Raw genomic sequence first — 72,089 nt, forward strand, 5'->3', positions numbered from 1 at the left:
AGCACGCTGCACTGTATATACTTACATAAGGCCGGCCTTAGCTTTTCCAATCTTGATCCAATCTAGGATTTTGAAGATGAGCTAAATCTTCAGCGCATGCACGCTATGCCACACGAGACATTGTTGATACAGTAGATAACAAGAGGTGTAAACAAAGGAGATCATAACTCACCCTACAATCTGGCAAAGAAATTAAAAGAATTTCTGCAAATTGGGGCAATGAACTCTTACACTGCAGGTATGTGTGTACTTATGGGCAAATTGCTCACAAGCCCATACGCGGAGTTTAATGGCCATTTGGTAGCAGACAGACACCCTTTAAGTAATCTCAGCACTATTCATCCCTCCTCACTCCACATCTCAAGGTTTTTCTGGAGCAGTCCTAGTTCCTCTAAATGAGGTCTTTCTGTCCCCAATGAGTTGAGCCTTCGGTATTGTCATTGATCATCCCGACAACACTGCTGATCCCTGATTACACGTCCCGTGTGGTGCAGAGCTTTTCTTATCATCTTAGTAACAGAAATGAAAAGTGACTTGCTTTTGTTTCTTGTGAATTTATTATACATTGTAAGTAAAACACATAAAACACTAAACAGGAACAAGAAAGAGTTGAAATTAAATGTAAAGCTATGGGAAACAACTCTAACTATAGGACCTTCCACCACCAACAAGAGAACCTTTTAACACTAACAAGGAGAGTTACCACCACCAACAAGGGGACCTTCCACCTCCAACAATGAGACCTTCCACCACCAACAATGGGACCTTCCATCACTTTCAAGGGTACCTACCACCACTGAAAAGAGGACCTTCCATCACTGACAAGAGGACCTTCCATCAGCGATAAGAGGATCTTTCACTATTAACAAGAGGAGCTTCCACCAACAAGAGGACCTTCTACCACTAACAAGGGAACCTTTTACCACTAACAAGGAGAGTTACCACCACCAACAAGGGGACCTTCCACCTCCAACAAGGGGACCTTCCACCTCCAACAAGGGGACCTTCCACCTCCAACAATGAGACCTTCCACCACCAACAATGGGACCTTCCATCACTTTCAAGGGTACCTACCACCACTGAAAAGAGGACCTTCCATCACTGACAAGAGGACCTTCCATCAGCAATAAGAGGATCTTTCACTATTAACAAGAGGAGCTTCCACCAACAAGAGGACCTTCTACCACTAACAAGGGAACCTTTTACCACTAACAAGGAGAGTTACCACCACCAACAAGGGGACCTTCCACCTCCAACAATGGGACCTTCCACCTCCAACAATGGGACCTTCCACCACCAACAATGGGACCTTCCATCACTTTCAAGGGTACCTACCACCACTGAAAAGAGGACCTTCCATCACTGACAAGAGGACCTTCCATCAGCGATAAGAGGATCTTTCACTATTAACAAGAGGAGCTTCCACCAACAAGAGGACCTTCCACCACCTACAAGAGGACCTTCTACCACTAACAAGGGAACCTTTTACCACTAACAAGGAGAGTTACCACCACCAACAAGAGGACCTTATACCACCGACAAGGGAACTTATCACCACCAACAAGGACACCTTCCACCTCTGACAACTGGACCTTCCACGACTGACAAGGGGACTTCCACCATTGACAAATCACCATCCACCAGCTGCACCAACACAAACTCTCTGCATTTTTAATAAAATGGTACTCCCCTGATTCTAACTGTTAGAATTGTAGCCCCGGGATCAGAGATGCGAAATGATTTTGATAATTGTTCGTATACATCTAAGGCTACATTCACACGGCCGTATAGGGGATGTATATAAGGCCGACGTATATACATCCCCCATAGATGGCAATGGGCTCACGGCGCTGTACGGGAGCGGTATGGTGCAGCACATGTGCGGCGATGTTCCGTTCTGTAGCCGGGAGAAAGATAGGACATGTCCTACCCTTCCCTGTATTACGGCGCAGTGCGCCATACGTCGCTTTGGAAAGGGGCAGGAGTGAGCGGCGCTCACCCTCTCCCCCTCTTCCGTGTGCCGACATGTACTAGTTTAGAACTAGTTTCAGTTGACAACAACTTTAGGTTTTGTGTACACAGCTCCAATACAGAGCTATGTGCCTAAAGGGTTATGCATTGGAAGTAAGCCCTGTGGGTATCTGGTACTTTTCTATAGCCGCTACCTTTTCTACAGTCTACATGTTACATAATAATAATTCCTGTATTTATATAGCGCCTACAGATTACACAGCGCTGCACAGAGTTTGCCAAATAAGACCCTGTCCCCAATGGGGCTCACAATCTAATCAACCTACCAGTATGTTTTGGAGTGTGGGAGGAAACTGGAGGACCCGGTGGAAACCCACACAAACATGGAGAAAACATACAAACTCTTTGCAGATGTTGACCCTGGGACGTAAACCCAGGTCTCCAGCGCTGCAAGGCTGTAATGCTAACCACTAAGCCACCATGCTGCCCATAAATACAATGATGGAAAGTACTGTAACACATGTTAGTTTTGTAGTCAGTTACCATTAGGGTTTAAATTTTTGTACTATCCCCTTAGTTTTGTTCATAGGGGTAGTTGAGGGGCATATCCATTAAATATGTGATAGATGGAGGTCCCACCACTGGGACCTTAACCTATTGGGGTGTCTGTCAGTCCGGCACATGTGTACACCCGGATGGTTGTACTGCAGCAGCATATGAATATTTTGATGATGCATCTTTTTTCTGAAGGGGGGGGGGGTTTAAATAAAATATGAGATGCTACATGTGGGTGTGAGCCTTGGTGACATCGTGCCATGTGGGCTCGTACCCCCGGACTGGGTGCACCCGCCTGCCCGACGTCCAGTCCGCGTGTTGCTAAGGTAAAACCATAACAGAACGATGAATCCGAGTCCTGAATGGATATTATAATCTACACAGCATAAACTGAATAGGGGAGCGTGGGAGCCTGGAGCCTCTTATTAACTCCTCCATAACCGCTAGAGGTGCAGACAGCTTCCACCAAAGCCCGACCCACTCATGTGTTGTCAAGGTTTCAGCTGAAAAAGTCCCCGATGCTTGTCCCGGATTGGTCTCCATAGTCATTGTCAGAGAAAGCTGCTCGGCTATTGGCTGCGGCGGGTGCTCGGGTTCCCTCCCTCACTCTCAGAATGGCTTAGTCACCGTGTAAGCAAGGACGATGACATCATGCTACTGCTGCTACACTTCCCATACTGCTAGCTGACCCTGATGTCATCCGCTTTCTTATACTGCATGACTCATAGTTTAAGGTGCATTTTTATAATGGGCCGGGTGTATAATCCCGGGTGCGCACCTGTAATTCACCAATTCATACACAACACAACCAAAATAGGAGAAGACAGTGAGGAGAGAGCGCTCCCAGGGAGGTCGCGTGACTGCTTGTTTACATCAGGAGATAGAGGACTGACTTATATGGAGATGCCTATTATCAGGTGTACAGATACACAGGTGTACAGCTACACAGGTATACAGCTACACAGGTGTACAGTGATACAGGTGTACAGCCACACAGGTATACAGCTACAAAGGTATACAGTGATACAGGTGTACAGTGATACAGGTATACAGCTACAAAGGTATACAGTGATACAGGTGTACAGTGAAACAGGCGTACAGCTACACAGGTATACAGCTACACAAGTATACAGCTACACAAGTATACAGTGATACAGGTGTACAGCTACACAGGTGTACAGCTACACAAGTGTACAGTGATACAGGTGTACAGCTACACAGGTGTACAGTGATACAGGTATACAGTGATACAGGTGTACAGCTACACAGGTGTACAGCTACACAGGTGTACAGCTACACAGGTGTACAGTGAAACAGGTGTACAGCTACACAGGTGTACAGTGATACAGGTGTACAGTGATACAGGTGTACAGCTACACAGGTATACAGCTACACAGGTATACAGCTACACAGGTGTACAGTGATACAGGTGTACAGCTACACAGGTATACAGCTACACAGGTATACAGCTACACAAGTATACAGTGATACAGGTGTACAGCTACACAGGTATACAGCTACACAGGTATACAGCTACACAATTATACAGTGATACAGGTGTACAGCTACACAAGTATACAGCTACACAGGTGTACAGTGATACAGGTGTACAGTGAAACAGGTGTACAGTGAAACAGGTGTACAGCTACACAGGTATACAGCTACACAGGTGTACAGTGATACAGGTGTACAGCCACACAGGTATACAGCTACAAAGGTATACAGTGATACAGGTGTACAGTGATACAGGTATACAGCTACAAAGGTATACAGTGATACAGGTGTACAGTGATACAGGTGTACAGTGAAACAGGCGTACAGCTACACAGGTATACAGCTACACAAGTATACAGCTACACAAGTATACAGTGATACAGGTGTACAGCTACACAGGTGTACAGCTACACAAGTGTACAGTGATACAGGTGTACAGCTACACAGGTGTACAGTGATACAGGTATACAGTGATACAGGTGTACAGCTACACAGGTGTACAGCTACACAGGTGTACAGCTACACAGGTGTACAGTGAAACAGGTGTACAGCTACACAGGTGTACAGTGATACAGGTGTACAGCTACACAGGTATACAGCTACACAGGTATACAGCTACACAGGTGTACAGTGATACAGGTGTACAGCTACACAGGTATACAGCTACACAGGTATACAGCTACACAAGTATACAGTGATACAGGTGTACAGCTACACAGGTATACAGCTACACAGGTATACAGCTACACAATTATACAGTGATACAGGTGTACAGCTACACAGGTATACAGCTACACAGGTGTACAGTGAAACAGGTGTACAGTGAAACAGGTGTACAGTGAAACAGGTGTGCAGCTACACAGGTATACAGCTACACAGGTGTACAGTGATACAGGTGTACAGTGAAACAGGTGTACAGTGAAACAGGTGTGCAGCTACACAGGTATACAGCTACACAGTTGTACAGTGATACAGGTGTACAGTGATACAGGTGTACAGCTACACAGGTATACAGCTACACAGGTGTACAGTGATACAGCTACACAGGTGTACAGTGATACAGCTATACAGCTACACAGGTATACAATTACACAGGTATACAGCTACACAGGTATACAGCTACACAGGTGTACAGCGACACAGGTGTACAACTAAGCAGGTGTACAACTACGCAGGTGTACAACTACGCAGGTGTACAGCGATACAGGTGTACAGCGACACAGGTGTACAACTACGCAGGTATACAGCTACACACAGGTCCCCAGCCACACACAGGTATACAGCTACACAGGTATACAGCTACACAGGTCCCCACCCACACACAGATATACAGCTATACATATCTCTAACACAACACAGGTGTACCAGCTGACACATATATACAACAACACAGGTATACAGCGAGAAAGGTATACAACTACACACTACACGTAATTCAGTGCTGGTTACATGTTATTGTGTATACCGCCATTCAGTGCTGGTTACATGTTATCAGGTATACCGCCATTCAGTGCGGGTTCCATGTGATCAGGTATACCGCCATTCAGTGCTGGTTATGTTATCAGGTATACCGCCATTCAGTGCTGGTTCCATGTGATCAGGTATACCGCCATTCAGTGCTGGTTACATGTGATCAGGTATACCGCCATTCAGTACTGGTTACATGTTATCAGGTATACCGCCATTCAGTGCTGGTTATATGTTATCAGGTATACCGCCATTCAGTGCTGGTTATGTTATCAGGTATACCGCCATTCAGTGCTGGTTACATGTGATCAGGTATACCGCCATTCAGTGCTGGTTACATGTGATCAGGTATACCGCCATTCAGTGCTGGTTACATGTGATCAGGTATACCGCCATTCAGTGCTGGTTATGTTATCAGGTATACCGCCATTCGGTGCTGGTTACATGTTACCAGGTATACCGCCGTTCAGTGCTGGTTATGTTATCAGGTATACCGCCATTCAGTGCTGGTTACATGTGATCAGGTATACCGCCATTCAGTGCTGGTTATGTTATCAGGTATACCGCCATTCGGTGCTGGTTACATGTTACCAGGTATACCGCCGTTCAGTGCTGGTTATGTTATCAGGTATACCGCCATTCAGTGCTGGTTACATGTTATCAGGTATACCGCCATTCAGTGCTGGTTACATGTTATCAGGTATACCGCCATTCAGTGCTGGTTATGTTATCAGGTATACCGCCATTCAGTGCTGGTTACATGTGATCAGGTATACCGCCATTCAGTGCTGGTTACATGTGATCAGGTATACTGCCATTCAGTGCTGGTTATGTTATCAGGTATACCGCCATTCGGTGCTGGTTACATGTTACCAGGTATACCGCCGTTCAGTGCTGGTTATGTTATCAGGTATACCGCCATTCAGTGCTGGTTACATGTTATCAGGTATACCGCCATTCAGTGCTGGTTACATGTTATCAGGTATACCGCCATTCAGTGCTGGTTATGTTATCAGGTATACCGCCATTCAGTGCTGGTTACATGTGATCAGGTATACCGCCATTCAGTGCTGGTTACATGTGATCAGGTATACTGCCATTCAGTGCTGGTTACATGTTATCAGGTATACCGCCATTCAGTGCTGGTTATGTTATCAGGTATTGCGCCATTCAGTTCTGGTTATGTTATCAGGTATACCGCCATTCAGTGCTGGTTACATGTTATCAGGTATACCGCCATTCAGTGCTGGTTATGTTATCAGGTATAGCGCCATTCAGTGCTGGTTACATGTTATCAGGTATACCGCCATTCAGTGCTGGTTATGTTATCAGGTATAGCGCCATTCAGTGCTGGTTATGTTATCAGGTATACCGCCATTCAGTGCTGGTTATGTTATCAGGTATACCGCCATTCATTGATGGTTATATGTTATCAGGTATACCGCCATTCAGTGCTGGTTATGTTATCAGGTATACCGCCATTCAGTGCTGGTTATGTTATCAGGTATACCGCCATTCGGTGCTGGTCAACTGTAATGTGTGTCGCACGTTGCCGTATTCCGCAGAAAGATAGGAGATGTCCGGAGAACACATACACGTTTGTCCTGCTGCCCGGATGAATGGGTTTGGCTGCCATTTCTCTAATGTTACGACCAGCCTGGTTTTCTCAGCAATGGCGGCTCTGCCCAGTATCAGTCATCTATTTCTGCACCTGTCACGCTGAACATGACATCATCCTGTCGGAAGGAAACTGACTCACACTTGAGGTTTGGATCAGAATGTGGTCGGATCTTAGACCTTTTATCTTCTCGTGACTTTCTGTATACCGTCACCGCAAAGGAAAATCCCCCCCTTAGGCCCAACAAGAGGCAGAACAGCCTGTACACTCCTTTGTCTGTATACACTTGTGGCCCTTATATAATGCACAAAGGTACCACACAAGACGTTCCTGTCCCTTATTTCCTCCAAAGCCATAAGTGAAACATCCAATTGTGCCCCCCACAATACTGCCGACCACAGATCCTCAATGAGTATTAGTCATGGGGCCCCAAAATAGAGCCCCCTAGAAGAGACTCCACCGTAGTGTCACATAACTGTATCAGCTACAGTTGCCCAAACGATATTACCAGCGACAGAGCCTCAATCATGGCACGTGCCACCATGACTCAACCGGTACCAACCAATCATGTCCTCCCTAAAAACAGTGATAGCCAAAGTGTCCCCCGACAAAACGATTTACAGTATCACGGAATCCGCTGTATCCCTGATATCGGATTTCGAAGGACTCTGATTTCACTGCCGGAAATCTATTTTCCTTGGCGCGCGGCATATTTGTTTTATGTCCTTGATCTTGGCGAACATATGGCCCAATATAAAGATGCTTATGTCGGCTTTTTGTCAGCTGGCAACGTGACATTTTTTTGTTTTCTCCGATTTGGCTAAGAAGACATTGTACTTGTGCGGTCGGCGAGAACAGCTCCAAATCCTCATTTATTGTGTAAAACCCAGAGCTGGGGGCGACGTATAATAATACAAATTATTTATTTATATAGCGTCTACAGATTATAGAGAAAACCAACACATCACTAACACGTTGGTGGTCAGCCGTTCCATTCACCCCGGAGACCGCAAAAAATTTTCCACAGCAGAAAAAAATAAATAAACATTACAAAAAAAGTAAAAAAAAGTATAAACATGACAACCAAGAATATCAATATATGTAAAAGTGAACACCCTAAATTATATAATTTTTTAAATCATTTTATTTTCAACGACCTGTCTGTCCTCACCAATGTCTGAAGTTCTGTGGTCAACGCAACTAAGATTTAGGCCGTGTTCACATGCAGCGTTTGTTAAAGTATTGAATTGCGCTTACAATGGGGCTCATTTACTAAGGATTGCAGATCGATTTTTTTGTCGGACTGCACCGTTTTTTGGGATTTGCACAACTTTGACAGGTATTTAACAGGTGTCTGTGCTGGGATTGTGTTGCACGTGATAGTTTTTTGGCGCAGCTCCGCTGGCTTCCATGCGGCACAAATCGGGGGGTGTGCCATCGTACAATCCGACTGATTCAGATTTCAAATTGTGTCCCAATACAATGCACTTACATGCACAACTTAAAAGAAAGTGAACTCTGTCTGACTTGAGCGGGGAAGTGACACATGCAGGATATCGGGCGCACGATCTTGGTGAATCGCGGCAGAGCGCATTATCATCTGACAATGCACTTTTGGTAAACTCTGTTGGACGGGTAAGTAAATGTGCCCCAATGGAGCAGTCAACTACCCAGTCCCTGTGCGATCTCCACTGTGCGTTGTCCGCCAGAATGCACATCTGCCGCAATTCACTATGATCGTGCGCCCGATACCCTGCATGTGTCACTTCCCTGCTCAGGTCCACCAGAGTTAACTTTCTTCCTCCCGGTGCATGTGAGTGCATGCCTTGCGACACAAATTGAATTTTTAAATCCCGCGCATAGTCCAATGGACCACCCCCCGATTTGTGTTGTGTGAAAGCCGACGCGATTGCGACACAAAACGATCGCATGCCACACAATCCCCAGCGCGATCCTTGAAAAATCGGGAAACACGACGGAAATGCGGCCGCGGGACCCTTAGTAAAAAGGCCCATTGGGGCAGATCTACTTACCCGGTCCTGTCGCGATCCTGCGGTGCGTTGTCCGACGAGGATTCGGGTCTGCCGCGATTCACTAAGCTCGTGCGCCCGAGTTCCTGCATCCGTCGCTTCTGCGCCGAGGTCTGCCGGAGTTCACCTTCTTCTTCCCGGTGCTTGTGACACATTTCTCAATGTTAAATCCCGCGTGCAGTCCGAATCCGTTGGGTTGTCCGACGGCCCGCCCCCCAATTTCTGTTGCGTGCAAGCTGGCACCGATGTACCAAAATCCAATCACGTGCGCCAAAATCCCGGGGCAATTCGGCGCAAAACAGAAATCGTTGGGAAACCCGGCGGAAATGCGCTCCACGGACCCTTAGTATGTGAGCCCCAATGTGTCTACATTGTATTAAAGAATAGCCCATTTATTGTTTCGCAAGGTATGTTTTTTTTGGTGCATGAAGTATTGTTAGGCGCTGATTTTAGATTGTGTGACAAGGGATTCATAATTTGGCGCGTGGCAGAAATGACTCTCCCCATTCATGAAGACGTAATAGAACTTGGTAGATTTGCTTTTTGAAGGTCTAACTGTGCAACTCAAAGAGTGGCAGAAAAGGGTTTCGGCAAACTAGAAGTTCAGGAAAAGTGTCAGGGAGAAAAAGCTGCGTAAAAATTGATAGATGTATTCATTAAAAGTCGTGAACGTTGGAAAAAGAGGAAATGCGTTGCACCAACACATACTGTGATAAATAGGAGGTGCACAGATAAAAAAATGGCAGCCTATGCTAATAGAAAGGCGCAAATAGCCAAATTAATATGCCCCATAGTGTTTACAACTAGTAAACAACATGTTAACGTACACAAGAGCACAGAGTTTGCAAACACAATTTAATGGGGCACATTTACTAAGGGTCCGCCGACCACGATTCTGTCGGGTCTCCCTAATTTTTCCTTTTTGGGCTGAATTGCCTCGGGTTTTTGGCGGACGCGATCAGATTGTGGCGCAACGGCGCCCCGGCTTGCATGCAACACAAATCCGGGGACGTGGCTGTCGGACAACCCGACTGATTCGGACAAACCGCAGAATTTAAAATACAAATTGTGTTGCAAAATCAGCACTCCCATACACCGGTAAGAAGATGTGAACTCCGGCGGGCCTCAGGGTGGTGACACACATGGCGTTTTTAGGCCGTTTTCAGTTAACACTTTGTTTACATAAGTGCAAGCGCAGCATTTTTATGTGCAGTTCAATATGTTAACACTGTCACAACATGTTTGCGTATAAGTGACACATAAACACTGTGTTAATACAATGTTAGCACATGGTAAACACAATTCTGTGAACATGGCCCTAGGAAACTGAGGCACTAAGAAAGAAGAAAACACAAAAACAGAAGAATTTCCAATGTTATTTTAACGTCCCTATGAAACACTTAAACATGATACTTAAGATGGCGATAACTAAATGCGATGTAAATGCAAGAGTGAAACAAAACACATTGGGGCACATTTACTTACCCGGTCCTGTTGCGATCCAGCGGCGCATTCTCCAACGAGGATTCGGGTCTGCTGACGATTCACTAAGGTTGTGCGCCCGATGTCCACCAGGTGTCGCTGCTGTGCAGAGGTCCGCTGGAGTTCACCATCCTATTCCTGGTGCATGTAAGTGCTGGTCAAGCGACACATTTTTTTTTTTAAATACCGCGTTTTTTCAGAATCCGTCGGGTTTTCTGACAGCCACGCCTCCCGATTTCCGTCGCATGCAAGCAGGCGCCGATGCGACACAATCCGATTGCGAGCGCAAAAAACCTGGGGCAATTTGGCGCAAACCGGTAATTTTCGGGAAACTCGACGAAAATGAGCGATTCGGCCCCTTAGTAAATGAGCCCCAATGTGCGAACGTGGCCACAGGTGTGTATATTTCTAATGGGCTGGGAGGAGCATCTGTCGGCCAACTCATATTTAAAGGTGTTTTTCAGGAATTTTCCAGGTGTTTTTAAACAGTGGAAACTTACATTCCATAGACAAATGTATCTGCCCCGTTCTAATACTAATTTCAGTAATCACTTTATGCCACACAGCGAGGGGCATCTCAGATTAGTGTCAGGGTCACAATGATGACCACAGGTCACAATGCAGTGAGATATCTGACTGTCTATGGTCACCTGAGACCTTCTCCATGTTCTAATGTGGAGAGAAGGTAGGAAATGTCTGGTTATGAGAAAGCAGCCAGCCCAGCGCTCACACACCTCCCTGTGGATTCCACTCCAGGTCAGACGTGGGAAGAAACCCATGTCAGTCAGAGAACAGGTCAGTCCGTGTCTAGTCCCTGGATAATGTGCAGGCATCTCCAACCAGATCATCATTGACATGAGACTCGACCCACAAGCTGCTGACACCAGATCGATTACCAGCAACCCTTTCCTGGATATAACGTAGTGAATGGACTCACTCTACTTACCTCCAATGTCATACCGATGGCCACCACACAGGCCACTTGTATAGTCATGAGAACAAAAATTGAGGACATTAAAGTTGATGCTCATCTTAGAAACCTAATTAGCAAATTTTATAAGTATGGAAGAAATTTGCTTACCGAAATATTAATTTCCTGTAGTCCGTGAGGCAGCACACATTTGGGATTCTTCCCCTACGTACAACTCAGAAAAGAACAGGTTAACAAGCAGTAGTAGACAATTAAACAATTAGTGTCTTAGCTGACTCCCCCTATATAAGGCCGGAGCACACACACAACCATTGTATGGTATATAGTAGTGGTGGCGAACCTGTGGCACGGGTGCCAGAGGTGGCACTCAGACCATCGCCCCAGGACAGAGTTTACTAAATAGGACCAAATCTTCCTGCAGTCCTAGACAATTTAAGCGACACTTCATTGGTTGTTTGGAAAAGTGAGGAGGTGTTGACAAAACTGTATTATTTTTAGAGCTCATCCTGCTGGACCCACCATTCTTCCCCTACAGAGAGACCCAGGAGAGAAGCTACAACGAGAGTCTGAATTTGCCCTCCAAAAGATTTGCCACTACTAGTATATAGCAATAACGTTTCATCAAATCAGGAAACTTCGGTAAGCAAATTTCTTCCTTCCTTTTCGTCCTTTCGTCAGCACACATTTGGGACTTAGCAAGCAGTACTTATGGGGAGGGATCTTAGTCGCCTATTGAAGCGCCACCTTGTTGAAGACTGAAGCCTTTGGAGGCAGAGAAGTCCATCCTGCAGAGATCTATAGACGAGGATGGAGAGGACCACGTGGCTTCCCTAGAACTGATAAACGTGACAGAGCTCAGCTAAATATGCTGAACTGGAGATGCTCTCAGCTGAGCTGGTCTGGAGCTTCATGACCAAAGAGACTCAACAGCATCTCCATGATTCATGTAGACAATTTGCCCCCTTTTTAAAGTTCTATGAAATTGTATTTTTTGAGAGAATTGTTCTGAAGACTGTAGAAATCGTAGGATGAAGGCTGGACAGGTAAGTAACACGATGCTTTCTGGCAGAATGTTAATCCTTAAGGAATCCTTAAAGGACATTGCTTGGAGTTCTGCACCCCTCCTGGACCATATTGTGGCCATCAAGAATAAACATGATAGTTTGCTTTGAGGATTCTTAGGCCTTTAGTGGAGCCAGAAGATGTATCCTTTGTGAGTAGGCGCCCTGGACCTCCACTCAGCATTGGTACGGATGTGTCAGGTGATGTCACATGACTTCATGCAGGAAGAAGATAGGACGGCCCGTCGCCCGGACACACAGGTGGATTGGCCAGGTGAGGTAGGCCAAGGGTCAGCAGCAGCAGGGACATAGAGGGACTTGACCACGGTTATGCTCAGTAAGGACAAGCCCGCCAGGGTACACGGCATGCATAATTTATAATTCGTCCGTGGGTCCTGGGCAGCTCCATTAGCATCACCGCAAGGGTTACTACGGCGGTAGTAATGCCACTGATAGTGAGTCTTCTGGATGTCAGAAATGTGACTAAGGATCTTGAAATGTCAATGGTTGAAGATTCGCCTTAGCTCACAGATCCTGATGAATAGAGGACAATATTTTCTCTTGAGCGTTCCATGACTTATGATCCTCATCATCTCCTACATGGGACCCCAGCGTCAGAAAGACATATCCCTCTGGTTAATGTGCGAGGATGAAGTATCCGGCATTTCCTTGCCATGAATTATTGGGACAGGTTCCTACACTTTAGATACGGGCTTTGCTCATTGAACCACAACTATGGTAACAGGCATGCGGCCAGTGCTCTCGTCACTTACAACTTTTATAGGCTGGAGTCAGGGGAAATATTTCCAAATATGCATTATAGACTTTCATTATTCTTCAATGTGTCTGGAATAATTAGAAGTTGAAGATTCAGAAGTTCCATTTTTGTCGAGTTTCCCAACTTTTTCCGTTTTGCGCCGCTTTTAAGTTCTGGCGCACGCAATGGGATTTTGGCGCACTCGCGCCAACTCTCACGCCGACTTTCATGCGACACAAATGGGGGGGGGGGCGTGGCGTCGGACAACCCGACTGATTCAGACTAAGCGCGGGATTTAACATTCAAAATTGTGTCACAAGACATGCACTCACATGCACCGGGAAGAAGATGGTGAACTCCAGCGGACCTGAGCGGGGATGCGACACATGCAGGAAATTTTTCGCACGATCTTAGTGAATGGCGGAGGCTCCGAATCCTCGTCGGACCACACACCTCATGGATCGCGACGGGATTAAATGTGCCCCAATGTATTGTCGAGGACACCAGGCGTCTGATAAAGACTTTGGCCAATCTGAAGAGAAGTACCTCAGTCTTCTTCTTGTTGATATTACACCAGGCCAGATGCATGGCTTTGTACCTACCCATGGAAGGTGTTGCCTGTATCTGAGCCGACCCGGTGAACTAAGTCGATATGAGGGAACGACAAACTGTTCGCGTTCCTCCTGGATTTTTGAGTTTTTATTTCTTGAAAAAGACATGGCCTTTAGCCTGGATCTTGTCTAACTCTGCAATAAATACTTCACACTGGTAAAAAAAAACCCAGTTTGTACCTACTCATGGAAGGTGTTGCCCGTGTCTGAGCCGGGCATCAGATTTAATCTCTGTGAGATATAATCTTCCTATAAGTGAGAATGGACAGTAGAGAATGTCTGTGGAGCTCTAGAGGGAGAGATCTGTGAGGTAATCCATGATAAGAAGGCTTCGGCCTGGGTTCGGTTTGGATCTCTGGATCTGTATCCTGGGGTAAAACATGGGAGATCAGATATTAGACTCATTCTCAATAGGCAATGGGTGACGATACAACCTCTGCCTAGTTTTTCACTTCTCATAGGGGTCTGTGACAGCCGCTAAGGACACGTTAGTATGAGGTAAAGATGTATACAATAAGCCATTTGCAGCTAACATCACTGTATGAGGAGTCCTAGATATGAGAGGATCACTCTCTAATGCCATTCATCTAGAGCAGAATAAAATTATCCATCTCATCTAAAGGACCCGGAAGCAGTGCCTTTCCACTGCCTAATGATGCCTTTCACTCTTGGTCACGAAGTCTTCTCCTCCTCCCCCTTAGTCATTTTGTGGACCCTGTTGTGGCTGCGTGGGGCTAGATGCCTTCAGTTTACTGGCACAAATCCATCCTAGGGGACAATGACCATGAGGAGAGGACCATGTGAGGTGGAGTCCTGCAGTGTAAAGGCACTGCTTCCAGGTCCCCCAGCCCTGATGAATACTTTAAAAAGCAGAGTGATGGTGCAGGTGGTAACAAGTTGGTTATACAGTATTGCCTGGAAAACCCCTTTAAGTAATATTGTAAATATATTGCATAATTTATCTCATCCATTGTTACTGCTTTGCTCCAGAGCTGAAATTCTGCTTGTTAACATCGGAAACAGTCAACTCACATGCAGACTCCTTGGAGCGTCCATTCTCGATTATAGCTTGTTAGGTTAGGGTTAGTCTGTATTCAACTGCAGTATCGCAATGTTATCTAGGTTTATTTATAATATGTAAAAATAAAGACACATAGGTCTGCGTGGAAACTGTGAACACAATAAATAATATGCAAGTTCTATACATAAAAATGCAAATCTGTCCATCCCTCTAAGGCTCTGCTGGCGCAGGTAACCAGTGCACATAGGCCCCCATGTAGTCACCTGCTCCAGATCTGTCCTATAAGTGACAATCCATTACACACAGAAAGTATCGCCCAGCGCTCTCCGGCATCAAGGCGGATAATCTGGCCAATCACTCTCAGGGATTATCACAGACTGATCTGATCATGGATGATAAAAGGGGACTAAAGCGGATTACAGAACGAGAAAGGAAGTGACTCAATCCTAAATTTCCACCATTTAGGTTAGATCTAGAATTAAACTCATTTCTACGAATAGACATGTTAGTCTGGAATTTACGAAGCCCTTTGTTCAAGTTGGATAAGCGGCATCTTATACATTTAGCAACCCCCTATCGCATTGTCTCAATGAGTGTGCACTCAAAAATCGTAGAAAGTTGTGAAACTATCTAACGTCTATGGTATTTTTACACGGATTACTGGTATCCACGAATATGACAAATGCATAGGGGATAGGGCTGCAACCTTTTGGGATTCTAGGGACTGGTTGGTTATGGTAGACGATTGAGGATTGACAGATAAGAGGCTTGTCATTAGCCACTCTAAGGCTTCATTCACACGTACGTGTGAGTAGCCCTGAGCCGGCTGAGTGCTACTCACTCCCCCCCCCCCCCCCACCTCCATAGGGTGATGCCACACGCAGCATTTTGGTCCATTTTAGAGCATGCGTTTTCAGGCCGTTTATAAACACATCCGTTTTTTTATGCGTTTGGCTGCTTTAAACTAATTTATCTTAATAGATAAATAGCTTCATAGAAGCCAAACGCATGGAAAACAGTAAGAAAAAAAAAACGGATGAGTTTTAAAATGCCACTGAAAACGCCACGTGTGGCATCACCCATAGGGAGCTGTATGGCGGTGCCGCAAATCCGGGCAGGACCTCAATGGCGGCTGTGGACTAGCTGCCGCAATTTGTGGATGTGTGAATGGAGCCTAATACTTACAGGTCTGAATACTTACAACTCTGGATCCTATCAATGTCAGATGTCAGGACGCTGTGTGGAGGAGCTCCTGGAGATAAGAAAGACCTGGAAGCCGCAGATAATACCATCTCTTATATACCAGCACTAACTGTAAGCTCTTGCCAAAGTTATCAAACAAACTAAAGTCCTGGGAGGTAGAGGGTTAAAGTAATAAACCAATATAGATTCCCGGTATACAGCACTTATTAAATCATAGGGAGGCTAGACTAGACTAAATATTACAGTGAAATAATAAAGTCATCATCAAGCAATGCATTTCCTGAGCTCAAGAGCTTACAATCTATGACGCCCCCATTCAGTTATATCATGTGAAATAACGTGAGATCTTAAAATTGTACGGTCACATCAGGGATTGTCTTTAGGAAAGATTGGTGACAACCCTGTAGGGGATCTCTAGATACCCGTTATTGAAAAACAGGTTTGTCCCCCTTAAATTTTGGGTCCGTCTCTGCACATGATGTACAGTTGGCATCTGAAGGAATGAAAGGAAATGGATCTCAGAATCGCAGCAGTTGCTTCCATATCTGTAGGTGGAACAATTACATCCCACGTCAAGTTATGTTATTGCTCGCCCACTACCAGTGTACACCCTATAGTATATCCGCCATACGCTGCTCTGCAGAGGTATGTGAGGATCGAGCAGCTGCATCCTCCATCCTCCTCCTCCTCTGGGCAGTTACACTCCGGACCAGCCCGAATATATGCATCTCTCATATGGACACATGTAGAGAGGAAGTATCTGGAACATAAAACCTAAGCATAGACTGACATCCCTGGGGAAGGTCTCACTGCTAAAGGGGCTACAGTACTGAATAAAGAAAGGGGTTTCCTGATCCCCATTCACCATACACCAGTATGAGGTCAGTGGGGTCCAAAATATGAACCCTACGCTGATCAGCTGTTTCGGCTCTAGAACCTACACTGTGCAGAGTGTGCATGTCTGGATATACAACTTGCTACCCATGGACCAATATGGAAACTGATGGGTAATTAACACACCCCTTTAAGTTCTACATCCCCTGCACTGATTTCCCTGAATGGCCCCTAATAGTTAGTGAATGGGGATACACTCAGGGCTGAACCTAAACTCTCTCCCACCTTAGGGTGATGCCACACGTGGCGTTTTGAACCCGTTTTTGGTCTAAAAAACGCATGCGTTTTTGATAGGTTTTACCAATTATCTTAATTAAAACTGGTCAAAAACTGATGCGTTTTCAAAAAAACGCATGTGTTTTTCAAAAACGCATGCGTTATTTAACAGACTGCTTAAAAATGGACCAAAAACGGGTTCAAAACACCACGTGTGGCATCACCCTTAGGTAAGCCATAGAACGGCGCTCCCTCTGCCCCATCCAGCAGTAATATATCAGGTCACTATTTAGTAAGTTGGTTCCCCGTGCAGTGTCTCACACCTATGCTGACATCAGGTATGAGGAGACACAATTAAGTGGCAGGTGTTTCTTTGTAGCAGAAAACTGCGCCCCCTACCTTTCTGCAGGTTGTGCTGCCTGAGGCAAGAGGCTCAACACACCTCATAGCTGGTGCACCCTTGGCTACAATACACACTAAGGGTGATGCCACACATTTTTGGTCCGTTTTTAAAACGCATCCGTTTTTGACAGTTTTTGTCTGTTTCCCAATTATCTTGATATAATAGATAAACAGGTTGTAAGCAGCCAAATGCATGGAAAACGTTCAAAAACTGATGCTTTTTAAAAAACTGATGCATTTTACAAAAAGTATGCATTTTTAAACGGACTGAAAATGAATGCTTAAAAACGGATCAAAAACGCCATGTGTGGCATCACCCTAAACGGATGGTAGTGGTTATACATGGTAAAGCAGTATAGAGGACCGATATTAGGCTGCGGTCACACGTGGCGTTTTGAACCCGTTTTTAAGTAGTCCGTCAAAAAAAGCATGCGTTAAAAACCGCATGCGTTTTTTGAAACCGCATCTGTTTTTGACCAGTTTTAATTAAGATAATTGGTCAAACCATTTCTGTGCAGTTATAAAGATCTCTGCTTGCTGTGGTCCAGTATTGAGTCTGTATTCATTTCTAGGGATCAGTGTTCATATATATAAGATTTCAGTGCACACTCACACTAGTCGCTAGTTTATACATATATAGACTACTAGTCCTTCATATAATTACAATTTGGGATTATACAAATAACGTCTAGGGCAATAAAGGAAAGCGTAACGTCCCATTGTATCCAGCTGCAGCAGTTCTATATACAAGGTACCGCACCCTACTGCTCTGTAAGAACTACACCTTGTAGAGGCATGAAGGAGTTAATACCGCAGCCCCCCCCTGTTGATGGAAGCGAGGCAGCGTTTAATGGTTTACTTTATGGAACAGAAAATGCCAGTGTATTTCTTATGTATCCCAGTGACCCGGCTGTATCCTGGGACTCAGCAGACAGCGCTGCTCCTCGAGAGCTGCCAGTAACCCCTTCCCTCCCGGGCACATAGAGGAAGATATAAACACGGCTCAGGAGGCACATGTGCCCTCTGCCAGTACCAGTCTCTGCCCTAACGACCTCCTGATCATTGGAATAATTGCTATTTATCATCCCTGGCATGCTGTCGGGGTGCACTATATGTCGTGTTTACGTACACAATGCCCCGTATATAGTGTTTGTATGTTTGTTGCAAGTTCTCCCACTGAACTTATCTCTATCACTACAGAAATTCTGCGTCCAATCACGCCGCTTGTCTATGTGTCGTCGTGCTGCTATTGGTCGGCGGACATCCCTCCAGGTGTACGTGTGGTCGATAGGAGAGCGGGGATTGGCTGGGAAGGACCCCATGGCATCCAATGAGGCTTTCTCTTGCCTCGCTACCATGCTCTCTGTGTCTCTGCAGCAGATTAGCCTGTTCAGGAATCAGAGCTAATTAGGATAATCCCATTACTGCAGCTCAGCATCTACAAGACCACAACACACATTCACCTTCCCAAACACAGGGACCTGCCAGGGACAGGGGGGGAAAGTGTGCGTGTCCGCTTTAATTGACCCTTTAACCCGTTGAATGCGCCGCTTTCTATGGATTTGCGTTTCCTACACAGACCCCCCCCGTCCTGCGGCTCATTAAACATGTCGTTACCATTACATCATTGTTATATCGGCTTCGCTTCTTAACCCATTACTCCCCCCCCCTTGCATTCCAGTCATTATATAGAACTTTTTTCAGATTTTTGCAATTATTACTAAGTTTTCTGAGCACAATTTACAAGGTCCTGCAATACTGACCCTAAATATATTCTTCTGGTCCCTATCACCCCTAATTTAGGTTGCTGGACACCCTGCTATCAGGGAGGGAATTTCCAAAACTGGATGCTTGAAGGGGGCAAATACATAACGGACGGATTTCTGCTGAGGAGACGAATTTCCTAATCCGTAGCGTCCCCTGCATCGGCCCCTCTACCAGAGTGTAACGGGGGAGTGGGTGTAAGGAGATCAAGTACTGCGAGCGTGTTCTTCCCGGGGCTGTCAGCAGAACATGCTGTAATCTCTATATGAAGAGAAGGTTGTTATAATAATCTCGCGTATTACAGCTGCACAGTACAGACTCGCTATGAGTCACATCTGCTCATGTATTGTACACCATACGGAAGCGCTCACACAGTCGCTGCCTACTTACCCACACTTCATGCTGCGCCAGGAATGTTGCACAAACCAAAGAGCAGTTCGTTTTCACTATAAGGGTATATTCAGACAGTACCATGGTTTTAGCTAAACTGTGGACTGCATCATAGTTCATTTAAGCATTGCCACAGCTCGACAGTTCCGTAAGAAAATGATGCGATGTGAGCGGGACTGTAGACCAGGCTACAACTTACAGAATCGTAGGGGGAAAATTTATCAGAAATGTCCCTGGTTTATCCATGCTTGATTTTGATGTTAGATTTCCTTTAAGGATGAGTGTCTGACAGCAAAACTGTTCTAGTTGCTCATGGAAACCAATCAGAGCTCAGCTCTCATTTTATAAACTGCCATGGGGAAATGAGATCTGAGCTCTGATAGGTTTCCATGAGCAACTAGAACACTTCTGCTCTCAGACACTTATCCTTAAAGGGAACCTACCACCACGAATCTACCTATAAAGGTAGATCGGGTGGTAGGTGGATGTATGGGACGTGAGGATAGCCCTTTTTAGAGCTAATCCTCACGTCCCCGCTAGCCTAGCATAAACTTTATTGCCCTAATATGTTAATTTAATTAAGCGGCTACCGGGGCGTGGAGTAGCCGGACATGAGGCTACACGGCGCGGCTACTCCACGCCCCAGTAGCTGCTTTCCCCCGCCTACCCTGTGATCTTCGGCATGCGCAGTAACTCCGGCCAAGATGCGCAATCTCGGGAACGAGGCCGGAGTTACTGTGCATGCGCAGAACTCCGGCTTCTCGGACGAGGGCGCGCAGCTGCCAGGAGCTGCGCGCCGAAGATCACAGGGTAGGCGGGGGAAAGCAGCTACTGGGGCGTGGAGTAGCCGCGCCGTGTAGCCTCGTGTCCGGCTACTCCACGCCCCGGTAGCCGCTTAAATAAATTAACATATTAGGGCAATAAAGTTTATGCTAGGCTAGCGGGGACGTGAGGATTAGCTCTAAAAAGGGCTATCCTCACGTCCCATACATCCACCTACCACCCGATCTACCTTTATAGGTAGATTTGTGGTGGTAGGTGCCCTTTAAAGGAAATCTAACATCAAAATCAAGCATGGATAAACCAGCGACATTAACTCATAGATTAAGGCACAGTGAATGTGTTAATCTACTTAAATTTGTTATCCAACTTTTACAATTATGCTAATGAGCCTAAAGGGCTCTTAGGGGTGTTACCAGGGCCCCTCTCTGCTGTAGCTTTGCAGGCTGCTAAACTGTCTCCCGCCCCTCCCTCTGCCTGCTGTTTTCTCATACAGTGGGCAAGGAAGTAGTCCTGCACAGTGTAACAACCTGTGAAGCTACATCCTAGAGGGGCACTGGGCTTCTGACTCATTAGAATAACATTTTAAAAGTTGATTTTAGAAGGAAGGAGACCAAAAATAAGAAATATAAGAAGTTTACCACAGTCACGGTGCCTGGATCTATGAGTTATGTCCCTGGTTTATCATGATGGATCTTCGGACACCAGGACATCGATCACCAGGATCACCAGGACTGTAAACCAAGCACACTGACATACAGAGGATCTGCTCTTCTTTTAAATGCTTTTAAAATTATGCAAGGCACGACATTGTCTGTGGTGGTGGCCAAGGCGAGATGCAGAAATGTGAAGCAGAGTCGGGGACAGGCAGGAGGTCAGGACAGGTAGCACGGGATCAGAGTCAGGGTCAGGCGGCCAGCACCAATTATCGGTGGGCTAGTCCTTTAAATCCTACCAAGCTGATCTGTGTGTACACGAGGAGACGGAGACGCGTGCGCCAGAGCAGGTAAGGCAGGGAAGGTGAGTGAGGCTGCAGGACGGCCTCAGGGGCACAAGATATGGGTCGTGGGAGCACCAGTGACTATTTTGTATTATACAGTGGTGTGGGGGTTAGATTTTGTATTATACAATAGTGGGGGGGGGGAAGATTTTTATATTGTACAATGCTGAGGGTGTTATGTTTTGTGTTATAAAATGGTGTTGGGGTAAGGTTTTATACTATACTATGGTGTGTGGGTTAGATTATCTACTGTGCAATTGTGTCTAACCGACTTTGTATTATACAATGGTGTGGGGGTTAAATTGTATACAAGGACGGCACAGTGACTCAGTAGTTAGCATTCCAGCCTTGCAGCACTGGGGACCTGGGTTCATGTCTCAGGGTCAACATCTGCAAAGAGCTTGTATGTTCTCTCCATGTTTGCATGGGTTTCCTCCGGGTCCTCCGGTTTCCTCCCACCCTCCAAAACATACTGGTAGGTGATTAGTTTGTGAGCCCCATTGGGGACAGGGACTGATTTGGCAAACTCTGTGCAGCGCTGCGTAATCTGTGTGCCCTATATAAATAAAGGAGTTATTATTATTATATTGTACACTGCTGGGGGGATAGTGTTAGTTTTATACCACGGTCTATGGAGTTAGATTCTATAATATACAATGTTGTGCATGTTCGATTTTTTATATTGTACTATGGTGTGGGTTATATTTTGTAATATGCAATAGATAGAGGTGGGAGGGGGGGGGGGTTGACCCTGTACTGACGAGGTTTGGGAAGGTTATGTCATGTGATAGAGGAAGATCACACAATGTACATTAGTGGATATCAGAAGCTGCGGTCACATCTTGCGTTGTGTAACACCGGGTGACTTATGATCCAGGTTGCGGGGGGCAGTGATATACTTTATCATAATATGACATAACCCACAGGTGGCATTATCTGTAATATCTGTAATATGTGGTGAGTGTGGTCAGCAGCCGGCACAAGAGCTCACATTCATTTAACCCCCTAATTACCCAAACAATAAATCCTCCCAGCACATGATTTTTACACATCACAGGTTCCCATCCGGGGCGAAAAAGAGGAAGCGCCGGTCAGTTTCTTACTTCTTACTCCTGAGGTTGGGCCAAACGTTTGGCGTCTTGTGAGACCACAACGTCTTGTTTACCAGAGGAACAACATGCAGGGTGGATCGTGAGAAAAGAGCTGTCACTTTTACTCCCAGGATTTCTGGATGTCTCTAATATGACCCCTTTAAGATTGTAGGTGTCCCTCCTATTCTGTCCCTTAAAGTGACAGTAATCTCTAAGTATAGAGGTGTAGGGAAGTGAAATCCCATGGGGATTAGTTTTTTTAAGAGCGGCCATATGTCTAGTTTTTCTCTCCGCTGAGCGTCCTTCATGGTTGTGTTCACACTGACAGTAAACACAATGACTGATGCCTGTGATATTTACTACGTGGAGAATGAAGAACAGTACAAGGAAGTAAGAAGCGAGATAAAGCTGAACGTTTTTACACAGAACTTTCATGATATGCCAAACAAGGATATTCTGTACATGCCCGTCTGTAAGGGGGAACTCCGACTTAGGGTTTATGCAAGGAAAAGCTATTTATGTTTTGGTAAACATACTGCATGGCGTCATATTTACTGTAACTGTATTCTGCCTGAGTTGGGAACTTATCACATAGAACACTGTGTCCTATCTACAGGCAGCATGTTATAGAGCAGGAGCTAAGCAGATTGTATGTAGTGTCCTATCCAAAGGCAACATGTTATAGAACAGGGGGGACTAAGATTGTACATAGTGTCCTATCTGCAGGCAACATGTTATAGAGCAGGGGGAGCTGAGCATATTGTACATAGAGACCTATCTGCAGGTAATGTTATAGAGCAGAGGAGCTGAGTAGATTGTACATAGTGTCCTATCTGCAGGCAGCATGTTGTAGAGCAGGGGGAACTAAGCAGATTGTACATAGTGTCATATCTGCAGGCAGCATGTTATGGAGCAAGAGCTAAGCAGATTGTACGTAGTGTCCTATCCAAAGGCAGCATGTTATAGAGCAGGGGGGACTAAGCAGATTGTACATAGTGTCCGAACTGCAGGCAGCATGTTATAGAGCAGGGGGAGCTGAGCAGATTGTACATAGAGACCTAACTGCAGGTAATGTTATAGAGCAGGAGGAGCTGGGCATATTGTCCACAGTGTCCTATTTGCAGGCATCATAGAGTAGTGGGAGCTGAGCAGATTGTACATAGTGTCCTATCTGCAGGCAGCATATTATAGAGCAGAGGAGCTGAGCAGATTGTACATAGTGTCCTATTTGCAGGTAATGTTATAGAGCAGAGGAGCTGAGCAGATGGTACATAGTGTCCTATCTGCAAGCTGCATGTTATAGAGCAGTAGGATATGAACAGATTGAACATAGTGTCCTATCTGCAGGCAAAAGCAGCTGAGCAGGGTGGATACAGTGCAGGATGTAAGATGGAATACAAAACAAACATTGTGTTGGTGATGCATTTCCATAGATTTGGCTGCAGATATGAAGCAGCCAGATATTTTCTTGCGTGTTATACATAAACGTGTATAACTCCTTTGTACTCTTTTCTACTGTGACATCTTTGTGTTGCAGATCATAGATCCACAGTTTCAGGCACGAGTGAGCAGCGGCCGGCGGTCTGCAATTTCCACAATAAATGAGTCGAGTGTCGGCCACTGCAGCGCTGTCACCTCTGTGATCGATTCCCAGAGTGTCACCGCCTGGAGAACCGGTATTGGGTCTGGATTAGGAGAAATCAATATTGTAGTTGGCAGCGACATCAAGTGGTCATTTGTGTGAACTGCAGACAATTTATTTATAAATAAAATGGTTTTCTGGGCTCATTTACTACTAATGTATATATTATATTATTATATTATATTATAATATATGTATTTTATCAGTACACTACAAGTGAAGCTTTCAGCTCCAACCAATTTCTATGATCCACCACAAAACCGGGTGAACGGGACCTTAAAAACCGTGTCAATAACAATTACCATTAATCCATTGTAGTAGATTATTACACAGGACGGCTGTCTAATGCTTGATCAATGAAGTTCTGACATTTCACATACTTTCAGATACACTGCTCCCTGTGGGAGAAAGAAGCAGAAAAGGACACAGTGAAGTTTGGTATCATGTAGCCGGACAATCCCTTTAACTTTGTGTTATAGAATTGCAGATTGTGAGAATAAATCATGTTAAATCTTGTGGGCATAACATGGGGGGCAAACAGTGGCATACATGAACATGTTTGATGCTGGTATTGTAGTGCAATTGTATAGAAATTAATGGGGAAGAGTTGCAGTACCGCATACTACCCATGGTCAGGTGTGGCGCTGTTTTAGAAAGAAAGCAGCCTTGTTTCTCAACCTCCAGACAACCCCTTTAAAAATACATTAATAAAGAAGTGTTGCTTTGTCTGTTGTGATTGTGTGATCTTTGAGTGTTGGCACACACAAAGAATATACAAATCCGATGCTGCCATAGTCATAATGACCAATAGAAAAAGACACCATCTAATTTTTTACTGCACAGAAAAGTTCGGAAAAACTAAATCAAAGTAGAAAAGATGCAAATGCAATTTTTTTTTCATGCAGTCCACCTAAAAATATATATACCCCACATTGGTGAGAACTAAAAACACAACTAGTCATGCAAAAAACAAGCCCTTACAAGCCCCACGCCGATACAGTATTCTACCATGAAAATCAAGCATGGGGCATAAACCAAGGGGCACTTACTCATAGATCCAGGCACCGGGACTGTAATAATCTTCTTATATTTGTTATCCATGGCCTTACTTGTAAAATTAAATTTTATTAATATGCTAACGAACCTTAAAGGACACCTGTCATCAGGTCTGTGTCACTTGTCCTGTCACCTCTACCTGTTGGAGCAGCTCACAAGGATCCCATCCCAGCCTTTATCTAGTTATTTCATACATTATTCATTGTAAAATCATCTATTTTTTATCATGTAAATGAGGCTGGTCACATGGTCAGAGGCAGTGATGTCACCCCTGTTACCCCTCCCCTCTCCTCCCCCTGCTCATGTCTGTGTGTAATGTATAGTAAAGCATGGCTAGTGTGTGTGCTGCATCTGCTGATATGCTGCATCCTCCTAATATACAGGTGAGAGACACAGACATCAGCTACACATGAATCTGACATGTTCTGCTGTAACATGGCTGCCTGGATCTGCTGTATCTCTCCTAAACACACACACACATGCACACACAGGCTGCAGGGGGCGTGGCCAGCAGCACCAGGAAGCACATCATTATACAGCCTCACATCATTATACAGGCTGTCAGTCATGCACTGGGGGTGTGGCTGTGCCTCCCACTCATGAATAGAGTGGACAGCTTGAATATGCTAATGCTTCATTGGACATTTCACAGGTCATTTGCATACAGCTTTAGGACCTCATTGCTTAGGTTTACAGGCATATAGAGGGACAATGAAGGGATAGAGGCAATGCTCTCTAATGGCAGTTTATGAAAATATATTTAGTTTAGGGGGGTTATTTTGCATGACGGGTTCTCTTTAAGGGCTTGGAAAGGGGGCGGGGGGGGGGGGGAGAAGTTACCAGAGCCCTTCCATGCTGTAGCTTCACAGGCTGTTACAATGACTATTCCTAGCCCTGCTCCATCAGCCCCTCCCTCCTCCCTCTGGCTGATGTAATCTCACACAGTTGGAGGTGGAAAGTCCTCCTGCACAGTGCAACAGCTTGTGAAGCTACAGCATGGAGATGCTTTGGTCATACCTTGAGAGCCCTTCAGGCTCATTAGTATAATTAAAAAAATGAGGCCATTCTTTCAACACCTCTGGCCTAGGAGAGGTCAATAAGTCGCATTGCTTTCAGGGTGGAGTTTCACAGGGACAGGCCTCGGCCCGATCGCATATGGGTTTCCAGTGAAATGCAAGCGATCGGTAACCAGAACCCAGTGGGGGACATTTACTATGGCGTTTCCGCCAGTTTTGTGGCGCTCTCACCACATGTTCTGCTCTCAGACCTATTTATTAGCTGTCGGGGACAGAAAAAATGACTTTTTCCGTCTGCTCCGACTCTTCTCTGAAAAGGGGCGTGGCTGTGGCGGAGTGGAAACTCAGACAGAATTAATATGTGTCGCAGCCCTTTTTGGGCGCTGTAAACTGGCGGAAAGTAGACCAAAAGAAAACTGGTCTAGCAGGGACTGTTGGACACATTTCTGGTGCTCGGGACAGATTTTGGTGCCAGGGACAGAAAATGGTCTCGGGGACAGAAAATGGTCTCGGGGACAGAAATGTCTCTGCACAGCTCTACAATATTAAATGTGTGTCTTCTTTCCGAGAGCAGGTCGGTAACAAAGCCAATGCAGACACCGACACTTTAAGTAAATGTCCCCCAGTGTCTTGTATTGTTTAAATGCAAGACACTGGGTGCTGGGTCCTGATCCTGCGCTCACACAATTCCCTTCTCAATAGCTGTCACTCTGCGTAAACCCTTAGTAAATAAGCCCCATAGTGTTAACCCATGCGTTTGTTAATACTATGTTAACAGCTATGTAATCAGACGTTACAGCCACATGTTAATTTATCCTCAAAGACCAAGTGCCCAAACTACAACAAAAAAACTGATTATTTTCACAAAGTGCCAACATGGTAATGTAAGCAGTATTATGTCTCCCTACTTTGTCACAGCTTTCAATCATATTGGTGTCCTAAGGAGCTTCCCTTAGGTTTCCCCTGAACAGAACTGCAGGAGGAAGCCCTGAGGGTGAAGACACACATGGCGTTTTTGGGCCGTTTTTACTAAGTGCGTTTTCAGATCGTAAAAAACGCATCCGTTTTTTAAAAATGCATGCGTTTTTTGAAAACGCATATGTTTTTGTCCGTTTTTCATTGTGCAATTTCGGAAAAACGGACAAAAACGCATGCGTTTTTAAAAAACGGATGCATTTTTTAACGCATGCGTTTTTAACTATCTGAAAACGCACTTAGTAAAAACGGCCCAAAAACGCCATGTGTGTCTTCACCCTGAGTCCTGTCTGGTGAACTCTGTTCTGGGTGACAGCCTGAGTGCCCACAGAGAGGGCTCTGAGTACCATAGGTTTGCCACCGCTAGATTAGGGTCAAGGGCAGTGGTGGCGAACCTATGGCACGGGTGCCAGAGGTGGCACTCAGAGCCCTCTCTGTGGGCACCCAGGTCCTCAACATAGAATTTATAAGACAGGACCCATGGCTTCCTCCTGCAGTCCGGGGCCACACAGGACAGTGCTGGACTATAATTTGAGCTCCTGCCCAGGGCCCTACATTGACCCTGGAGGATCGCTACAATAATCTGAATTTCTCCTCCTTCTACTGTGCTGATGTTCTCAGGACGCCAATACGATTGAAAGCTTTGACAAAGCAGTATGCAATAAGTTATTGCCACGTTGGCACTTTGAAATAGATAAGTGGGTTTTTGTTGTCGTTTCGGCACTCAATCTCTAAAAGGTTCGCCATCACTGGTCTAGGGTAACTGTGCAACCACCAAGAAATCTACCATTATAATCAATCATGATAAACCAGAGACACTTGCTGATAGATCCAGGGAGTGTGACTGTGGTAATCATCTTATATCTTTTATCCATGGCCTCCTCCCTTCTAAAATCACCTTATAAAATTATACTAATGAGCCTGGAGGGCTTCCCTAGCCCCTCTGTTATCTGGCTTTACAGGCTGTTACACTGTCTCACCTCCTCCATGCTCCCGCAGAAATTGAGCAGTGAGCACATACAGTGTCCCTTGGTTTCTCATGATTGATTTGGATTTTATTAGACCCCCAAAGCCTCCCCATATTGTATCTGTTATTTTTGTGTCTTGATCCCAGTTGTCAATAATATTTTTGGGTCACGAAGGTGTAAACCCTAGTATGGGTACATGCATTACTCTCCTTTTTACGCTTGAATGCTGGAGGTTATCCCTCATTTAGACTGCGCCACACCTGCCTATAGGCCGTGTGTGGTATTGCAGCTTCGCTGACTTCATTTCAGTAGAGAGGAGACATAACACCAGACTTATCCCATGGATTATATGGTGGAGTTTCATGTTATTGTAATCTAGTACAGACCCTTTAAACCAGAAGACTGCAAGCTATAACCCCTTGTCGCTGAATTGTGAAACTACAACTCCCAGCATGCCCCGTCGGTCTACTGTAAGCTGAGGCATGCTGGGAGTTGTAGTTTCTAAATCAGCAGTGGCGCCAGTAACTTCACTCCTCTGCTTTAAACCATTTACCCCCCAAACCGCGGCCCCCCTTTTCTCATGTAGCAGCCTCACTTCATAAAAGCAGCGAAACAACTACAAACTCACAAAAAAAACCCCGTGCCCACAACAAATATGGCCGCCGTTGCGTAACGGCGGTGACGGCCGATGAAACCCCGCCTATGGACGGGTTTCCGTAGGGGGCGTGGTTGAAAGAGGAACACGCATGTTATAGCAGCCGGAAGGCAGAGCGGGGCAGCAGGTGAGCGGGGATAAACCCTGTAATCTCCCGGTATCGGGAGCGTTATACGTAGCTGTAGTGTAATGAGAGCGGTGCACGGCAGGGGGCAGGTTTTGTGTCGCAGTGTGTGAGCTGGGACCATCTCATACACTTACCGGAATGTTTGTCATAAGGAACTTTCCGACCCCCTTTATTTCTGTTCTTGGCCTGATACATCTAGTATATTGTCTGGAGCGGATACAACTGTAGCGAATCTTCAGCTGTGAGCAGTGTAAGAGCTTGTGTACAGATTGTAATTGTGTTGCGTGTTTTTTTTTTTGTTTTGCAGATAGAAGACACAACTAAGATCTTGCCCGAAATCTCTGCTCAGAATAATGGTAAAGTCTTACCCTCTCTGGGGTTCATGTGTGTGTTTAAAGGGGTCATCACACCTTAATGGGAGTGTACCAGCAGATTTAACCCTGTGAAGCATGCACTTATGTTCCAGCATTGTAGTTTCTGGGGGTCTGCTGTGTGCTTAGCTTTTTGCAGACAGTGTTGGGTATTGTCCCTTGAGATCTGTATAACCATACCTTTTTGTGTGTGTTATTATTAGTAGCTGCAGGACTGTGAAGAATGCATTTATATTTCTGGGTTGTAACCTCTGCAAATATGTCCTCACACTTCTGTGCTCTGTGCACGGGTTGCACCACAGTTCCACCTCTGCTGTAAATGGTTCCTGGTTGGACACTACAGCAGGGAGGAAAGGGACTATGCAACAGTTCGATGCACAGAGCACAGCAGTGTGAGGAAGTGTTCTATTGCCCTATAATAGGGAAGTTTTAGATGATTTTAGCCTACAAATCTACAGACACTTGCTGGGATTGCCCAAGACAAATCGATGTACCCCCTATTACAATGATCTCTGTAGGGAATATAGCAGAGGTGAGGTACTGAGGCGCCCCTGGCATCTGGGTACAGAGAGGAATTTGGATTGGATGCACCCAAGGGAGACTGTATTATCCAGAGGCCTATCGTTGTATTATACCATGTGTGTAGTCCAGGGATGTAAAAATGATGGGAGTGATTGTGTCGTCATAGGCGTCAGTATTAGACGTGAAATCCAAAGAAGAGAAAGATGCGGAGCTGGACAGGAAGATTGAAGCTCTGAGGAAGAAGAACGAGGCCCTGGTCAGGAGGCACCAGGTGAGTGCACACTCAGTGTAATGTCCCTGGGCAGGGGGTGCACCTCTCCACCCTGTGGATGTGATTAGGATTCTGCTTGTGAGTGAGGTCTTGGCTGTCATATAATCTATTCTTTGAGGAAGCAGGCGGATAGTGATCACTGCCCTGTGCCATGTGTCACCATCCAGTGTGTCCTCAGCATCCGCTAGGTGATGCCCGTGTGGGGGTTATAGGCACAAAGTCTGTACTTATATAGGATCGGTTCTGTTTATCAAATTGGATTATGGATCACATCTTATCGCTGACATAATGCCCATAGTAATGTAAGACTGGTTATGCTGCCAACTCTGATCTCTGCAAACAAAGTTTTTAGGACATGACTATATTAAAGGGGTTGTCCTGTGACTACAACATACACAGGATAAGGTCAAATTTGCTCATCGGTGGGGGTCTCCTGTTCTATCCCCCATTGTACGCTAAAAGAATGGAGAAGCTGATCACACATGCACAGTGCTGCTCCATTCGCTGCGCATGAGCATCAGGGGCTAACTCTATACATCTGGGGTACAACTGAGACCCCCACTGATCTGTCCACAGAGGACAACCCCTTTAATCAGATCTCTATCAGCGTATCCAGATACCCTCCTTATGTCTCCATCTCTCCACTCTCAGATGATTGAGGAGGACCGCAAGAGGGCAGAGCTAGAAGGAATCGCTGTGACCACACCAAGGAAAGGCAAACACTTGGACGGAGAACCGGACAAAGCTCGGAAAGAGAAGGAGAACTTCTCTATCACTCTGGATGTCTCTGCTGGGGTGAGAGTCCTTCTCTATACATGTGGTAGTGGGGGCAGGGGTGTCTAGAAGAAGCTAAGCCGTGTTACCATACAAGGATGTGTTGTGCTACTATGATACGCTGTCCATAGGATAGAACAACCCCCCCCCCCCCAACTATTCTCTCTTCCTTCTCCCACAATCCTTTCCTTTGTCATTTCAGAAGAAGAGAGTGATAAATGAAGGGAAATCGCCCAAATCCTTGCAGACTTCTCCACACTCTGAAACCTCTCCGAGAAGTCCCACTCATAGGACCGGCAGCCGTACAGGACATTTCTCAGGTGGACGAAGCCCCCAGGGGGATAGACATGGAGAACAGTTTAAGGATGAAGGTGATTGCAGCCACCCGTCCGAAAGGGCAACAAGAGGACGGAGGAGTCAAGTCCCTGACATGCCAAGAAGAAGTCCAAGGATTCCTAATGAGGATTCTCCAGGAGAGCGATGGTCGGCATCCCCCAGGGGAGCAGAGAGAGGTGGAAGAGGTCCAGGCAGGGGAGGTGGCATTGGTGCCCGGGGCGGTGGTCATGGAGCAATGGTGGATGCAGGTGCAGGACCTGATAGAAAAGTAAAGGTATTGGAACGGAGCTCCTCAATGGTCTATTGGGTGAATGGATATAACATAAGTGGGGTATTGTGCAGGACCGCGGCAAAATCCTTGTGACCTTTGCACTTTCAGGAATGGGAAGAGAGGCGGAAGCAGAATATTGAGAAGATGAATGAAGAGATGGAGAAGATTGCAGAATATGAAAGGAGCCAAAGGGTGAGCATTGGCCTGTCTCCCTTCTATTAAATTGATGTTACTTTGGGGAACCCCGATAACTATATTTGGTATGAAAAGCTGGGAATGTAAAGTGATGTTTGGCTTCAGTAACAGTTTACAATCTGCTGGTGGTTAGCCTTTCCTTTATTGCATGGCTGTGTTAAAGGAGTTGTACCTACTCCCACCTATACCCTGCAGTATAACTGTTTGCTTATCTGTTCTCTAGGATGGAGTAAGGGAGAAAAATCCAATCCGCAACTTCCTTGATGATCCCAGGAGGACAGGCCCCATCTTAGAAGTTGACCGGAAGGAGGGCAGCCGCAGACACATTAGAAATTGGGGCGGCCCTGATTTTGAGAAGGTTAAAACTGGCATGGATCGGGAGAAGGAGAGTCAAGTAAGTAGATTGGGCACTATCCTTTGTGTCAGTCACTGCCGAGCCTCTGCTACCCAATACTTAGTGACCTTTAATACACAGGGGAGGAGACCTGGAGGAAAGAATCAGATGGATATGACCATGTCTATGACCGGCAAAGAACGGGCAGAATATGTACGGTGGAAACAGGAGCGAGAACAGATCGATCAGGAGAGGCTGGCACGGCACAAAAAGCCCACTGGGCAGTGGAGGCGGGAGTGGGATGCAGAGAAAACTGATTCTATGTATGTACCCCATGAGATTTATGTCGCTGTATATCCCGTCTTCTAAACTGTAATGTGGTTAGCCCATGATTTTCCAGGGTTTACAGCTCTGTTCTTCTCGACAGGTTTAAGGAGGGAGTTACACCCCACGTAGAGGAGGAACCATTCGGCAGAAGAGGTGAATGTGCATTTTTTGCTACTTTCTACTGTAACCTAGTCTCTTAGAGGGGTGGTCCAACCCGTATGTATGGGTTCAATAGAGCATTGTTTGAAATTAAGTAAAATAAACTTCCTTGACCCCTCCGATCCAAACGCAGTGGTGCCCAAGCTCTTGTGTGCCTGTTGTGAGGTGACAGGTCACTTTTGCAGCACATCACTTGCATTAGAAGTGACCTCTGCACCATTGGCACATCACTGACTGAGCGAGTGACCTGCCATGTGTCTATAGACCACACTTAGGGCAGTTATCAGCTGCATCAGTGACCTGGTCCTGATAAGGCACATCCTCTCATAACGAAAGCTATAGGATCTGATGCATGGAGTCAGGTAAGTTTCATGTAAGAGTTATTCTGACACTACCTACTCTTAGCAGCAGCATAGGTCTTCTATTGTAAGCAACAGTGTTTTTTGTTCACCGATGGCAAGCGGAAGTGTTGACAATGACTAGGATTACTATGGAATATATTGGAAAGTTGCATCATTTATAAATGAAGTCTACTCCCATCTAATGTTTTTTCTTGTCTCCCTATGACAGACCAAGGAAAACGAGGGGCTCCCAAACCTCCCACTATGGCCGAATTCCTTCCAGAAAGCTTTAAAAGACCAACACAGAGGAGGACTCCCAAGAGGGGAAGGGCTGGGAATAAACCATACAGGTGGGTTTTTCTTGGATCTATGGGAATGAAAATATCCCCCCTTCAGACTCTTTAAATTGGATAGAACTTTTATTCGTACTGCTATAGGTGTTTAGCGCTTCTGGCTTATGGAGTTTTTAGTTACTGATGAATATTATGGGGTTACTCGTGTGTCCTGCCTACTTGGCTTGATGGATGATGAGCATTGGCAGTACCATACATGTGTTTTCTTAAAGGGACACTGTCCAGATTTTACCCCATTAAATTACCAGTCCCCTCATCCTCTACCATTCCCCTCAAATAGGGGATGAAATGTTCTTTCTAGAATTCTCTTTTATGTGAAATCTCTGCCAAAAAAAATCTCAAGTCATGTGAAAATGAGACGAGTCCAGTTCAGAGGCTGCAGGGCAAGGCTCACCTCAGACGGCCCTATGTTTGAGTGTATTGTATCATGTTTGGCTTCTTGTTAATATAAAGTTAATAATATAGTTAATATTGATAAAGATCCAGTTCCTTGCTGTATCTCGGGTTCCGTTGATCACAGAACCACAGCCATAAGGTTCTTCTCTATAATCTGACACCAGCAGCCTGCTTCTAGCTGCCCTAGAACTACAGACAGAGGTGTTTGACATGAAACTCTGCAGAATCCTAACTTGACTCTTCTTTGCTCATTGTTGCAATGCTTTGGAGAAATGTGTGCCCTACCTGAGGGGGCTGGTAGTTTAATGGGGGAAAAATCTGGTGGCAGGTTCCCTTAAGTAATATCATGGCTACAATACTGGTGGATTGGAGATCTCCTCCTTGTTTCTCAGCATATCATCCACTCTGCCATATCACATGAGCCAGTGATTCCTGCAGAATTTGTGAGCCCCTCTGTCTCATTCTAGTGCATTTGGATCGGATCTATTCATTGGACATGGAATCCACTATTGAATGTGACTATGGACTGTTCTCGCTTAAGGGGAATCAATAGACAATGGATCTGGACTAGTTCTAAAATGTTTTTGCTTTTGGGAGCGTATATCATGGTTTCATCTTGTCTTGTAGCATGCATGACAGCCGGTGGGAAGAGGATGAGGACCACTATGATGAAGAGGATGAGGGGAATCTGAAGGACAGATCTCTACCAGTAGAGGAGAAGGAGACCTGTGTAGAGAAAGAGGTAAGATTTGAATAAAAAAAAAAAAGATATGAATAATAAAAAAAATCATATGCTAAGGTTATGTGTAAAATATAGGACGGGGACATTCAGAAAAGTAGGGCGCATGTTTAAAAGTTGCATATATACCAAATGCATATAAAATGGTTATAAGTGATGTTCATAAATTAAATCTTTAGAGAACAGATTAATAAGAAAAGCATACAATCTAAAACCCATGTGACAGAAAGTAATAAATATTAGGGAGTGAAATGTTCAAGTGGATGTTATGAATGTAACTTTACAGGAGCAGAAAATAGGTAAAAAAGGAGGGGATGGCAGCTCAGAATGCTGATGTGGTGGAAGTAAAGAGAGGGGTTAAATAATACTTACAGAAGTACAAGAGCAGCAGAGCCTGTGGTCCGTGATTTATAAAGGGAAGGAAGATCTGAGAACAAGTCTGCGCCTGCACCGTGCCGCTAAAACCAGCGATGTGCAGCGTATCCATGTGATTGAATGGAAGGCGTGCGCTTGTTCACGGAGAGGGTGAACAGATGTTGTCAGGAGATGGTAAAACAAGAAGAGGCGGCATTATAAAACAGCAGCTCATTATTACCATAGGATATACTTGCAGTCCCCCTACTTAAGAACACCCGATTTACAGACGACCCTTAGTTACAAACGGACCTCTGAATGTTGGTAACTTACTGTACTTTAGCCCTTGGCTACAATGATCAGCTGTAACAGTTATCACTGGTGTCTGTAATGAGGCTTTATTAATTCTGGTTCTTGGGACAATCCAATTGTCACAAACTGAAAAAATTTTGTTGGGGGTTATAATTATAAAGTATACAGTTCCTATTTGCATTCAAATTCATCTTGAGAACAAACCTTCAGAACCTGGGGACTGCCTGTAAATAAAATTGGCCAAAATGTATTGTAAAAATGATAAAAATAAAGTAAGGGGATGGTAGGAATGCCACTTGTACAAAATGAAATGCTGGAGGAATGTAGATTGGTAAATGTTTCGGAGAAATCCCGGTGTGAGTTATCATTATAAATGTCCACAAGGGATGATAAACCCGTGAGGTCATTAGTAGAACAATGTTACTTCCTCTTGGGGCCAAATAATTTTATCAATATTCAATCATAATAATAGTTTGGGATTAAAAGCAGTTTTATTATTTAAGAATTTCACTAAAAAGGAGGTTACTGGGAACGGATATTCCTTAAAGGGAACCTACCACCACGAATCTCCCTATAAAGGTAGATCGGGTGGTAGGTGGATGTAAGGGACGTGAGGAGAGCTCTTTTTAGAGCTAATCCTCACGTCCCCGCTAACTTTTGGGAAACTTTATTGACCGAATATGTAAATTTAGTTATGCGGCTACTGAGGCGTGGAGTAGCCGGCACGAGGCTACACAGCGCGGCTACTCCACGCCCCGGTAGCCACATTACTCCTCCTACCCTGTTGTGTGCGGCGCGCAGCTCCTCGTAGCTGCGCGCCCTCGTCTGACAAGCCGGCTACTGTGCATGCGCAGTAGCTCCGGCCTCGGAGCTGGGATTGCTCAGCCGGCGTTCTGCGCATGCCATCATATCGGACGAGGGCGCGCAGCTACGAGGAGGACACAACAGGGTAGGAGGAGTAATGTGGCTACCGGGGCGTGGAGTAGCCGCGCTGTGTAGCCTCGTGCCGGCTACTCCACGCCTCAGTAGCCGCATAACTAAATTTACATATTCGGTCAATAAAGTTTCCCAAAAGTTAGCGGGGACGTGAGGATTAGCTCTAAAAAGAGCTCTCCTCACGTCCCTTACATCCACCTACCACCCGATCTACCTTTATAGGTAGATTCGTGGTGGTAGGTTCTCTTTAACCCTTTTTCATGTTGTTCAAACCATTATGTGTAAAGAATGGACACTTTTTATATATCCAAAAAATATATATTCCCATTTTCTGAGTCTCTGAAATCTGTAGACGCAGGAATTTGTGTGTTACCTTCCACACAATGTGATTGGGCACAGGGTTTACTTGTCTCGCCACGATTTTTCTCATTACAGGATGTTAAGAAGGTGGAGCAGTCGCCAAACCAGACACCGGAGGTCTCCTCAAAGGTGGCGGACAAAAAAGAGATGAGCAAAACTGTAGAAGATGATGATGGAGGGGATGATGGAGAATGGACAGACGCCAGCGGTGATGAAGAGGAAGATGACTATGATGAAGGCGAGGAGGAGGAGGAAGAAGAAGATTCTTTGGAAGCCGAGGAAGAGCCTAGGGAAGAATCTTCTCAAGCCAGTTCTCCTCCTAAAGATCAAAGGCCACCAAAACAAGTGGAGACCCCAAAGCTGACGATTCCTCCACCAAGTGTGAACAGTGACGAGAAAGTGGTGGAGTCCAAACCCACCAGCCCCTTCTCCCCCGAAGGCCATCGTCCCGTAACAGACTGGGGAGAGGAGATGGAGTTGCTGTCTCCTCCGGGAAGTAGCAACGAGGACAGTCCTCCTCAGGTGCCCGGGGTGCGCGACTATAAGGAAGAGGCAAAATCTCAAGAGAACTTCTCTGCTTCAGGTCAGTAAATATTAAAGGACTGGCTGTTCTGTGCTACTTTGTATTGCTGGGATGTTCTGCTAACGGGGTGATCCAGCGCTGCAGATATTTCCACCAAGGTGTCGGTCATGCCCCAGTGAATAAAGCATGGCAGTGCTGCAGCTATCGTGTACCTCGCAACCGAGGCTGGGAGCTGCAGAGCTAGATTGCCGGTGGAATATATTCTCATTTGGGGCCTAATTAAAAACAAAATGATATGTGGCTGAGCAATAATACCATGCACAGCCATATTCCCCCCCCCCTCTGTGCTTTAGCTTCACAGACTGTTACACAGTCTCCCCTTCTGCTCCCTCAGCACTTCCCCCTCACACTGCCTGATGTCCGCAGCAGTGGTCTCTTCACTGTGTTCAACACCTCGAAGTATTGTGTGCCCCTGTACTATCATTGTGAGATCAGTGCTGCCCCCTGCTGGAGGAAGTCCTGCATGATGGTCAGGGTTTTCGGTTATAGTATATATGTGTGTATATATTACGGTTTTTGTTTTGCATGGTGACTATGTAATGGACTGAAGTTTCTGTTCTCCCCCCAAAACCCGCAGGCTATGACAGGCGACCGCACAAACTCAGCTTTTAACCCTTCGGCTTCCGGCAGCGCTTGTGGTTTGGATGGTGAATGGTTGGACATGTGCGATTGATCTGCATGGATTGTACCCAGAATAAAAAGCTTCCCGGTCATGCATGTCATCGGGCACAGATCCGCGTTACCGACGTCCAGGGCTTTGGCGCCATCACCTGTCTGTGAATTCTCCTTATTCCGTGTTGCTGCTATTTTTATTTCTGATATCATGTACCCCCCTCCCCCCCCCTACCTACATGAACTGTTTATTGGGTGAGGGGGATGTATATGGTCCTGCTTATTTATAGATGCTATAATCATGGCTGAAACGTGTTGATTATGTGCAGGTAAGGGGAACCCATCCCAAATATTTGTTAACTTATCCTTTTCTTGACTAATGGCCCTTAAAGGGATTGGCCACTTTACCTCGTTTTTTATAATGTGTGGGGGCAGAATATTAGGTAATTTACCAGTATACATCTAGTAATAGTTCTGCTCCACTTTCTTGATATATAAAGTGACACGTCCTGTCTTTTACCTCATCGGCCAGACATTCCTGTCCATAAAATGGCCGCAGATGGAGGGTCATGTGACCTCTAACTGTCCATGAGCAATCGCCCTGCCACGACCTTATGATGGCATTCATGAATATAAGATTATGGTCCTGACAGGGCGATTGCTCATGGACGGTTAGAGATCACATGACCCTCCCTCCAACTATTACTAGATGTATATTGGTAAATTACCGAATATCCTGGGCGCTGCACTTACACACACATTACAGAAAAATTGAGGTAGTGTCCAACCCCTTTTAACTTGTGATGCCTGTAAATTTGTATCACTTGGTTTGTTTTAGATGGATGGAGGGATAAGAATCAATATTTTAAAAGCTGCACTAATCCACTCTCTGCCTACATTACGGATCCCTTTTTATCGATCATTACATTTCCCAAACCTATTTGCCTAAATGTAATATTTCTGAGGGAGAAATGGTCATATAATATATTACAGTATTAAATCAAATGAAACTGATCAGGAATCGATCATGGACTTTTCTGGTCTAGTTTGTTCATGAAATCTTATCATTGTACGAAATCGTGAATATGACGTAGTTTCTACGTATTTTTATCATGTGACGGGGACATCTACTGGCAAGAACCTGATATTACAGGAGACCCTAAAACTAGAGGACTGTTCTATTACACCAGTATTCAATCCTACGGAATAATGGATGTTCAGTTTTTCTCTGTAAAATTTTGATATTTTTTTTCTTTGTACATTTTTATTATTATTATATTAAAGGAGAACTCCATCTAGTGACTTTTCTAATCCTGGTGACTGTATGATTTAGAGTTCTCATTTATGTAATACCCGGTGCTACTGTTATGAATTCGTGTATTCAGAGACGTGACGTTAAGTTGTCTTTTTTTTTAATTTGATTTTATTTCTTGGAAATTTTTCTGAATTTTTAGTTTTTATTACGCATTATTTCTTTGTATGGAGGGCGATGTAAAAATCAAGATATAAGTAATTTTTTTTTCTAATTGTAAGATATTTGTTTTGAGTTTCTGGAAAACTTTCATGAAATTAAATACTCTGTTTTTGGATAATTGTTCAGTATTTTTTTTTAATGGCAAGATTACAGGAGAGGGAATATTTCAGAGACTTGCTTACACTTGGGGTAAAAAAAAATCTGAAATTGGATATCCTCTCAGCAGCTAAGTTATCCCCCAGAGTGTTACACTTTCCAGAGAATAGTTGCATCTTTACTCATTCCGGGCTCAGGAATCCTAGTTTTCTAAGTTGAATCGTAAGACTAAAATAAAAAAACTGCATATCACAGTAGCCCCACCTGCTCTATAACATGCTGCCTGCAAATAGGACACTATGTACAATAGGCTCAGCTCCTCCTGCTCTATAACATGCTGCCTGCAAATAGGACACTATGTACAACCTGCTCAGCTCCTCCTGCTCTATAACATGCTGCCTGCAAATAGGAAACTATGTACAACCTGCTCAGCTCCTCCTGCTCTATAACATGCTGCCTGAAAATTGCCTCAATATGGCTGCTGTTTACATCACTGCTTGGTCTGCTCTCATGAACCTCCCTTTTCTTTTTCTTCTTTTTTTTTTTTTTAAAGCTACCCACGTTAAGGGCAGGGGTGAGCACTCCTCACCCCTCTCTACAGAAAGCCGTGCAGAAACTGCACAGTATGGTGGGAAATATGCCCATTCAAATGGATGGCTGTATTGCCCATTAAAGTAAATGTAATGTTACAGGGCAGGTAGCACACGGGCTTATTCAAACCTTTGTCTGCCAGGAGCCTTGTGTGATTGGTGGTGGTCCTACAGCAGGACCCACAACTAGTCATTGGAACTGAGGTAACCTTTCCAATAATAATAATAAGTCGCTCTAGTCAGTAGGGAGTGCTGGAAGTGATCAGCATGGACAACAAATGAGCGTGCCAGAGATACCTGAGCGCTGTGTTCCCATACATGGAGTGTCAGGATTTATACTGGGCCTTCCACTCCATCAATTTGTGAGCACAAGCCCCTCTGATTAGAAACCGTACCACATGAACTGGGCTTAAACCAGTTTGATTCTGAAATCTTTAATAATCACCTGGAGGGCGGAGGTAGGTTAGTGTGGTTTTTTTTTTTTTTTTTTTTTTTTTTTGTGTGTGTGTGTTTGAAGTCTCGGACAACCTCTATAACAGAGGGAGTCCTGATTACCCCGCCCACACACAGTGATTGACAGTGAGAGTCCTGATTACCCTGCCCACACATGATAGACAACCTGTGTACACATGCTGATACAGGGAGAGTTGTCAATCCACAGTATCACCCATGGGGTGCAGTATATTGTTATGATGCTATTACTGTTAAAGGGGACCTGTAGTTAGACACTTGGTGGCACATCTCCTTTAAAGGAAACCTACCACTTCAGATAGGGCTTATAAGCAGCACATGCCGTGCACCAGCTCAGGGTGAGCTGGTGCCGGCGCTTATCTTTGTTATGTTTTTAATCTGTTTTTAAAGCATTTAATCACTTTATTAATGTTTATATAGGAAGTAGCTTCCCCGCACCATGCACGCTACCGTGCGTGCGCCTGAATAGGAAGTGGTAGCGCGCATGGTGCGCCAAGCGTGGACCTCGGTGTGGGGAAGCTGGTAAGGATATAAACATTAATAAAGTTTTAAAACACTTTAAAACAGTCTAAAAACATAGCGACGATAAGCGCCGGCACCAGCTCACCCTGAGCTGGTGCACGGCATGTCCTATCCCAAGTGGTAGGTTTCCTTTAAGGTTGTTTATAATGAAGTACAGAACCCCCGTAAGAATACTTAATGTTTACATTTATTTTTTTATGATAAAGGCAGAGGCCTTGCCCTATGTGTATATGCTTTCAGTCATGAGCCCCATGAGTCCAAACATGGAATGCACCTACTCTATGGGGGCCCAGAATGTAGTTCTTAAGCTCCACCGACTTCCACAAAATTGCGTCCTAACGCTAAATTTACCCCACGCGTTCTTCACCCAGCCAATCCACTGCCAACACCCACGAGTTACTTATACAAAGAAGGCCGTAGGCACCTCAACCATACAGACAATGCATACAGATGATTCATACAGAACATGCACTCACTATATATATACTACTGAATAAATACTGGAGTATAAGCCGAGACCCATAATTTTACCACCAAAAACTATTGACTTGAGTATAAGCTGAGGGTGGGAAATGCATTGGTCACAGCCCCCCAGTATACAGTCTGCCCCCCTCCCCAGCACTTAAAAAAAAAAAAAAACTTATATACTCACCCTCCGATGTCGTCGCGTTTCGTCTTTTTTCTTCCCCGCGGCTCTTCTTCTTTCTTCTGTCATGGACGCGGCCATGTTTTCTTTCAGCAGGCACATATTATAACGCGGCCGCTGCTGACGTCATAGTATGCGACAGCCAGGAAGAAAACATGGCCGCGTCCAGGAGAGAAGACAGAAGAAAAAGAAGAAGAGCCGCGAAGAAGAAAGAAGAAAACGCCGACATCAGGGACATCGGAGGGTGAGTTTTTTTGTTTTTTTTTTGAAGTGGGTTAAGACTAGTGTATAAGCCGAGGGGACGTTTTTCAGCACATTTTTTGTGCTGAAAAACTCGGCGTATATACGGTATGTTAAAATGACCTGGAAACGTGACCTCTGGAAACTCAGATTGTTTAAGGCTACAAGCAGAGGCTTATTAAAGTTAACACTTTAATATATATGTAAAAAAATATAATACACTCAAAAACTTACTTGTCAGATTACAAGTTTAAAACAATAGACATACAATACATAAAAACAGTCATGGGGGGGAAAAAATAAACAAAATGACCCTTACTATTAGCGAGTGGCAAATTGGCTGGAGAGAATTGGACCAGTCTCCTAATGAATAGTCCTTAGAACTCAACAAAGTCATGTGTATCTAATTTAAACCCAGTGGGTTTTTGACCCCAACCCTGGCTGTGGTGTCACCGTGAGGGGGAGTTTCTCATATCCCCCCTCCCTTCAGAGGTACTGGCTGAGTCTGGGGTTCTATTAAAACCCCATAACTTTTGATTGGAAGGTGGCACTACCATGGCATTACTTCCAATCACCAGGGTACCTTGCCCCCTTTCCAAACTTGGGGTGTCTAGGTCTAACATTAGGGGTGTTCTGCAATTGGCTGGGTTCCCCTGCAGCTAGGCTTTTGATACCCGGGCCATGTGTGTATCTAGATTCTATAACTCTCATCTAATTATGTATTATGCCCCCAGTTATGGACAGCTATGATTTTTCTTTGTGTTTCTGAAGGGAAAGTAAAACAGTCTGCTATTCTTTTGATCTTTGTCCCCAGAGATGTGAATTTTTTCACTTAGAGAAACTTCCTCCTAATCTTTGGTCATCAATGGGGTGTTGACTACATCTAGCCTTACTGCTGTTGTATACGTAATTAGCATTTGTTCTAGCTAATGGAGCCTCATAACTCAGTCAGTAATCAAATTGACAAGACAAAATAAAGAAAATGTACAATTGGTGCAATATTATCACACTTTATACCAAAAATCGTTATTAACAATAATAATTAATGTATAGGCTGTGTCCAGAACCAAAACCCATCCTTGGATCCGGTGAAGAATTTAATCCCCATTCTAGAATCTACATGTGCGCCAACCACTGAAATAAAGACACACACGGAGCAATCTTCACCAGAGCGGCTTCCAGGAGGAAATCTGGAGAATATCGATCACGGTAATTTATACTGAAGTGCTAACGTGTAACCGTGTCAGGGTAAGATGTCAGGGAGAGTATGGATTATATATATATACCGTATTTTTCGGACTAGAAGGCGCACCATCAATAAATGCCTGCTAAAACGTCTAGGTTCATATATAAGGCGCACCTGATTATAAGGATGAATGACCAGCAGGTGGCAGACCTGTGCACAGTTCATGGCAGCTGTTGTCTGTAAGTACAGTTCATATATAAGGCGTATATATATATCCATATTATATATAATATGGATCTATAACATGGTGCCAAGAGATCTATTGGAGACTAGAAACCTCCATATGCCTCTTATGTTTTCAGAATTGTCAGCATTTAATTACTACCAAAAATTCTAGGCAATCTTTGCAAATTTTGCTATACCCTCTAGTGGTAGCTGCAGGTAGTCCCTATAACAATTTTACAGCAAGCAGGAAAGCAGTACAGCAAGTGCCCCCTCCAGCACAAGGCCACATAGCAGTTGTAGTTCTTGCCCTGTAGTTGCACCTTCTAGTTATTAAATACATGGAAGATAATATTGTCTATTGTCACGGCGAAGACGGCGCTGCCCTGTCACGTGACTTGGGGTGCGACTGTACGGGTTAATTTAGTCCACTCAAACTTGTGCTCACCTTTCACTCAGGACACAAATTGAGCATAAATCACACCTCATACAGCTCCAGCACCAGAACCGCTGCCACCACTTATTGCATTTACACGGGTACCAATAAGTATCCGACTCTGCATTCACTCTTGCCTCTCTAGCAATCACCCTGTCACACCACTAGACATGCACATTCAGCTCTCTAGCAGTCACCTTGTCACACCACTAGACATGCACACTCAGCTCTCTAGCAGTCACCTTGTCACACCACTAGAAATGCACACACAGCTAACCACACTTTACAAGGCTATGACTTCGCAGAGCATACAGGAACCAAAATTAAAGTAAAAGCTTTAATTACAAAAGGCGTTCAATGCGTCCAAAAAGCTGTTTGCAGCAAATTAAAGAAATTCCTGATTCCTTGTAAGTGGGAGAAATATGGGACCCCCCGGCTTCAATTTTATTACCCTGGAAAAAAGTGTTTCAGTTCATTGAACACATTTGCAGCACGAATGGAGTGATTGAAAGCTGTTCTTATACCTGTGAATGCAGCTATGTCCTCTGTGTTAGTGCTGCTGCTAGTGGCTGCTGGGAATGCCTGATCAGTGAGGGTGTTGGGAGTCTGATATCCACAGATGTGATATTGATGTCCTGCCCTAAAACATAGGTCATTAATGTCTATGAACCGGAAAACCCTGTATAAGCCATCTATTTCTATGACTGTCTCAGTAGACAGGAATAGTGGCTATCATTGATTATAATTGGGCCTCATTCATAGTGAGTAACTAAATCCAGGGTTTGGTGCACATTGTAGCTACTCTGGTAATATATTGTACTTTATTTACTACATTTATTTGCAGAAGAATCATCTCCAACAACAGGGGAGAATTCTGCAGTTAAAGAAGAGAGTTCCCCATCCTATCCGCCTGGAGCAGTAACCTCTCTGTCCACCCCTGCTGAAGGAGGGACCTCCCCTGCTGAAAAAGGGACCTCCTCTGCTGAAGAAGGTACCTCCCCTGCTGAAGAAGGAACCTCCCCTGCTGAAGAAGGAACCTCCCCTGCTGAAGAAAGAACATCCCCTGCTGAAGAAGAAACTGCCCCTGCTGATAAAGAGACCTCCTTAGCTCTCATGAAAGAGACTGTACAAGCTGAAGATACAACATTGCAAACATCAGGGCTTTCAGACAAGGTTGACCACACCACACAGGAGACCTCAACAACCGCAGAACTGCTAGAAGGAGCCACCAAATCTGTGCACATTGCTGACTTTGAAACGGTTTGTTATAGAAAGACGTCTGTCTGAGCGCTCATCTCCTCTCCTGCATCTGTCGCTTGTGTGGCATGTCACCATTCTTGCGGAATTAACCCATTATCTGCTTTCTTTTTCCATGCATAGTCTAGTGCTGACTGATTACGCCTGTTGGTACTGATAGCAATCTGTATGCTACCTGTCATAAGTAGTGGGGACTATAAGAGGCAAAAGAAGGGAATACAATTGTGGCTTAGAAAAGTGATAGTAAGTAACTGGACATTTGTTGCCAGAAAATAAGGTCTGTATATAGATGACACCAATGACCCCTCATCCCAAGAAAACTCTCCATAGAACTCAGTGGCCCACATTTACCAAAACTAGTGCAGTCTGTACTATGTGCAGTTTGCCTGTGGAGTGTGAAGGGGGCGGCAGATTCATCAAAACTGGCGCACGTTCTTCATTAAAGGGGTTATCCGAATTTAGGAATAATTGAGGGCCAGGCTGGGACGGGCTATTTAAAAATAATAAATGTGTACTTACCTCCTCCGGCGCTGCTGATGTCTCGCACCGCGGTCTGTCTCACCTGTGCGCCGGTTTGTTTACAAGGCTCCCTTCCGACGCCATCTCCCAGCACTTACAATGCTGAGAGATAGGGACGGATGGGAGTGGTCGGCCACCTTGACGGCCGTAAGCTCCCTGTGCACGGCTTCTGTGCCCTGTGAAACAGTCAGGGGTACGGATCAGACAGACCTCAGCGGCACCAGAGGAGGTAAGTACACATTTATTATTTTTAAATAGCCTGACCCAGCCTGGCCCTAAGTAGCTTTAAACCCGGATAACCCTTCTGGCACCCCCTGCACTGCTCGGGAAGTGTGCACCAATTTTTTTTTTAATGTACTTTGTTCATGCTGCAGAATTGTGGAGCATGTCAGAAATAAATGTGGTGCACGGTCCGACTTAATGCCAACATACCCCTTGACGGACACAGTGCAAGCAGATTACTTTATAAATACACGTGCAAGCAGAATACACGTCCTTTTCAGTGCAAAGTCAGACTGGCACAAACGCTTCAATAATTGTGGCCCAGTGAGTCAATGCCAGACTATTGCTGTCTATGGCCGGGGGCTGCTGAAAAGCAAATCACTAAATGCTGTTTTCAAATCTCAGGCAAGATGGCCGTCCCCATAATCATGGACAGAAAATAAAAAAATCAGGAAGTATCTCTCTCTTCTTTTAAGAGGGCTGGATGAAGGATTGTAAACCAAGCACACTGACATACTGGTGTGGGTCCCCTCTGGCAGAAGATGCTCTTCTTGTAGCTTTGTATGCCTTTGTTTTTAAGAAAAAGAGGTTTTACTAATTATGCAGATGAGCCTTCGGGGATCCAAGCTCCATTGGCATCAATGGAGCCTGGAGCCCCTGAGGCTCATTTCATATTTTGTGAAACCTTTTTATTGTAAAAATAAGGTCCTAAGAAGCTAAAAGAAAAGCAGAACCTGCCAGAGGGGGCACACACCAGTATGTCAGTCTACTTGGTTTACAATCCTTCATCCTGGTGGTAGATTTTCTTTAGAGGGGATGTCCAGTGGAGAGTGTTTTTTTTTTAAACTTGTTCCCCTTGGGTTAAATCTAGAATAGAATCAGAACTCATCTGCCCTACGCTGGATGTGTAGGCCGGGTACTGTGTACCAGTCCCCACCACTGTCCCTTAGTATTATTTTGTATACTATTAGTACTATAGTATATATAGCCCTTACCCAGGGTAATACTTAGTGATTCCTTAGTGGGATCTATATATTTCTACTTCTTAAAATTGTTTTCATGTAAAACGTAATATGGAAATCCTCATTTTTTAAAATAAATTATTGATCCATCATTGGAAAGATTGTTGAGTGACACCAACCTTACATGAGATTATATATAACAGGATGGTGTAAAATCTATAATTGATAACCACCTTACCAGCCTCCCTTGTCACTGGAGTCCATTGCCGGTCTTTAGCTTGGCGGCCAGGGATGATGTTTTGATTTGGGACCACTCAGGTCCCACTCAGGGGCAGAGTAAGACTTCTGTGGGCCCTGGGATGTATGAATATTATAGCCCTTACAAGTCTGGAATCACTTCCTACATATGGTACTACAATTGGTTTCTTGTATAATGAAAGATCCTGAGGTTCCAGGACCTTCAAAGGTCTTTAAATGTCTCTTGTGTACATGTGTATTGTGAGCAGAAACAGATCTATGAGGATTTCATAGGTGAAGGTCCTTCTCAGTATAAAATTTGGTGGGTGGTATTGGTGTCCATGGATCCCCTACAAGGCATCATATGTCCATGGTGAAACAATTTTATTAAAAGCCAGGAGCCCTTTACTCAGGACCTGTCACCAAGTACAAATTGCAACCTACCTTATTTGCTTTTGTCTGTGATCCTGGTCAATTTATTGTTAAATTCTTAAAAATCTCACTACTTGGTCCAAATATATGGCCCCTAGAAGGTTGTAATAAGCTCATACTAGACACGGAGGTGGTAACACCAGATAATATAAATGTTACCGCCCCCTTGGCTATTATGAACTACTTCACATAAACTTCCAGGGGCCTTGTCTTTTAAAGGGATGGACACATTTTAAAAATGCACCTAAATGATCAGTACATGTCCTATCTATTTCCCGTATACAGAGCGGTACAGTGCCGCACATGTGCAGCACCGTATCACTCCGTGCGGTCATTGCCTTCTATGGGGGACTTATGTCTTAGGCTGCAAGCTTGCGGCCTAACATACGTCCCCCATACGGTTGTGTGAATGCGGCCTACCAATGACTTGTCCAAGTAAGGCTCTGTTCACATTTATTAGAACTATTGCAGTCACAATTCTTGTCATTAAACAGTCAGAAGCCTCAGACACAGTGTAAGTCATCAGGATTACACGTCAGTTGCCATGTACATCCCTTTTAAGTAAATCTACCATCACAATCCATCCTGATAAACCATGGGCACTTACTCATAGATCCAGGTACCGGGACTGTGAGAATCTCCTTATATTTGTTATCCATGTCCTCCTTCTTTCCAAATGCGATTTTTATACTTATGCAAACGAGTTAAAAGTGCTCTGGGGGGCCATTACAAGAGCCCTACCGTTCTGTAGATTCACAGGCTGTTACAGTGTGCATGAGCATTTCCGCCTCCCACTGTGTAAAATTACATCCGGCAAATGGAGGGGGGAAGTACAGAGGGAAAAGAGGGCAGAGGCAGACAGTGTAATATCCTGTTAAAGGACACCTATCACCAGGATGAAGGACTGTATGCAAATGAGCCTGAGGGGCTCCAGGATCCATTAACACCTATGGAGCCTGGAGCCTCTCAGGCTCACTTGCATACAGTCGTTCATCCTGGTGGTAGATGCCCTTTAAGCTACAGCACAGAGGGGTACTTTTAACACCCCCAGAGCACTTCAAGGTGCCTGGATCTATGAGTAACTGTCCCGGTTTATCATGATGGATTTGAGGGTAGATTACCATTAACATCAATAGACCAGCGTGAACATTGTCTAATGTCCCTGCAGTGGGGACTCTTCTGACTCACATTGCCTAGCTATGATAGATTGTCCCAGGCCGGTAGATGGCCATCTGTTGCAGCATTTCAGTGGTTACCGGTGGTCAGGAAGTCATATTTCCACATTCCACATTGTTCATGTATTTTTCTTGTTTCTTAAAAGCTGCACAGAGTGAGAAGAAATTAATAATACATATCCGGAGCCGCAGTCTTCTCTCCTTCATTGTCCATTAAGCGAGTCTCCTTGGTAATGCTGCGATCATCTTATGATCGGGTGATTTACCGCATTGTTGGGGGAGGTGGATATGTTTGCCAGACATCAACAAAAACCTTCAACACGGTTCTTATTAAAAACTTCATAAAAAATATTTTAATAGTGAGACAAGATATGACAGTGACCATTGGAGTTTCTATCAAGGATGGAAGGAGATGCCAGCTGTCAGCCACCAATCACATTGGTCGTATAATGAACTCTACAAGCGGCTTAGCGATTGGTTGTGATGGCTCTTAATGTGCAAACCACATCCTGGAGATACAAAGAGCTATGCCCCTTCCCAAATATGATGTCCTGGTTTACGGAAAGGGGTTTTGGTCAAGCCTTGTTACGCACTGGCTTTCCCGACTCCTCACATCAGCCGTCGGCTAGGGCGATGGTGACCATCGATGGTGACCCAACAGTCTGATGGACTTCTTCCATGTTGTGGAAGATGCTTAGGTGTGTGACCTTCATAACCAGCCATGGATGGAGATGGACCTCCAGCGGATTAGATATTCTGTAACCCTGATGCCTTTCCTTGATTTATGTGTTTACCGCTATGCTGATCATATGGCTTTTTGGCTTTTGGTGACTGCATGGACACCATCTTCATGCATGCTCCTCTATACTCCAATGCATGTTCTACTGTGTTGAGGCTTCCAGATCATTGTATACAATGCCAAGACTTGGTTGACCACCATCAACATTATCATCCTGTCTCTGTTCTTCCTCCTCTAGCAGAAGGCCGAGGTTCCACCATCTTCCTGACCACGTTACATGTCAAGATCCTTAAGTGGACATTTCTCAGGCATCTCTCCTGGGCTACTGCATCCATCCTCAGAAAACTCAGATTCCCTATGTTCCAGTCCACTACAGTATTTATTGCTTCAGATCACGTGTGGGGGGTTCATGAGGCCGATGATATTGCTTGCTTGGGTTTTTGGGTAATTTCACTTGAATGATGACAGTGGGTGTCTTTTTCTTCCTCACAGCAATCGTGGCTCCTGTTGGGCACCATTATGTCCATGCACTACAAGGGACATACTCAATATTATGTATGTCATATATGAAGTTTGAGACAACCCCGTAGTTGCATTTAAGGACACTTCATCTTTATTGTTTGAGACAATTCTGCTCTGGATCAGTAATAAGTATTTTAAGGTTCTTTATTACATTAGCAAGGCCATAGCTTTGCACTCAGCCTACTGACACAGGTAAAAATATATGGGGGGAGATTTACCAGAAGTGTCTGAAAGTAGAACTATTCTAGTTTCTCGTGGCAACCAATCAGGGCTCAGCTTTCATTTTCCTACAGCTGATAAATATTCCTTTATACTCGAACATGAAAGGGCCACGACTGGAGTAGCTCAAAGCTTGGACTTATAAGGGGATTTCCAGTTCAATAACATTGGGGCAGATTTATCAATCTGTCTAATAGTAAGAATATTCTTAGTTGCCCATGGCAATTACAGCTCAGCTTTCATTTTACCAGTGCTCATGAATATTTTAAAGGGGAGCTGCGATTGCTTGCCATGGGCAACTAAGAACATTCTTACTTTTAGACAGGTTGATAAATCTGTCTCATTGGGGCTCATTTACTTACCCGGTCCATTCGCGATCCTGCGGCGCGTTGTCCAACGTTGATTCGGAGCTTGCTGGGATTCACTAAGGTCATCGCCCGATATCCACTAGTTGTCGCTGCTGCGCTAAAGTCTGCCGGAGTTCCCCTGCTTTTTCCCGGTGTATGTGAGTGCTATTCCTGCGACACAATTTTAAAAAAAAATTCTGCGGGTTTTCCGAATCCGTCGGGTTTTCCGACTGCCACGCATCCGTCGCGTGAAAGCCGCCGCCGATGCGCCACAATCCGATCGTGTGCGGCAAAATCTCGTGGCAATTCGGCGCAAATCAGAAATATTTGGGAAACCTCACGAAAATGCGCGATTCGGACCCTTAGTAAATGAGCCCCATTATGTTGTGTGATTTTCAGTGTTTGTTTTTTTTAGCTTGAAATCCCCCTTGCGTCAGGGTCCACCGAGTAACACTGTGACATTTTAAGTTCCACTGTAGTGTTTTGTTGAAAGGGGTTGTGCCATGCTGAAAACTTACCCAAAGTTTCTAAACTTTGGGATCCTGGACAAAGGGGTTGCTTTTGAGCCCTGTCTGAATAAAGTATGAGGGTCATTGGAGTGCTGCTGCTTTATTGTAGGAAGGCCAAAGAGAAGACCAACACGCAACTAGAGATCTCAGGAAGACCCATGGAGATAAATGGAGCGACATTCATTCATCTTCCAGACTCCTGCATCATTCAGACAGGGGTACAAGACGAGACCCCCCGCTTTTGTGATCAATGGGGATCCCAGTTTTCAGACCTCCACCTACGAGCGAACCTGCTGTCTCCTATCTGCAGCACTTGGCACAGCCCCTTTAACTGTGGACAGTCCCTTTAATAGTCTGCACTTGATTGCTGCTTTTCTGGGATGATTTATTCTTCATGTTTATTTAGTTTTTTCGCTTCCAGAAGGGGGAGAATGATGACAGAGTGTGTATCTCTCATCATGGCCGGCGCTATCCATCATCTCTTTTTATAACCTGTGAGTGAACATGATGCAGCGTCCTCACTTACAGTAATATATAGACATCTAGACATGATGGTATAGAAGTAACGCTCAGTATTTATTGTATTCATAATTTATTATGTTTGCGCCTTGTTAGAACAAATCACCTTTGACACGAGGTTTCTCCAGGGACAGTCATGGACATGATAGAAGCCACTACTGGTCTACACTGAAAACCATGGGACACAAAAAAACCCAGTAACCATGGAAAGCAATAGAATTTGTATTTAACCCTCATAGGGGATATATATATATATGTGGTGGTAATTACAGACATATGGCGCATGCGCACAGTGAATAGTGAAGCTGAGGTTAGTACACCTTAACTTCATTGTGCATGCGCCCAATGTTAGGAGCATGCACATTGAAGTATTTAATATCCAGAGAATGCACAATGGAGTATGTACTGTTCAAAGTATGCACAAAGTGAAGCACGTAATGACCAGAGCATGCACAATGAAGCATGTACTTTTCAATGCATGCACAGTAAAATGTGTACTGTTCAGAGCATGCACAATGAAGTGTGTACTGTTCAACGCATGCACAATGAAGCGTGTACTGTTCAGAACATGCACAATGAAGCGTGTACTGTTCAACGCATGCACAATGAAGCGTGTAATATTCAGTGCATGCACAATGAAGCGTGTAATATTCAGTGCATGCACAATGAAGCGTGTACTGTTCAGAGCATGCACAATGAAGCGTGTACTGTTCAGAGCATGCACAATGAAGTATGTACTGTTCAATGCATGCACAATAAGGCGTGTACTGTTCAGAACATGCACAATGAAGCATGTACTGTTCAATGCATGCACAATGAAGCGTGTACTGTTCAACGCATGCACAATGAAGCGTGTAATATTCAGTGCATGCACAATGAAGCATGCACTGTTCAACGCATGCACAATGAAGCGTGTACTGTTCAGAACATGCACAATAAAGTGTGTACTGACATCGGCTTCACTGTATGCAGTGTGCATGCGCCAACTGCCCGCTGGCTTTACCACCCAAAATCTCGGGAACACGACACAGGTAAGGTAAAAAAAAAGGTCTGGGAACGCAAACTGTAGCTGCATAGTGCTAAAACAAATCTACCTACATGGATAATAGTTGTGGAAAATACTTCTTTCACCATTTATCTGGCTGCTTCCTGACAGCTCGGGAGCTTTGTTATTATGGACAGGATATATATTAAGCTCTGGTTAGAGCCTGTTCCCTTGAAGTCTGGAGAGGGGAGGGGGCTGCTGGGGGAGAAGGTGGGAAAGTTTTAACAGTGGGAACTTTTAAGTGAAAAGCAGCTTGATAAATGGAGAAAGAAGCACATTCCTTTAATAAGATACAATTCAGAGTTAATTATCTTCATTTGGGATGGTCATTTATGAAAAGTTATAGCGGATAGTGGTTACATAAAGAGACTATGGGGCTCATTTACTAACGTTATTGCGCCAGTTTTCTGTCGGACTTTGCATGTTCTTTCATGTGCAAACTGCTTGCACAGGTATTTAAGATGTGTATGCGCCATTTGTGTCACAAACGACCCACATGACACAAATTTCTGCACTTAAGGGGACGTTCCGGTGCTCAGTCGGACCGCGCACCCTATTTAACATGCAAAGTCGGATAGAAGCGTGTCGCCACCCAATGCTAGAGGTGCACCAAAAAAAAGTGGACCAGTGCAGGGAGCGGCAGAACGGATGCCACAATTCATGAATCTGGCGCCCCTTGCACACTACACAGGATACTGCACATAGTACAGACTGCACTGTTCTTAGTAAATGTGCCCCATAATTTTGAGTGACTGTTGATACATTATTCTGCTTATCCTGTACTGAATTTGGGGTACAGCCTTATAGCTTTTAGTGGGTATTCCAATTGTTTAAGATACAGAGTGTAAATCTCCAAAAATACTCCTGCTTGTTCAGTGTCTGTATAGATGTAATCACAATGACTACATTATCAATGGTTTTCTCGACACAAGAAAATGTTTCCTATCCCAGTGAATTGTAGGGCTGATTATATTATGATCCAAAGAGAACCCAAGAGAATAATACAGCCCCTAGGAGGTGTCCCTGTTGTGGACATGTAAAATCTTTGTGTGCATCACTGTGAAAATGTCAGTATGAAATATTTAAAATTGCAAAGCAAAATTGTGATTAGTACAAGATAAATCATGTATATATAAAGTCACTCAAAGTTTATGAAGTTTGTATCTATAGATAAAGGTGTTAAAGAGAACAAGTCACCACATTTTTGACAAATACAGCTAGTGGCAGGTTCCCATAGAGCCCTATTAACTAACGTACACCTTCTTTTAACTACAAATTGTTTCCCTCACATCCCCATAAAATCAACTTTGTCATCTTACCTGGCATGTAGTCAGATCTAGCAGGAGTTGTAGGGGGCGTATCCCGTTCGTACGAGTCAGGTGGCTCCTCCCTATACCCCATTCTCGCTCTTCAGCACTTCATGTGAGCAGGGTGAAGTCATTTAAGGTCCTTTACCTAGTAACATTTGCAAAATCTACCCCATGTATGTATCTAATCGCATGAAATCAAAGCATGTTTCCATGGACTTTTACTCCTCTCCATCCTTCATGGAGGCTGCTGTGATTTCATGTGATCAGATACATACACAGGGTAGATTTTGCAAATGTAGTGGGTAAAGGACCTTAGATGACAACACCCTGATCACATGACATGCACTGCTTATTAGTGAGGAGGTGTGGAAAGGATCCACTGACTCCCGCTAGATCTGTCATTAAACCAGGTAAGACAACAAAGTTGATTTTAGGTGGATTTGAGGGAAACAATTTTTATCTATTAGTTGATTTAGTTAATACTGCTCTATGGGAACCTGTCACTAGCTGTATTTGTGAAAAATGTGTTGACAAGTTCCCTTTAAAATTTATGTGGAGTGTATCATGAAAATTGTATCACTACATAATTAGGCAAAGATTTTTGGAATTTGGAAAACCTGGGAGCAGCTGTGATGGAAGCCATATTGATAACCATCCAGATTTTTTTTAAGTGTGATGATGGACTCCTCCGCCTGATGCAGATATAGCTGCGGTTATCTACCAGTGTCTGCTACAGCTACAGATATTTGGGATCCACACATCCCAGCTAATCATTTGCTCGTCCGTTCACATGAAATATTTGCACTGTGAGGTTTTATTCTTTGATATATGGAGATGTATTTATAGCCAGCGGATCTCACTGCACCCCCGCTCTGTATATAATGACCTTCTATACATAGATATCTCTTTCCTTCCATGCTGCATTATGTTGGGTTTGCACTTTTTATGTAGTTTATTTGCGTTAAATATTGTTATATTGCAATATAAGATGGGAAGCATCCACCAGACTGCTGTACCGTGTCATTTTTGTGGTGTTGGGGAACTGAGTGCATGCATAACTTTAAGGGGATCCATCACAAAATATAGACTGAGTTAGGAATTGGCTTTGGAAAGATGTTTAATTCATGTTTCTACCATATATTTTACTTGTAGCACCAGGACTATAAAAAACAGATTCCATATTCCAGGATTGTCGCACCACCAGAGATTACATATTCCAGGATTGTAGCTCCGCCAGATGTAAAAAGTGTCCTAACCCTGCTGTGCTCTTAGTTCTCTGCATGTAGCTGCTGCACAGCCCCTCCCCTCTGCTGTAAGCAAAAGCTGCAGCAGGCTTCTGGTTGAATACTACAGCATTCACTCCATTGAATTCACCAGAAGTGCTAGTTGTCCAAATTAGTATAAAACTCTTAGTATTTATTACAAGTAATTTGGCTCTCCCTTCCTATTCTGCGCTTCACTTTTCTCTGTATTATGTCCTGCCACCATATACCATAATGATCGCATCAATCCCATGATGCCTCATTACATCTTCGCATGGGCGGCTATAGACTGGGCCATCTCTGCCTGCTGGGAGGACAGTGTTATAATCCTTCTGTCTATCCATTGTATTATGTCCTGCCACCAACAAAACATGGTCATTGAAGTTGCAGATTACATTGCATGACAACTCCCTTTCCACAAGGTCTCCCCGGAAAACAAGTCCCTTAAAACCTCTTTATTTTGGTATTTTTGAATATCTGAAATTTGGTGGAGGATAGTTCATAGTTTTATCTGATTTCCCTTCAGAAAAGAGTGAATGTAAGGAAACAAGAGAGCTGAGTACATCTCCTTCTGCCTTTAAACATCAGTGCTAATTGTATCAATTATTTGGGAAATTGTGTACGACAAAGCATATGATTACTCGGGCGTCTAATTAAAAGCTTATACCATAATGATCCCATCAATCCCATGATGCCTCAGTACATCTTTGCATGGGCAGCTATGGACTGGGTCATCTCTGCCTGCTGGGAGGATAGTGTTATAATCCTTCTGTCTATATTCTTATAAAAATCTAAGAGGCCATAAGTATACAGTCAGGAAGGCTGAAGCTTCTACACTCTAGTAGTAGGCAGTAACTGTCATAGGAGTTTTTTATCCCCATGTGGAGGGTCTACGTAATTGCATCGTATAGTGATCTAAATGAGATGGCGAACCACAGAGACAACAAGAAAGCAGAAAAGGTGATCCATGGGGAGGAATTACATGACCCACCTAAAGAGAAGGTGGTTCAGGGAACATCTTGAAGAAATATACATATATTCCTTTAACATGTTCCCTGATCTTCTGAAGTTTGGGTCTCCCAGTGAGCCGAAGCTGTGATATGATTATGCGCCTATAGAGCGCCTATGAGATCCAGCAGATTTTATACTACAAGTGAACATGCCCCTGTTTAGTATTGGTGGATGGTCAACCCCAATTCTTATGTTCTCAACCCTGCCCCTGGGAGAAATCATTATAGTTTTATTTTACACATTTTAAAGGGAATCTGTCAACCCGAGGGGCATTTTTCAGTGATGACGGGTTCCACAAGTTAATGTAATGCTCAATACATGTTTTGGTTAAACATGTTCTATACAATCTTTTAGTTTATCTTACCTGGCTCCCTGCCAGAATCCTGTGCTGAGTACTGGGGGGGGGGGGGGGGAGGCACACCAAATCTAAATGGTCGTCCGCAGGGGGAGGGAGGAGGAGAGAGCATGTGGGAGGGGCTGGATTGAATAGGAATGAGGAGAGATGCGGAAGGTAGGAGGGATGCTATTGAGCAGATGACCATTTAGGTTTGAAGTGCCCCTCCAAACTAGGACTCAGCACAGGATTCTGACAGAGAACCAGGTAAGATAAACTAAAGGATTGTAAAATAGTAAAACGATTTAAGGACTAAACAAAACATGATTTATATTGAGCATTACATGCCCTTTTGGAACATGTCACCACTGAGAAATGCACCTTGTGATGACAGTTTCCCGTTAAGGTTCTACAAGTGAAATTAAGACCCAAAAGTATAACTACTGGCTCCAGCCCCCAAATCTACTTAAATAGCCCTTATACCAAGCATGACCACAGATTACCTTTAAGCGCTGTAGCTAAACTAAGGTAGTCTGAAACACACCCACCTTTCTCTTTACTGGTTCAAACTGCTGCAGCTCTGATTCCTCTGATTGGCTGCTGTCTATAAACAGAATCCCTCCACGTCCTTAGAGTTTGGAAGGAGAATGAGCCTAATGTACGGATTACTAATCTACCAATGAGAACAAGTAGATTATCAGGTAACTGTTACACAAACAATAAGGGATAGACCTCACAATATAATCATCATCCCAGCTCCAGCATTATAAAGCAAATGATCTGCTCTTCCCTCCCAAGTCAGAGGCCTTGTGTCTTGTCATCCATTCACTGCCATAATCAGATTATCAGTGACATCACATACATGGAGTCTGTAGATCTGCAATTACCCCTGAACATTATCCGGAACATTTTACATTTCAGTTTCAATACAGAAGCTTCCCACGTGTCCTTAAAGCTGTTCATGTGGTAGATTAACCCCATTGCAACCACCATTAGGATATTTCTATTTTAATTTTTTTTATTAGAAATGTAAAAAATTAAACTACTAATGTGGGGCAGCACGGTGGTTCAAAGGTTAGCATTACAACCTTGCAGCGCTGGGGTCCTGGGCTCAAGTCCCAGGGTCAACATCTGCAAAGAGTTTGTATGTCCTCTCAGTGCTTGTGTGGGTTTCCTCCGGGTCCTCTGGTTTCCTCCCACACTCCAAATCTAATTGATTAGATTGTGAGCCCCATTGGGAACAGGGACCGATGTGGCAAGCTCTGTGCAGCGCTGCATTATCTGTGTGCGCTATATAAATAAAGGAATTATTATTATTATTGTTATTATTGAACTACATAATCCCTTTAATTTCCTTCTTCTGGATTGTCACATATATATATATATATGTATTTCAGGAGTATTAGGGAAATTCTCTATTCTATGGATGGAAATATGTGATGGCTTTTTGTTTTAAATTTGCAGATGTTGCTTGAGATATTATATGTTTTATCACAGAAGCTTCATATAATATTGCGGGATGAGGATGCATCTGCTGTGTATGCTCCATCGCAGGGAGAGCCGCAGTGTATCGTTACAGAGAACCTTCTGACGTAAATGTAATTCTCACTCCGGCTCGAGGGTACATCCAGAATAGACCAAATGCAGCAAGAGCGGGGGGAGCCTGCGGCAGGCTTAGTAGACCTGTGCGTTCTGTATGTGATGATGGTGCTGATGAGAGTCGAGCCTCTCCCCTTGAATACAGAGCTGAGTTTCATTCTGAGCCAGGCGTCTGCACCGATGGTCACTCGCTCCTGTGTTGCTGACATCCGCTGCATCCAAATCACTGTCTAGGATGTGGATTTGATAAACCAGTTTATACTCAATTTCTGCAGCTGCATTGGAAGGAGAATGACGCGCAGGGACGCAGATAACATTGCGATGCCCAACCAGGACCCAAATTTTTCAGGGGACAAAAAGGGGAAGACCTCTGCACTCAATAACATACAATGGGTCAGACTGGCGACCGTGGTGGCCTATTTCTTGTGCGTTTCCCTTGGTGCCATTGTTCTGGCTGTCATCTATAGTTTCATTTGGACTCCTAAAGTGAACAATACCGGACAAGCCATTCCGAGCTCTGAAGGAAACAAACCAGCCAATCTTGTCCTCCAGCCTTCGCATATCAAGGAGCTTGACTTCAGTGGTAGATCTAAAAGAGGATACAAACCATTCCTGGTCCAGAGTTATGGTCCAGACAGACAGGGGCCACAGTTTCAGCTACTTCAAAAGATGATTCTACCATTACCACCTATCTATACTCCAGTGGAGCTCAGTACCAAGATGGAAGGAAGCCCCCTGACACCCAAATGTGGCTCTAAGGTGGTGGAAGGTACAGATCGTCCAGGAGGAACCTCAGAAGAAGCCAGTGGGGCTAGACCTGACTGTGACTGATGACAGGTCTGGGTAGAATATGCGTGACAAGGTGGAAGCCAAGTGCAGCACCAACATAAGTCAGTCCTCTATGACTTAAATCAGTCTCAAAGGACTTTGTAAAACACATCAGGGGAGATGGACAGACATACTAGTCTGTGGTCAGCCATAGATTTACATGCATCTTCTAAGGAGACATGTAATATCCAGTTTAGCATATAACTAAGGTATATAATGTTTCTACGTCTGTGATATTTTCATGTCTTTGTGTGTTGTCCTATACAGTGTTTGTCTACGTATAGAGATGTCCTTGAATGATTATGACCTGTACCAAACCGTAGAGCCATATATTTTACTATTATGTACCAGACCCGTCATAGGTAGTCTACACACATGTAACCGCAGCGTGGCATCAAATGCAACCTTCACATTAGCAATGCTACTAAATTTGTGTGTTTGCATGCAAACGTCACACAAAGAGATTAAAAGCACACTTATTGCTGACCTGGCCATGTCTCCAGTCTTTGTGTATAGTCAAACCACCTCAATATCTGCAACTTAAAGGGTCTTCTGAATAGAGGTTTTCACTGCATACACTAGATATGTCTTCTTGCTGAAAGTGCCACATAATATTCTCATTTAGCTGTGGATGTGACTGCCCCAAGCTTGTGGAGAACCAGTGTGGAGCTGCCAAATGGCATGTGTGTACCCCCTAAATTAAAATTATGAATATGACAATTTTCCAAATCTTCTGCACCCCTTTGTTAGGTGTCGCTCCACTGGTTCTAATGCAGTTGGAATTTTTTCTTGAGCCCCCACTGTCCCTAAGTTATTAGTTCAATTAGTTCAGACTGTCTACTGTCAAGTAGGTGGAGCAGAAAGCCCAACACCGCCCACCTGACAGTGAATAGTAATTAGCATACTAGGTGCTAAAAGTAATTTCTCAGGAATGAAGGGGCTGGAAAAAAAGCCTCTTTAAGCCTCCAGGGTAAATTGTAAAAGTGTCCCTACAACCTAACATGTACTGCACCCGATGTAGCTACAACCTACAAAGACAACCACAGAGCAACAGGTGTTGGGTGACTCCTGAATGTCAAATGAGAATAATGAGGAAGTCTTAAATGAGATGGCACTTACACCTAATTTCAGCCTGATGGGGAGGAGGTTATCTTCTGGTGAAGTCTTGATTGGGTTGGAGTTCACCTTCTGGTGAAGTCCTTATTGGGTTGGAGTTCACCCTGTGGTGAAGTCCTGATTGGGTTGGAGTTCACCCTCTGGTGAAGTCATGATTGGGTTGAAGTTCACCCTCTGGTGAAGTCCTTATTGGGTTGAAGTTCACCCTCTGGTGAAGTCCTGATTGGGTTGGAGTTCACCTTCTGGTGAAATCCTGATTGGGTTGGAGTTCACCTTCTGGTGAAATCCTGATTGGGTTGGAGTTCATCTTCTGGTGAAGTCCTGATTGGGTTGGAGTTCACCCTGTGGTGAAGTCCTGATTGGGTTGGAGTTCGCCCTGTGGTGAAGTCCTGATTGGGTTGGAGTTCACCCTGTGGTGAAGTCCTGATTGGGTTGGAGTTCACCCTGTGGTGAAGTCCTGATTGGGTTGGAGTTCACCCTCTGGTGAAGTCCTGATTGGGTTGGAGTTCACCCTCTGGTGAAGTCCTGATTGGGTTGGAGTTCACCCTCTGGTGAAGTCCTGATTGGGTTGGAGTTCACCCTCTGGTGAAGTCCTGATTGGGTTGGAGTTCACCCTCTGGTGAAGTCCTGATTGGGTTGGAGTTCACCCTCTGGTGAAGTCCTGATTGGGTTGGAGTTCACCCTCTGGTGAAGTCCTGATTGGGTTGGAGTTCACCCTGTGGTGAAGTCCTGGTTGGGTTGGAGTTCACCCTCTAGAGAAGTCCTGATTGGGTTGGAGTTCACCCTCTAGAGAAGTCCTGATTGGGTTGGAGTTCACCCTCTGGTGAAGTCCTGATTGGGTTGGAGTTCACCCTCTGGTGAAGTCCTGATTGGGTTGGAGTTCACCCTCTGGTGAAGTCCTGATTGGGTTGGAGTTCACCCTCTAGAGAAGTCCTGATTGGGTTGGAGTTCACCCTCTGGTGAAGTCCTGATTGGGTTGGAGTTCACCCTGTGGTGAAGTCCTGATTGGGTTGGAGTTCACCCTGTGGTGAAGACCTGATTGGGTTGGAGTTCACCCTGTGGTGAAGTCCTGATTGGGTTGGAGTTCACCCTGTGGTGAAGTCCTGATTGGGTTGGAGTTCACCCTGTGGTGAAGTCCTGATTGGGTTGGAGTTCACCCTCTGGTGAAGTCCTGATTGGGTTGGAGTTCACCCTCTGGTGAAGTCCTGATTGGGTTGGAGTTCACCCTCTAGTGAAGTGCTGGCTGGGGTGGAACTTCATTTCTGGTGAAATCCTGATTGGACTAGATCTCACTTTCTGGTGCAGTCATGATTAGGTTGAACCTTACTTTCAAGTGAAGTCCTGATTGGAGTGGAAGTTACTTTCTGGTGAGTCCTGATTGATGTGGAGGTGAAATTCTGGTGAAGTCCTGATTTGGGTGAACCTTAGTTTCTATAAAAGTCCTCATTGGGGTGTATGCTACTTTTTGGTGAAGTTTCGATTGGGGTGAACCTTTGTTTCTAGTGAAGTCCTGACTGGGGTGGACTTTATTTTCTGGTGAAGTCCTGAATGCTTAAGGTATGACATTTCCTTAGAATCTTTTAAAAGTCCATAGTGGAAATGAGACCCTACAAAAAAAAGAACCAATCACAGCCCAGTTTTCATTCTTCAAGAGCAGAATATGAAATGAAAGCTATTACTTGATTGGCTGGGAACACATCTGTCTGGGAACTAAATTATTCATGATGTGTTATCAAAGAGCTACCCTGACCATCACTCCCATTGCGAAGATGAATGCACTGCACAATAATAGATTTAATCACTATTTCTACTGATGACCTCAGGGATGATCAACAACATATTAAAAAAGTATCTGAACAGTAAAACTTGGTTGCGAAGCGTTAAATAATAATAAAATAAAAGATAGGTGTAGTACCCCTTATGTCCAGATGGCGGCACTCTTTTTAGTTATCAGTTTGGATCCTCTATACGCAGAAAAGTTTCCAGTTTTATCCTTTTTTGGGAACTACAGAAGACTGAAATCCTGTCTCCAGAAAAACCTCAAGAAAAGTAAGTTATTTTTCGATGTTTTGTCTAAAACGTACCAAATCATAGGGGATAATTCATCAGGGAGGCCAAGGACATAGATGACTGACAACGTACCTTTATCCTGTAATGTGCTGATCATTGGGTAGCTGCAGGAGGACTTACCAGGGAACCAAGTACCAGACATATTGGGGGAGATTTATTATAAGTCTCTTAGAGCAGAACTGTTCTAGTTGCCCATCGCTACCAATCAGAGCTCAGCTTTCATTTTCCCACAGCTGTTTAGAAAATTAAAACTGAGCTCTGATTGGTTTCCATGGGCAACTAGAACAGTTTTACCTCAGAAACCTATGATAAATCTCCCCCATTGGGACGTATCTAATAAATGTATCAGTCTATGCCAAAAATTACATTTTACAAGTGTTTTAGACAGATTTAGACACTTTTACGCCTCGAAGGAGGAGAAATCACAGCGAGGTCACCACCCTTAGTTTCCTCCTAAACACATCAGCTTGATCAATTGTTAATCTAGACAGTTACATAGATATCTATCATATGTTTGTCTGAGATAACAAAATCACATTGCGCCTGACATGAATGATATCTGCTGGATATATAGAATATTATACTTTGTATGTAAGCCCCCATAATGGGGGGAAGGAGGAGGGGGAGGCGTTACTGTCACCCGTCCTGCGTCTCACTGTGTAAAGTGCACAGTGAATAAACACTATCTTTTGAGAATGCAATGAATTCTGGGAGATCTCAGCTCTGAAGGTTGCAGGATTAGAGAGAGTCCTCTAGGTTACAACCCAGGCTGATATTCAGGATCCCTACAAGGTAAGAGATTTAGTAATATCGTTTTTTTAAGATTGTGGATGTGTCGGGTGTGAGTGTGTGTGTGGGGGGATTCGATCCTTGGAGATCTTACATGGAGGTTCACAATCCTGGAGGACATTTTACTCTACATTACTTTAGACTTTGACTCTATATATTGATGTTGGCCAATCACATACCTATCCGATGAGACTCTACCGCCCTCCATATATGTGATCCCAATGTCTTCCCGTGTCAGAACTCTGTCCCCATGTGCATTGTTGACATCCAACATCAGCAAGAGATGGGACAACCTCAAGCACAGTTAATAGTCAACTGGTTATGGCTACAAAACATTTCTTCTTAACCAGCTTGAAATGTTCAGAATAAGCATTGCCATCAGTAGTAGATTATAATATGGGGGTGGTTTGGGTGGCAGCCCGGGGTCCATGGCCGCTCATACCACTCACCAAACTTTATACTGCCCTGCAGAGATTATAGTGAGAGGGACATTCAGCCCTTAAATCATCATACATTCATGCCGGCTCTCAACACACATATGCTCAAGAGCAATTTTAGGACCTCTGAAGGTCCTTAAAAGGCCCTTAAACTGCATAACGTAAAGATGACAGAAGAAGCTTGGTTCTGGTACTGTATGAAGGCAGTAAAATCACTAAACAAATTAGACTTGTGAATAGCCAACAATAATCACACTGTCCAGGGGCCGTGGCAGAGTCTTAACTCGCCCTGTTTGCCACAACCAAAACTAGCAGATGAATTTAGTTTTTTGAGGAATACCCATGGAAACCTAAAAAATGCTCAAAACCCTGGACAAATCAAAACTGCAATACCAGACACAACCTGTGGAGAGGTGTGGTGCTCTCTGTACACCCTGTACAACCCTTAGATCTATGTAGATTTAAAGGGGTTGTCCATTTTCAGCAAATAATTGATACTGTTTGCATAAGGAAAAGTTATGTAGGTTTCCAATTTATTTTCCGCATCAATTCCTCACGGTTTTCTAGATCTCTGCTTGCTGTCAAAGAGTTTCTATGTTTACTTCCAGTGGATAGAAATCTGTCCATGGTCTTGTAATGGACACGCAGGTGCACAAGCTGTTAGTATCAGAGAGAGTAACCAGAGCTGTGTGATAGTAACGGCTCGTGCACCTGTGTGCCATCACATGACCATGGATATTTCTATTAACTGGAAGTAAACAATGAAGCTTCCTATTGAACGACAGCAAGCAGAGATCTTGAAAACCACGATGAAATGATACAGAAAGTATATTGGAAAATTGTATAACATATCACTACACAAACAATATCAATTATTCGCTGAAAGTGGACAACCCCTTTAACCCCCTACGGACATTTGACGTAGTACTACGTCATGGACAGCAGGGACTTGCCGAATGGCACCGGTCCATTCCTCCGATCATGGGTGTTAAGCCCTTACACGCCACGATCACGCATGACGGCGGCATGTAAGGGCTATATATATACACCCATTTGGACCCCCCGCGGCACATACCTGGGGGTCCGTGGTTCCGATGGCAGTCCTGGTAATCTGCCTCCTAGCAGGACCAGGCTGTAACATACTGAGCATGATCAGAGCATTGCTTGTTCAAGCCAACCTGTAAAAGTAAAAAACAAAGTTTAAAACATCTAGTAAAAACATTTTTTAATAAAAAAGTGAAAATCCCCTAAACACCAACATTCCCTCTACATACCTAATAAAGTACAAAAAACACAAAATCAAGAAAACCCCTCCAGATATTTGGTATTGCCGCGTCCGTAACAATCTGTACAATAAATTGGTAACATTATTGGACCCGCTTGGTGAACGTTGATCGTTTTGTGTCGCAATCGCACCGGGTTTCACACGACACGATTCGGGGGGCGGGCCGTTGGACGATCCGACAGATTCGGACTACGCGCAGGATTTAACAAATCAATTTCTGTCGCAAGGCATCAACTTACCTGCACCAGGAAGAAAAGGGTGAACTCCGGTGGACCTGATCAGGGAAGCGACACATGCTGGATATCAGGCGCACAATCTTCATGAATCGCGGCAGATGGGCAGGGACCAGGTATGTGCCCCAATATGTTATTTTTATGGTACGCTTAACGGCCCCCCCAAAAATACAGAAAGTAAGGAAACCAAAACTGTCAATTTTCTTTTCCTCCATACATTCAAGAGTTAACAAAATCTCATCAATAAGCTAATGACCCACAGCTTCCCTTCGATGCCCTGGTAATGCAGGTTACCACCACATATGGGGGATTGGTGCACTCATGAGAAATTGAGTATCAAACTTTGTGCAGGGTTTTGGTTTTTTTATCCACTGAGAATTTGTACATTTTTCGAAAAACACATTCATTTAGCCCAAAAAAACTGAAATTTCAAAATTGCACACAATTTAGTTTTAACCCCTGTAAAACAATTAAAGGGTAAACAAACTTCTTAAAAGTTGTTTTACATACATTGAGGGATGTAGTTTGTATATTGGGGTCATTTAGAGGGTTTTACTATTATTTAGGCCTCTCAACGTGACTTGAAATCTGAGCAGGTCTCTTAATAGTGTGATCTTGTGTTTTTTATGAAAATGTGAAAAATCGCACCTAGAATTCAAACAAAAATGAGAGAATGGACAAAAAACCAGGTTGACATAAAGTAGACATTCGGTTAATGTTAGTTATTACATTTTTTGCTGTTATGACTGTGTATGGAAAAAGTAGAACATTTTGAATTATGAAAATCGAGAATTTTTCAAAATTTTCACCAAATATGCGTTTTTTTTTCGTAAATAAACGCAAAACATGACACAACAATTTTTCACCTAACATGAAGTACAAAGTGTCATGAGAAAACTATTTCAAAATCACTTTGATATGTTAAAGCTTTTCCGAAGTTATAACCACATATGGGTGAGTGACACAGGGCAGATTTGAAAAAATGGGCCGTGTCAGGATGGTGAAAAGTGGCTTGAGCAGTAAGGGGTTAACCATCTGATAAGAACGCGATGAGAATGATGATCAGACATAGGATGTAGCGCTGCAGTATGAGCAGTTACAAGTCAGATTACTCTACTTCTGCCCTCGTATAAATGAATTTGGGATTAAAACCTCATCCCTCCTCCCAGGGACATATATTTAATGGAAGGTCTAATCCGGCCTAGTGGCCTTTGTTGAGGCTGGTAAACTAGGTCAGATCTGTAGAGTAACATATCCAACAACAAAAAAAAAATCTCATTATCATAATAATCATATTAATGAGATGGGAGGTCATCTTCTATATCAGAAAAGAATACAACTTTATCTCATGTTACAAACTCCAACACGACCAAGATAAGGTAGGTGGTTTATTCTGTAGAGATAAAGAGGTGACGTTTTGGTTCAAGTAATGTGCAAAATACACAGGGGCAGCATATATATACAAAAAAATATGGTCATGTGACCAAGTAAGACCGCCCCCTCATTAAAAATTCATGATATAAAAAAGTGCTTCCATATACAGGCAGTTCCCGGGTTACGTACAAGATAAGTTCTGTAGGTTTGTTCTTAAGTTGAATTTGTATGTAAGTCGGAACGGTATATTTTATAATTGTAACCGCAGACACATTTTTTTTGGATCTCTGTGACAAATGGATTTTAAAAATGTTGGATTGTAATAAAAAACAGGATTAACACTAAAGCTTAATTGCAGAAACCTTTGATAACTATTATAGCCTGGGACTAAACTACAGTAAATTGCCAGCATCCAGAAATCCGTTTGTAACTAGGGATCGTCTGTAAGTCGGGTGTTCTTAAGTAGAGGACCACCTGTACATATTTCATCTGGACATCATAGTAATGCTCATCAAATACTCATCCTGTGTAATCCTACAGTGACAAGTGCAATGTGCATCAACTATGTATTTACAACACCTTGATGGAGCACCTACCTGGAGAGACATTGCACTCGAAAAAAATGAGTATGAAAATGAAGATAGATCTCAAAAATCTGCAAAAATAAAAAAGTATGTTAAAAAATATCATATATAAACAAACTGAAGGACCTTAATGCATGGCTCTTATTGGTGTGAACCCTTTCCAACAATTGTGTTGCTAAGAACGCGCGTGCACCAGCGTATGATAGCCCCGCCGCTGCATGTTCGCAGCGGGATACATCAAGAGGCTTCTGCTTCTTGATGTATTGGGGCAGCCGGCTGTGCAGCGTTTATCCTACGCCAGGCAGGGCCATATATGAAAAGTCGCCGGTGGCAGCAAGTGCGCAGGCGTGGGGAAAGTAAAGCCCTGCGTCGGCCCACTCCCGGCCGGCCCCGCCCCTTCACGCCCTACTGGCGTGAAGGTGGCGGATCGGGACAAATAATCGTTCTTTTTGTCTAGTTTGAATTAAGATAATTGGTCAAACCTGTCAAAAACGCATGCGTTTTTACGATCTGAAAACACACTAACTAAAAACGGCCCAAAAACGCCATGTGTGTCACCACCCTTAGTCACAGGAACAAAACCACTGAAGAGTAGAGGAGATTCTGGAAGAATTGATGCCATTTTAAAATGATTTTTTATATACATGATAAAGGTTAGTAGGGGATTTATTCTCTTGATTGAGATCACATTTGCAGGCCACCATTTCAGGTGTACAGAGTCTTAATGCCCTGCTGGTGATTCTGGGTAAGTCATTTGCAAAGTTTTTCTCAAAGGGAAACACAAAACTATGCATCCAGTGCTACCTTAAATAATGCAGCTCCTTCAACATCAATGTCTGACTTTCAAGAAGCCTAGTGACAAATCTCCTAGTGACAAATCTCCTCTCAGAGTAATAATTTCCCCACTGTAAACAATGCTGTTTCAATGTAATTGTATCTTGTCAGTACAATATCAGGAAGGGATTCATTCTCTTTATGGAGATTGACATTGCGGACCTTTTTATGAGGCATTTGGGGTATTAAAGGCCATGTATAGTCTGCTAGGGATTCTGGGAATATTCAAATAAAATTTCCAACAAGCAAAACTATGCCTCCTGTGCTACCTTATATTAGGCAGGTCACTCCACATCAGCGTCAAACTTGGGGAAAGATTGAACCCAAAGTGTGTGAAGCAGTCAGTGAAAGGTGGTGGAGTTAGTGCGTGTTATTGAAAAGCATTTTCTTCTTTCTGCAGATATCACATTTTCTTCAGCAGAAAACGTAGAATTTTTGTATATCCTCTAAGATGTTGACACCACATGTTCCTTTTTGCAAGAAGAACCGCATTATTACACAATAGCCCGGGCTCATTGCCATGCACTTCTGAGCATGTTTTGCCCTGAGAGTTGGGGGTTGTTTGCTCTCTATACCGGCTCATGTTGCAAAGCATCTTTCCATAGTTCAGCATAATTTATCCTACTACTAAACATTCAGCCTCAATGGCTGTTCTTGGGGGGAGGGGGGCACCTGTTCATGAAATTAAACCTTTAGAACTTCCCTATGTGGTATAAATGAAAAGGTGACTGGTGATGAGCAGGTTGGTCAAAATTCAAGTTTGATGAGTTTGTCAGAATAGTGGGGGAAAATTTGGTTCTGGAAAGTCTATGTTGGCCTCTTGTCGGTGATGACACCACTGGCAGTGCTGAATATGCTGATAGCACAATAGCGACAGGACAGGATAGCACCTGCAAGGGCAAGCTCTGGCCATGTGTCCAATTTTCCCACCCAGAAATTGAATATGGAGGACCCATCCTTCAGTACTTGGAGATGTGTGAACAGATAATCATTTAAGTCACATTCTGCCTGCTGGTACTACGTTCCATGTCCAGTGGTGGTGGAGGTGGAGGAGAATTGAATATTTTGTTCCACATTGTGGCCATGGTCACTCTTCTGAGGTGGTGCTGGTGGTGCCAGTTGTGTTGGTAACTTCTTCCTCTTCCTTGTGTTGCCACTGAGCTCTCAATGCCAGATGGGTACACCAGTTGTGCCTCCACCAATTTGCTCTTGTACTTACTTATTTTTGTCTCATGCTCTATTTGTAGAATTAGGGCCGATCACGGCCGATCTCACCATATTTCTTGCTGAATCTGCTCCACATTCGAGGAACCAGCCCTGGCAACTTCTGCTGAAACCACCCTGCTGAACTTACATCAAGATGATTACGCGGTTCAATTCCGCATGGTTGCCTCCGAAGCGGCCTTGATCGTCCTTTAAGAAAGGACTGGCTAGTTGAATCAAAGATGCCCTGTCGTCCTGTCGGGACCTGCCATCTTCTCTGAGTGACCTCATCACCCCGGCCACTCGGATTGACATCCAGCACCAAGAGCGTCTGGAGCAGCAGCATCTTGAACAAGCACAGATCAGGACCCCTTGACTGTCCCGTTTGGCTCCAGTGTTCCAAAGACCACCACAGCCGCCCTCCTTGACTGCTGCAGAGGAGGCCATGCAGGTGGATAAAACTTGTCTGACACCCTAAGAGTGCTCCCGACAACGACAGAAGAATCTACTCTACCAGCCCGGAGCACTTCCTCGGGACTTGCAAAGAAGAAAACGGAAGTAAAACTCCAGCACAGACTCCTTGGTCTTTCTTAAATCAAATTTTCTTTATTCAGCAAACAGCATGGACGTACGTTGGGTAAAACACAATGGGGCAGATTTACTTACCCGGTCCATTCGCGATCCAGCGGCGCGTTCTCTGCGATGGATTCGGGTCCGGCCGGGATTCACTAAGGTAGTTCCTCCGACGTCCACCAGGTGGTGCTGCTGCGCTGAAGTTCCCCGGAATGCAATGATCTTCACCTAGCTGGACCAAGTGAAGGTAAGCGCGAGTCCCGCAACACCTTTTTTTTTTTTTAAATGCGGCGGTTTTTCCGAATCCGTCGGGTTTTCGTTCGGCCACGCCCCCCGATTTCCGTCATGTGCATGCCAGCGCCGATGCGCCACAATCCGATCACGTGTGCCAAAATCCCGGCGCAATTCATGGAAAATCGTTGCAAAACAGAAATATTCGGGTAACACTTCGGGAAAATGTGAATCGGGCCCTTAGTAAATGACCCCCAGTAGGTTTTGATCTACGCGTTTCAGCTAAAAAGCCTTAGTCTTTCTCAGAACTGTCCTCTCCGCCCACAGCGTCCGCCCAGCATTTTTTGTGCTACCTCTGTCTACCTCCTCTGTTCTATTGGGTCTTCCCTGGTTGCAACGTCATGCTCCTGTGCAGCATGACTGGGGAAGTTATTTGTTGGGGACCGGAATTCCCGTCACGTTGTCTGGAAGCACTTCATTCTGTGTCCCTCATGTCTTTTCCGGTGTCCTCCAAGCCTTTGGTGTGTCTCTCTGCTTCGCATATGGACTTAGCTGATGTCTTCTTGGAGAAGCAAGTAGAGACTCTGCCACCACACTGTCCCTACGACTGACCTATAGACCTGTTGCCGGATACACCTCCTCCACGGGGTTGGGTGTACCCACTTTCTATGCCTGAAACCGTAGCTATGTCAGCCTATATGAAGGAGAATCTGCAGAAGGGGTTCATATGCAAGTCCTCTTTCCCTGCTGGTACTGGGTTCTTCTTTGTGGCCAAGACGGACGGTTCACTCCGTCTATGCATAGACTATTGCGGTCTTAACAAAATTACAGTGAAGAACCGCTACCCACTAACTCTGATCACAGAACTTTTCGACTGCTTGCGAGGAGCCAAGGTCTTCACCAAATTAAACCTACGTGGGTCATATAATCGCATTTGCAAATGGAAGACCGCCTTCAAAACTCAGGATGGGCGCTTCCAGTATCTCGTTTGGACTCTGCAATGCACCATCCGTATTCTAGAAGTTCGTCAATAACATTTTCAGAGGCTAAATACCTGTGTCGTGGTCTATCTGGATGATATCTTGGTGTTCTCTGCGGACCTCGAGTCCCATCAGGCTAAAGTAAGTCTAATATTCCAGCGCCAATCGCCTGTATGCCAAGCTCGAGAAGTGCCTATTCCATCAAATGAGTCTTCCTTTCCTCGGGTATATCATCTTTGACATCATCTGAGACTACAGATGGATCCCACGAAATTGTCTGCGGTACATCAGTGGCCCTGCCCAGTGGGACTTCGTGCCATCCAGAGATTCCTGGGCTTCGCTAATTACTACCGGCAGTTCATACCCCATTTTTCCTCCCTCGTGTCTTCCATTGTGGTGCTGACCAAGAAAAACGCCAATCCTATGCAAAGTTGAATTCCACCTAGTTGGCACATCACATATGAGGTGAGTGGGCAGGCCAAAGTTCCACTGCAATGCAGAAAGAAAAGCAGCGGCAGTGTGCGAATACCAAAATTGCAAACACAAGCCACACATCTACAGCAGCAGCAGCTCAGGCAGCTCTGTGTAGTTGGCCAGGAGCTTTGGCACCACCAAGTTCAGCACATGCGCAAGGCAAAGGATGTGCATCAAACTGGCACATCTTAACATTAACAAACTGTACCCCATGCACATATCTGACCACATAAATTCACAGCATGCCTGCAAGGACTTCTACTCCTCTCAATACAGACTGCTGTGATTTCCTGAGTTATATGCTTGGTGTACAGTTTGCTAAAGTTAGGAGGCTAAAGGACCTGCAATGATGTCCCCCTGGTCACATGACATAACTGCTGCATGCAGAGAAAGCATGGGGAGGAGCTGCAGGATTCAGCCCTCTTCTTGTTATAGACATCCCTGGATACCAGGTCAAATCATAAAGTTGAATATATGGGAATCTTAGGGGAACAATTTTAGCTAAAAGGAGGTCAGTTAGTTAATAGGATTTCATGGGAATCTGCCACTTGCTGTATTTGTGAAACAAGTGGTGACAGGTTACCCTTAATGTACACATTCCCAAAGCTGTATATGCATTATTTTTTGCTTTAAAGTTAGTTTTAAAGTTTGGGTGAGTAATGACAAGAAACATGTCATGTGTTTTTTTTTTTTTTTTTAATTTTTGTAGTTATGATATGTATGACATGTTAAAAAATAGAATCTGAAGGGTTAAATTCTACCAAAAATTCAACAAAAAAAACTTAGAACTACAAGAATGGACCAAAAATATTAACACATTGGGGGTCATTTACTAAGGGCCCGATTCGCGTTTTCCCCACGTGTTACCCGAATATTTCCCATTTGCGCCAATTTCCCCTGAATTGCCCCGGGATTTTGGCGCACGCGATCGGATTGTGGTGCATCGGCGTGGCTGAACGAAAACCCGACAGATTCGGAAAAACCGCCACATTTTTAAAAAAAAATGTGTCGCGAAAATTGCACTTACCTTCACTCAGCCCGGCTCGGTGTATTCCAGTGCGTTCCGATGCTCTTCAGCGCAGCAGTGCCACCTGGTGATGGCGGAGGAACTACCTTAGTGAATACCTAAGTAAATCTCCCCCATTGTTTCATAAATTGGAGAATATTGAAAATTATCTTAACCATAATCACTAATGAAACAACAATCTGTACTTTTAGCTTTTCGCGTGTGGTGACTGTCCTCTCTGCCAGT

General features: G+C 44.4%; 1 protein-coding gene across 5 annotated transcripts; it reads left to right on the forward strand.

The window, feature by feature from the left end:
* The first annotated feature begins 29,020 nt into the window (after positions 1–29,020).
* On the forward strand, positions 29,021–54,627 carry CCDC9 (coiled-coil domain containing 9). 5 transcript variants are annotated; one of them, XM_072124909.1, is made up of 16 exons: positions 29,021–29,177; positions 29,485–29,533; positions 30,237–30,341; positions 30,993–31,136; positions 31,318–31,725; positions 31,831–31,914; positions 32,141–32,311; positions 32,393–32,574; positions 32,679–32,731; positions 33,308–33,428; positions 34,455–34,569; positions 36,604–37,111; positions 42,816–42,971; positions 44,451–44,559; positions 44,602–44,866; positions 49,388–54,627. In XM_072124909.1, the coding sequence occupies exons 2-16, from the start codon at positions 29,531–29,533 to the stop codon at positions 49,415–49,417; spliced, it is 2,454 nt and encodes an 817-aa protein (XP_071981010.1). In that variant the 5' UTR covers positions 29,021–29,177; positions 29,485–29,530; the 3' UTR covers positions 49,418–54,627. The 5 variants fall into 5 exon arrangements, with proteins under 5 accessions (XP_071981010.1, XP_071981008.1, XP_071981009.1 ...); XM_072124907.1 differs by having other exon boundaries at positions 44,451–44,866; XM_072124908.1 differs by having other exon boundaries at positions 44,451–44,866; positions 49,391–54,627.
* Positions 54,628–72,089: the final 17,462 nt, after the last annotated feature.

This window comes from Engystomops pustulosus, chromosome 9 (assembly GCF_040894005.1).
Source record: "Engystomops pustulosus chromosome 9, aEngPut4.maternal, whole genome shotgun sequence".
Classification (NCBI taxonomy): Eukaryota; Metazoa; Chordata; class Amphibia; order Anura; family Leptodactylidae; genus Engystomops; species Engystomops pustulosus.

Excerpts from the sequence above, each read along its gene's own strand:
- CCDC9 (XM_072124907.1), top strand. Across the intron at positions 31,915-32,140 it reads AATATGAAAGGAGCCAAAGG|GATGGAGTAAGGGAGAAAAA; the intron begins GTGAGCATTGGC and ends TCTGTTCTCTAG. Across the intron at positions 44,867-49,387 it reads ACATTGCTGACTTTGAAACG|CAGAAGGCCGAGGTTCCACC; the intron begins GTTTGTTATAGA and ends TTCCTCCTCTAG.